Raw genomic sequence first — 72,089 nt, 5'->3', positions numbered from 1 at the left:
GTGTGGCCATATTAATTTCTAACAAAACTGACTTCAAACTAAAATCAATCAGAAGAGATTGAGATGGACACTTTATACTCATAACAGGAACAATTCTTCAGGATGACGTCTCAATCCTGAATATCTATGCCCCTAATATAAAAGCACCCACTTATGTAAAAGAAATATTACTAAAACTCAAGGCAGACATTAAACCACACACACTAGTAGGAGGAAACTTCAATAAACCTCTTTCAGCAATGGACAGGTCAATCAGACAGAAACCTAAGAGAATTAAGAGAACTACTGGAGGTAATGAAGCAAATAGACTTAACAGACATCTATAGAACATTCCACCCAAATAGGAAAGAATATACCTTCTTCTCTGCAGCTCATGGAACCTTCTCAAAAATTGACCACATACTTGGAAACAAAGGAAACCTCCACAGATACAAAAAAATATCAGTGTCCACCTGTGTCTTATCAGATCACCATGGATTACAGTTAGAAGGCAAAAACCACGCTACCTCCAGAAAACCAACAAACTCATGGAAACTGAACAGTCAATTACTGAACCACACCTGGGTCAAGGAAGAAATCAATAAAGAAATTAAAGTCTTCCTTGAATTTAATGAAAATAAAGGGACAACATAATCAAACCAATGGGACACTATCAAAGCAATGCTAAGAGGAAAGTTCATAGCACTAAGTGCCCACTTAAAGAAAACGGAGAAAGCATACATTGGAGACTTAACAGCACACCTGAAAGCTTTAGAAAATAAAGAAGCAGACGTGCCCAGGAGGAGTAGAAGACTGGAAATAATTAAACTGAGGGCTGAAATCAACAAAATAGAAACACAGAAAACAGTCCAAAGAATGAATGAAACAAAAAGTTGGTTCCTGGAGAAAATCAACAAGATCGACAAACCCCTATCCAAACTAATTAAACAACAGAGAGAGAACACGCAAATAAATAAGATCAGAAATGAAAAGGGGGACATAACCACAGACACAGAGGAAATTCAGAGAATCATTAGATCTTACTACAAAAGCCAATATGCCACAAAACTAGAAAATGCAAAAGAAATGGATATTTTTTTTAGATAAGTACCATATACCAAAGCTGAACCAAGACCAGGTGAACAATCTAAATAGACCTGTTAGTCACAAAGAACTAGAAACTGTTATCAAAAATCTCCCCTCCAAAAAGAGCCCAGGACCATATTGTTTCATTGCAGAATTCTATCAGAACTTCCAAGAAGAGCTAATACCTATAGTCCTTAATGTATTTCACAATATAGAAACAGAAGAGGCATTGCCAAATTCCTTTTATGAAGCTACAGTTACCCTGATACCAAAACCACACAAAGACCCAACCAAGAAAGAGAATTACAGGCCTATGTCACTCATGAATATCGACACAAAAATTCTCAATAAAATACTGGCAAACCGAATTCAAGAACACATTAGAAAAATTATCCATCATGATCAAGTAGGCTTCATCCCAGAGATGCAGGGCTGGTTCAACATACAAAAATCTATCAATGTAATCCATCATATAAATAAACTGAAAGAAAAAACCATATGATCATTTCATTAGATGCTGAAAAAGCATTCGACAAAATTCAATATCCCTTTATGATAAAAGTCTTGGAGAGATTAGGGATACAAGGGTCATACCTAAAAATAATAAAAGCTATTTACAGCAAGGCAACAGCTGACATCAAATTAAACGGAGAAAAACTCAAAGCCATCCCACTAAAATCAGGACACGACAAGGATGTCCACTCTCTCCATACCTCTTCAATATAATGCTTGAAATTCTAGCAATTACAATAAGACAACATAAGGGGATCAAGGGGATTCGTATCAGAAAAGCAGAAGTTAAGCTCTCGTTATTTGCAGATGATATGATAGTATACATAAGCGACCCCAAAAACTCTACCAAAGAACTCCTACAGCTGATAAACACCTTTAGTATTGTGGCAGGATACAAGATCAACTCCAAAAAATCAGTGGCCTTTCTATACAATAAGGATAAGGAAACAGAGAAGGAAGTTAGAGAAGCATCACCTTTCACGATAGCCACAAATAGCATAAAGTATCTTGGGGTAACTCTGACCAAGGATGTGAAAGATCTATTTGACAAGAACTTTAAGTCTTTGAAGAAAGAAATTGAAGAGGACACCAGAAAATGGAAGGATCTCCCTTGCTCCTGGATTGGGAGGATCAACATAGTAAAAATGGCAATTTTACCAAAAGCAATCTATAGATTCAATGCAATCCCCATCAAAATCCCATCAAAATTCTTCTCAGATCTGGAGAAGACAAAAATCAACTTTATATGGAAAAACAAAAAACCCAGGGTAGCCAAAACAATCTTATACAACAAAGGAGCATCTGGAGGCATTACCATCCCTGACTTCAAACACTGCTACAGAGCTACAGTATTGAAAACAGCTTGGTATTGACATAAAAACAGAGAAGTCGACCAATGGAATCGAATAGAAGACCCTGACATTAACCCACAAACCTATAAACACCTGATTTTCGATAAAGGAGCTAAAAGTATACAATGGAAAAAAGAGAGCATCTTCAACAAATTGTGCTGGCAAAACTGGATGTCAACCTGTAGAAGAATGAAAATAGATCCATATCTATCACCATGCACAAAACTCAAGTCCAAATGGATTAAAGACCTCAATATCAGTCCAAACACACTGAACCTGATAGAAGAGAAAGTGGGAAGTACTCTACAACATATGGGCACAGGAGACCACTTCCTACGTATAACCCCAGGAGCACAGACATTAAGGACCTCATTGAATAAATGGGACCTCCTGAGACTGAGAAGCTTCTGTAAAGCAAAGGACGCTGTCGCTAAGACACACAGGCAACCCACTGACTGGGAGAAGATCTTCACCAACCCCGCAACTGACAAAGGTCTGATCTCCAAAATATATAAAGAACTCAAGAAACTAGACCGTAAAAGGCTAATCAACCCAATTATAAAATGGGGTACTGAGCTGAACAGAGAATTCTCAACAGAAGTTCAAATGGCCAAAAGGCACTTAAGGTCATACTCAACTTCTTTAGCGATCAGGGAAATGCAAATCAAGACAACTTTAAGATACCATCTTACACCTGTCAGAATGGCTAAAATAAAAAACACCAAGGATAGCCTTTGCTGGAGAGGCTGTGGAGAAAGGGGTACACTCATCCATTGCTGGTGTGAATGCAAACTTGTGCAACCACTTTGGAAAGCAGTATGGCGGTTTATCAGGAAATTCAGGATCAACTTACCCCTGTACCCAGCAATACCACTCTTGGGAATATACCCAAGAGAGGCCTTATCATACAACAAAAATATATGCTCTACTATGTTCATAGCAGCATTGTTTGTGATAGCCAGAACCTGGAAACAACCTAGATGCCCTTCAATTGAAGAATGGATGAAGAAAGTATGGAATATATACATATCAGGGTACTACTCAGCAGTAAAAAACAAGGGCTTCTTCAATTTTGCATGCAAGTGGATGGAAATAGAAAACACTATCCTGAGTGAGGTAAGCCAGACCAAAAAAGAGGAGCATGGGATGTACTCACTCATATTTGGTTTCTAGCCATAAACAAAGGACATTGAGCCTATAGTTAGTGATCCTAGAGAAGCTAAATATGGAGAACCCAAAGAAAAACATATATAGGCATCCTCCTGAATATTAACCTTCATCAGGCGATGAAAGGAGACAGTGACAAAGACCCACATTGGAGCATCGGACAGAAATCTCAAGGTCCAAATCAGGAGCAGAAGGGGAGAGAGCACGAGCAAGGAACTCAGGACCGCAAGGGGTGCACCCACACACTGAGACAATGGGGATGTTCTATTGGGAACTCACCAAGGCCAGCTGGCCTGGGCCTGAAAAAGCCTGGGATAAAACTGGACTCGCTGAACATAGCGGACAATGAGGACTACTGAGAACTCAAGAACAATGGCAATGCGTTTCTGATCCTACTGCACGTACTGGCTTTGTGGGAGCCTAGGCAGTTTGGATGCTCGCCTTACTAGAACTGGATGGAGGTGGGGGTTCCTTGGACTTTCCACAGGGCAGGGAACCCTGATTGCTCTTCGGGCTGAGGAGGGAGGGGGACTTGATTGGGGGAGGGGGAGGGAAATGGGAGGCGGTGGCGGGGAAGAGACAGAAATCTTTAATAAATAAATAAATTTAAAAAAATCAGAAAACAAGTTACATCTTTCCAACATACAATGGTATAGAATATGAAACACCATTTACACTGCAAAATAGAGAAATGGAGACATAGTGAGAGAAGATTGAACCAAGAGAAGATTGAAGCATAGCAGGACAAATATTAAATCCTGTAGCTCTGTCTCTGATACACAAGGCTTCAGTTTCAAAGGGCTTAGATGGCCCTATCCCTGCATCTAGTTTTCGTTGTGTTTTTTTTTTTGAGACAGGGTTTTCCTGTAGCTTTGGAGTCTGTCCTGGAACTAGCTCTTGTAGACCAGGCTGGCCTCGAACTCATAGACATCTACCTGCTCTGCCTCCCGAGTGCTGGGATTAAAGGCATGCACCATACCACCCAGCCCTGCATCTTTTCATATATCTCTGTGGTTAATTTCACTCCCTATATTCAGCTAGTTCTCCACAGAAGATGTTTTATAGTTTAGGCATCTCAATATCTTATGCTATCAAAATGCAACCTGGCTGTATCAAAATACAACCCTGGCTGTTGTGGAATATTATTGTAAGATGTGTTATATTTGTTTATGTTGTGAAACAATTGTTTCAATGATACAAATATGTGTTGCATTCTTTTATGTTGCATGTGTATAATTCTGTGAAGCTATGATACTGGGCTGGTCTAAAATACCTATTTGGCCTAATGAACAGTCAGTAGCTTGGTAGAAAAGTATAAGAAGGGCTGGCAAGCAGAAACAATAAACAGGAGGAGAAATCTTGGAGGAAAAAAAGGAAGGATGACCAAGAAAAGGAGAGAAAAGCATGGGCCAGTGACTCAGATACACAGCAAGCCACAGAATAAGAAGTAAATAAAAATTTATACAGAATAGAGAAAGATAAAAGCCCAGAAGCAAAAGGTAGATGGGACAATTAGTTTAGAAACGCTGGCTAGAAACAAGACAACCTAAGACCAGAAATTAATAATAATAATAATAATAATAAGCCTCAGTGTATGTCACTTTTTGAGAGCTGGGTGGCAGACCTCCAAAAGAGTAAAAACAACAACAACAACAACAGGTTTTGTCCTCATAGCTTCATGGTATGAACTCTCACAATCTCTTCACTGGGTTTCTGTCTCTGCCAAACATGGATGCCAGTAACAATGCTGAATTGTAACCACAAACTAAAAACCCAGTACCCTAAATTTTGATTCTTTCTTGTTTACAGGACCAGCACATGATGAGTGGTCCTGAAAAGCTTAACTTCTTAATTGACAGACACTAACACACTTGGACCACAGGTGTAGCAGATTTTGTATGAAATTGCTTCCTAGGATTAGGAATCACTTTGCTTACTCCTTACATAAATTGAAGATTTATGTGGATGGAGTCTTACTCCTGGAGCACCTTGCTAGACTTCCATTCCATGGCAAGGGCCTGTCTATAATAGTAATAAACTCCTTGAAAATCCCTGCTTCTTTCAGTAATTGGTGGCCACCTGAAACTACCTTTTCATTTTCATTTATTACAGCCCCACGTGTTTTCTTTTTACTGTAGACCTGAATGAATCATCAGTAATAACCATCCAACAGATCCAATATTTCATTTAAGGAATCAGCCCATTTTTTTTTAATTGTGCTTTACTAAATATCCAGGTAATAGAAAGATTTTGGAGCCAAAATATCAAACAATGACCTCTAACTTAATCTGTTATGGAGTCTATAATTTCCAAATGAAATCCTATGATCTCAGTCTCTACTTTCTGGCATTCTTCTTAACATTTCTGTCTTCCTGGTCCTATAAGAACAGCCAATTTAGTTCTGTGTAAAACTTTCTATATTTTTTTCACCACCTAAAGTCTAGATATCTTCTACACTCTTTCAAGAGGCATCATTCCCAGGTTCTGCCTAGCAACAATATTACTTTTGGTTTTCCATTTCTTTGTCCTAACTTGCATTTATGTTGCTCTGATTAAATCCTCTAACCAAAATCAGCTCAGACAATGAGTGGGGTAATTTGACTTCATCATTTTTAGAGCTTAGGATAGAAAATCATGTTAATAGTTGAATGCAAAAATCCATGGACAAAGATTGTTTCCTGGCTTTCTCTCTTGCCCAGTCACTCCTTCATTCATGCTAAGATAGCTCCCTTTTGTAGCCCAAGCCCACTTTCTTAGGGATATTGCCACCCTCATTGGAGGAGCCTTCCCACGTGAATCATCAACACAATCTCTCCCAGATACAGCAGTCATGGCTTTTATGAACCACGCCACTCTGAACACAGTTGAGCAAATGTCCTTGTGGTAGGATCTTTTGGATATATGTCCAAGAGTGGTATAGCTGGGTCTTGAGGTGAATTGACTCACAACTTCCTGAGGACTGCATGTTGATTTCCACATTGGCTGTACAAGTTTGCACTTGTAAAATGAATCCCCTTGCTACATGTCCTTGCCAGTATTAGCTGCCCCTTGATTTATGGAGCTTAACAAATCTAACAGGTGTAAGATAAAATCTCAAAGTAGTTTTGATATTCATTTTCCTGATGGCTAAAGATATTGAACATGTCTTCAAGTGTTTCTCAGTCACTTTAGATTCTTTTACTGAGAATTCTCTTTAGAGGTGTTCCCCATTATAGTTGGATTATTTGCTTTGTTCTTGTCTAGTTTCTTGAATTCTTTAATATCCTAGGTGAGGAAGCCCATAATCACATGGAAAAATATGATATTTACTCACTTATAGGTGGATATTAGCAGTTAAGTAAAGTATAATCACAGTAATCACAGTTAATCACAGTACAATCCATAGACACAGACAGGCTAAGTAACAACAGCTCTAGGGGAGATGCATGGATCTCCCTGGTAAGCAGAAATAGAACAGATCTTGTGGGTATACTGGAGGCAGGGGGGATGGAAAGAGGAAGGATCAGGTGAGCGAAGAAGAGACAGATGGGGAGAAGACAGGGAAAGATGATGGGAATAGAGAAGCTTTTAACAGGGGATGTGGAAACTGTAGTGAAAACATTCTGGAAACTATAAAGGTGACCCTAGTGACTGTTCCTAGTAATCAAGAATATGGAGGTTGAACTAGCCGTTTTCTGTAACCACATAAAGCTCCCAGTGGGACTGGGACACCAAGCCAGCCACAAAATATTCAACCCACTTGTACCACCTGCAAGATATGCTGGGACACTGGTGACTCTGAGATTTCTTAATGGCCAATAAATGACTGGTCTAACTTGAAGCTCATACTATGAGAGGAAACCCATAACTGAAAACTGCCTAGATGGCCAGGAACCAGAACTTGAATGGCTCAGAGAACAGGGGTAGAACCAAATAACAGCTGACCAAGAAAATATATCAATAAAATGATTCTTAACTATTTCTTGCTATAATCATAGGTTGACACCTGGCCTACTTGTTATTAAAGAGGCTTCTTCCAGGGGCTGATGGAAGCCCATCAGAGATCCTTACCCAAACATAAGCTTGAGCTGTATTGATCTTGTAGAAGGAGGGTGTGAGGATTGTAGCATTCAGTGGTTGAGGAAATCAGGAGAACATGGCCCACACAATCAACTAAGTAGGGCATATAGTGGCTCAAAGAAAACTGATGTAGCAATCACAGAGTCTTCATGGCTCTGTGCCAGGCCCTCTGCATACATGCTATAGTTCAGCTTGGGGTGTTTGTGAAACTCCTAACTGTAGGAGTCATGGCATCTCTGACTCTTTTGTCTGTTCTTAGGACCCTTTTCCTTCTATTGCATTGGCCTTGTCTAGCCTTGAAATAAGAGTCTGTGCCTAGTCTTATTGCACCTTGGTATGATTTATTTTGTTGATTTCCCTGGGAGGTCTGCTCTTTTTTTTTAAGGGAAAAGGAAGCAGTGGGGCTGGGACAATGGGATTTGGTGGGGGAGGAACTGGAATGAGTAGAGGAGGGTGAGAATTGAATCAGGTTATATAGAATACGAGAAGAATAAATACAAATAAAAATAAAATGCATTTAGTGTAAGTTCAATGATCCTTATAATCTGTAGCAGCCCAAACATCACAAATGTCCAAAGTCTCTTCTGACATTTTAGACAATCTCTTGACTGTCACATGTTGTAAAATAAAAAAAAATAAAGATTTACAACATATAATGGCACAGGGCATAGTCCCATTCATAAAAACAGGAATATGACTGTGTTACACCTCCCATCTTAGGCAGACTCATGTGTATGTCACACCAGTGAGAACAGATAGGCAGACCACAAACCCATGAAATTTCCACACTCCCTACATTCCCACAGACATGATCTTTCAGCAACCCTACAGCTGCTACCCTCAAAACCATGTACCCACCCCTATATCAGATGCATAGCCTCTGCTCAAGTGCAGGCCACATGAGCCAAAATAAAAAAAAACAGGTAGGAAAAAAGAGGTAAAGACTCTCTGCTGGACCAGAACCTATGGAAGTCACCAGAAATTCACATGGGTTTATCTGTGCACCTCCATTCTTTTAATAATTCCACAACACTATCCCCAATCCCACTTCCCTCCTCTTCTCTGTGTTGTAGCCTTCAACTTCAACTATCTGCAAGAAGTCTATGTAGGCCACCTTCCAAATGACCTTCCTCAGTCTCTCAGTCCCCATCAACACTATCTCCAAATTCCCTATGGTCTCCTCTCCTTTCATGCCCAAACATTGGGTGAACACCATTTGTAAGATTTCCAGCTCTAACTTGGGATGAGAGCACCTGCTCAACCATAGGCCACATAAAGCAGAAAATTAGAAAGCAAATAGAAATCAAGCAAAATAACACCCATGCAACAAAGACAAACTGAGAGATGAGTACATAGATCCACAAATTCCTAAAACCCAGATACTTGGACACCAACATAAAAACACAATCAACAACAGCCAGAGCAATAAGTCACTACCAGATTCCAGGTATCCTACTGCTGCAAGCTCTGAATATTCCAATAGAGTTGAAGCACAATTAAGACAACTTTACGAAGATGACAGAAGTCCTTAAAGAAGTAAATGAATCCCTTTTTTAAAAAAGTAGAGAAAAGATAAATGCAGTATTGGAGAAAATTAATATATCCCTTAAAGAAAACCAAAAACAAACAAAGAAACAGTTGGCAGAAATGAAGCTGTTCAAGACCTTAAAATAGAAATAGGAGCAATTAAAAAATATGAACTGAAATAATTATGAAAATGAAAATCTAAATAATCAAATAAGATATTGAACAGAGAATTTCAGACTTTAAAGGCATGATCAAAGAAATGGACATATTGATCAAAGAAAATGTTAAACCAAAAATTTCCTGAAACATAACATCCAGGAAATCTGAAACACTAGAAAAATACCAACCCTAATAATAACAGGAAATGGAGAACTATCTCACCCCAAAAACACAGAAAAAAATTTCAAAAAAAATCATAGTCAAAATCTTTTCTAACTAAAATAATACAGGAGAACGCAGGCCACAGAATCAACTAAGCAGGGCTCTTAGGAGCTCACAGAGGCTGAAATAGCAATCATGGAGCCTGTAGGAGTTTGCCCCAATTCCTCTCTATATGTGTTATCATTTGTAGCATGCTATTTTTGTGCAACTCCTAACAGTGGGAGTGGGGAATGTCTCTGACTCTTTTGCCTGTTCTTGGAACCCCTTTTCTCCTACTAGATTGACCCATGCAGTCTTTGATATGTGCCTAGTCTAATTTCAATTTGCTATATATGGCTTTATTGATATCTCTTGTGTGTCTGCTCTATTCTGAAGGGAAATGAAGATTGAGTGGATCTGGTGGAGAAGGGAGTTGTGGAGAGGACTGAGAGAAATGGAGAACAGAAAAACTGCAGTTGGGATATATTATAAGAAAAGTGATGTGTGATGTCCTTCTGTATAAGTGTTGCTTTTATTGGTTAATGAATAAAGCTGCTTTGGCAAGGCAGAATATAGCCAGGTTGGAAGAGATATATATAGAGAGTAGGCAGAATGTAAGAGAGGCCATGTAGCTGCCAAAGCAGAAAGACGCCCCAGAACCTTATCAGTAGGCCACAGCCTCGTGGTGACACAGAGATTAATAGACGTGGGTTAAGATGAAAGAGCAAGTTACTAAGAAGCCTGAGCTAGTAGGCCAAATAGTGCTGTAATTAATATAGTTTCTCTGTGATTCTTCAGGTCTGGGTGCCTGGGAAATGAATAAGCAGCCTGTGTTTACAAGAAGAATAAATTTTGAAAAGAGAGAGAAATGTGGACACAGTGAGGGAAGATTGGTTCATGGTAACACAAAAACTCAGTAGGGCAAACAACAAATCCTTTAGCTGTGCCTCAAACAGGTAGGGATTCATTTTCAAAGAGCTTAGATAGCACTATTCATGAAAAATTATATATATATATATCCTTATATATTTATTATATATATGTATATATCTACCTCCCATATGTAGTTCTCCATGGCAGATATCTCATAGCTTGGGTATTACAACATCCTATCATCTAAAAATACAACTCTGTCTTCATCTTCACAGCTTCATGCAGTAAAAAGTTTCACAGTCTCTTCAGTGGGTTTCTGACTCTGCCAAACACAGATGGACAAAACCATGTTCAACTGAAACTAAAGAGGAAGAATTTATGACTTTAAAATTTTGCTTCTTTCTTTTTTCCAGAAACAATACAACATGGGTCCCTCCACAACACACACAATTTGGCTTCTAAGTTGTTATGGATGCTACTATGCTTTGTTCAGAGTTCCAGCAGCTTCTGCATGAAGTTGCTTTCTCAGATTAGGAATCAGGTTGCCTATTCCTTTGAGGAATTGAAGACTTGGATAGATGAAATCTTTCCCTAAGTTACCTTCCTAGGCTTCAAACAATAAGAAGGGCCTTCTCTTTAATGGTTCTAAACTTCTTGAAATTTTGTCCTCTTTTTCATGACAGGATTGCCCTTTGAATCTTCCTAGTGTTGTTTTTCTCCACAAAACTGACTTTTTGTTTCTATCCACATCACTCATTTTTTCCACTGTAGACCTAAATAAATCATCAGGAATAAATACCCAACCGAATCAATGCTTTGTCTAAGAAATCTCCCAACTACTTTTTAAGTTGGCCTTACTCAACTTCTCAGGGAATGGAGAAAATTGGAATGATTTGGGAAGAAAATATTATACAAATGACCCATAGATAAATTTTTCATGAAATCTATTTCCCACTGAAATCCAATGAGCTCCACTGTGTGCATTACTTTCAACACCCCCATATTCCTAGTCCTACAGGAATAGTTAATTAAGCTCTGTACAGTTTTCTATGCCTTTTGCCACCTAAAGTTCTAATATCCTCCACAATCCTCCAAAAGACAACGTTCCCACATTCTACCCAGCAACAAAATCACTTTTGGTGTACCACATTTTGACCTAATTTATTCATTTCTTGCTGTGATTAAATTCCCTAAATAAAAGCATGTGAGGTAATAAACAGGTTTCTTTGACTGATATTTCCAGATCACAATCCACAACTGTGGAAGCTTAGGATAGAAATTCAAGTTACAAAATGAAGGCAAGAGACACTAAGGAAAAATATTTACTGGTTTTCGCTCTTGCTTAGTCACTCTCTTGTTCAGCTAGCCTACTTATCCCTCTCAGTCCCACTTTCTTAGGGTATTGAAACCATGAGTGGAAGAGAAGAGCCTTCCCACATGAATCATCAATCAACACAATTTTCCCATAGTTAGTAGCAATTTTGATCTGGGCAAAGCCTCAACTGATGTTCTCTCAAGATGACTCTAATCTACATCATGTTGACAGCTGAAGCTAATTAAGGTAGAGATGATAATATAGGAGAAGAAGATTTTTTAACACAAAATCAACATATTAACCATATCAAACATGAAGAACTGAAAAACACAGATAGGTCAAGAAATGAGAAAAAGTAAGCCTCTAAGATCAAGAGGAGAAAACTAAAACTGTTTCTCCACAGAAACTTACTAAACCAAGAAATGCTGACAGACCTATGAACACCTGATATTCAATAAAGGAGCTAAAAGTATACAATGGAAGAAAGAAATCATCTTCAACAAATGGTGCTGGCATAACTGGATGTCAACCTGTAGAAGAATGAAAATAGATCCATATCTATCACCATGCACAAAACTCAAGTCCAAATGGATTAAAGACCTCAATATCAGTCCAAACACACTGAACCTGATAGAAGAGAAAGTGGGAAGTACTCTACAACATATGGGCACAGGAGACCACTTCCTACGTATAACCCCAGGAGCACAGACATTAAGGACCTCATTGAATAAATGGGACCTCCTGAAACTGAGAATCTTCTGTAAAGCAAAGGACACTGTCAACCCACTGACTGTGAGAAGATCTTCACCAACCCTGCAACAGACAAAGGTCTGATCTCCAAAATATATAAAGAACTCAAGAAACCAGATGTTAAAATGCTACTTAACCCAATTAAAAAATAGGGTACTGAACTGAACAGAGAATTCTCAACAGAAGAAGTTCAAATGGCCAAAAGACAATTAAGGTCATACTCAACTTCCTTAGTGATCAGAAAACTGCAAATCAAAACAATTTTGAGATACCATCTTACACCTGTCAGAATGGCTAAAATCAAAAACACCGATAGCCTTTGCTGGAGAGGATATGCAGTAAAGGGTACACTCATCCATTGCTGGTGGGAATGCAAACTTGTGCAACCACTATGGAAAGCAGTGTGGTGTCTCAGGAAATTTGGGATCAACCTACCCAGCAATAACACTCTTGTAAATGGACAAATGAAAACATCAAATATTTATGTTGATCACAAATAATCAACACTGAGAAGGAAACATGTTTCAACAGTAAAGAGTACTCCTGGTCTGACTCAAGGAATTACATGGGGGGATCACAACTATTCATTATTCCAAGTTCAGCGTTTCTAGTTCCATCTTTTAATCAATATAAGGATCAGGCACTTACATGGTACATATCCATGTACAAGTAAATACTCATATTAAAATAAAAATTCAAACCAAACAGAATAGGCAGGAAGAAGGTGATGCACCTGCAATCCAATGGCTCAGAAAGCACAACCAGTATCAATGTCATGAATACATGCCATCCTGGGAAACATAATGATACCCTCTGTCAAATTTTAAAATTCAAGATATGGGTGAAGCTCAGTACAACAGCATATGCTTGATAGGAACAAAAATCATCATAGAACAATATAAAAACAAAAAATCCAGGCCCACTTTTAATCCCAGTACTTGGGAATCAGGTTCAGGGGATCTCTGAGTTTGAAGCCAGCCTGGTATATAGAGCAACTTTCAGGACATCTAAGGCTACACAGACAAATCTTGTATTCAGAAATAAACAAACAAAAATGAAAACTGTAGGCTACCAAACTGTCTTAGCATCAAATAGCAGGTAATTCTACTGAATCTAATGTGATTTAGTGATAGAGTTTATAATGGTAGGGAAGTCATGACAGCAAAAGAAGAAAGCTGACCAATTAGTTTCAACCACAACATAGCAGGCACAAAGAACAGGGAATGGGTTGAGGCTATAGAAACTCATATCACGTGTCCAATGAGGAATTTCATCCAGAAAGGCTCATCCTCCTACTGGATTCACAAGCAATCAAATGAAAGTTGCCAAGAAAAGAGACATGTTCAAATACATCTTCCTATATGGGAGGTTTTTATTCAATCAATTACATCCTGACCTGGGTCACTATAGGCTCATGGTCACCAATGAAGAAAAATGCATTTAGGGTTACAGTTGGGAATCACTTTGCTTACGCCTTCCATAAGTTGAATGCTTATGTGAATGGAGTCTTACCCTTAGAGCACCTTGCTAGGCTTCCATTCCATAGCAAGGTCCTTCTCTATAATGGTGATAAAATCCTTGAAAATCCCAGCCTGTTCCAGTAATTGACTGCCATAAGAAACTGCCTTTTCATTTTCATTTATTTCTGCCCCACTTGTTTTTTTTCCACTGTAGTCTTGAATGAATCATCAGTAATGACCATCCACCACATTCAATATTCCATTTAAGAAATTAGCTCATATTTTTAAATTCTGCTTTACTAAATTTCCAGGTCACAGACAGAAAAAGACATATTTTGGAGCCAAAATATCACACAAATGACCTCTACCTTAATCAATTTCAACTGAAATTCTATGATTTCAATCTCCACTTTCTATCATTTCTCTTAACATTTCCATCTTTCTGATCCTACAAGAAAAGCTAATTAATTCTGTGTACTACTTTCTATTTTTTTGCCACCTAAAGTTTTGATATCTTCTATACTCTTCCAAGGGACATCATTCCCAGGTTCTGCCTAGCAACAATATTACTTTTGGTTTTCCATTTTTTGTTCTAACTTGCATTTATGTTGCTCTGATTAAATCTTTTAATGAAAAGCAGCTCAGGCAATGAGTGGGGGTATTTTGGCTTCATCATTTTGGGAGCCTAGGATAGAAAAGCAAGCTAATAGTTGAAGGCAAAAATACATGGACAAAGATTGTTTCCTGGCTTTCTCTCTTGCCTAGTCAGATTGGTGCCTTTTGTATCCCAAGCCCACTTTCTTAGAGATATTGCAACCCACAGTGGAGGAGCCATCACACATCAATCATCAATCAACACAATCTCTCCCAGATATAGTAGTTTATGGCTTTTATGAACAAAGCCACCATGAACACAGTTGAGCAAATGTCCTTGTGGTAGGATCTTTTGGGTATATGTTCAAGAGTGGTATACATTGGTCTTGAGGTAGATTGACTCCCAATTTCCTGAGGACTGCATATTAATTTCCACATTGGCTGTACAAGTTTGCACTTGCAACAGCAATGAATCCCCTTGCCAGCATTAGCTGTCACTTGTGTTATGGATCTTAACAGTTCTAAGACTTGTAAGATGAAATCTCAAAGTAGTTTTGATATTCATTTCCCTAATGGCTAAGGATGTTGAACATGTCTTCAGGTGTTTCTCAGTCACTTTAGATTCCTTTACTGAGAATTCTGTTTAGAGGTGTTCCCCATTATAATTGGATTATTTGGTTTGTTGTTGTCTAGTTTCTTGAGTTCTTTAATATCCTAGGTGAGGAAACACAGAATCACATAGATAAACATGGTATGTATTTACTTATGGGTGGATATTACCAGTTAAAGTATAATCACAGTAATCACAGTTAATCACAGTACACTCCATAGACACAGAAAGGCTAAGTAACAAGAACAGCTCTACGGGAGATGAATGCATCTCGTTGGTAAGAAGAAATAAAACAGATTTTATGGGTGCACTGGAGGCAGGTGGGGATGGGAACAGGAAGGATCAGGTGAGTGAAGAAAAGACAGGTGGGGAGAAGACAGGGAGAGATAACTGGAATAGGGGAACTTTTAACAGGGGATGTGGAAACAGTGTAGCAAAAACTTTCTGGAACCTATAAAGGTAACCCTAGTGAGGACTCCTAGTATGCAAGAGGAGGTTGAACTAGCCATCTTCTGTAACCACATAAGGCTACCAGTGGAACTGCGACACCAAGCCAACCACAAAACATTCAACCCACACTTGTACTACCTGCAAGATACGCTGGGGCACTGGTGACTCAGAACTTGCTTAGTGACCAATAGATGACTGGTCTAACTTGAAGCTCATACTGTGAGAGGAAGTCCATAACTGACACTGCCTACATGGCCAGGAGCTGGAACTTGAATTGCTCAGAGAACAAGGGTAGAACCAAATACAGTTGACCAAGAAAAAATATCAATGAAATGATTCATAACTATTTTCTGCTATTATCATAGATTGCTGTTTAGCTTAATTGTTATTAAAGAGGCTTCTTCCAGGGACTGATGCAAGCCCATGCAGAGATCCCGACAAACAAAAAGTAGGAAGGAGTATGGAGAGAACTACAACCAAATTCCCAAATATTATTCATAAACATTTGTTTACATTTAAAGGAGCCATGAAATAGAGATAATACTTTGCATTTGTATAGATTTTGACCTATTGATAAAAATTTAAGGTCAATTTTGTTATATATACATACATATATATATATATGTTCTTGTTTAAGGTATTATATTTGTGCAGCTCATTTAAAGATGCAATGTATAGTTAAGAAATACAAATTAGACCCCCCCTAAGCCTGCCCTGTTGTCTGCAAGGTCCTTGGCTCAGGAATAGTTTCCTGCTCCTGCACCAAGGCTACCCACCCAGAGGGGTGAGTGCCTGCCTATTAGGCAGGCCTGAAGGTCCTCTGCAAGGGAGCAAGGGCACTTTCATCTTGTGCTGCAGGGTCTCCTGTGTTCTACTCGACCCCGCCCTGCTTTCCACGTTAGCCCTTCTGTCCGTGGGTCTTTAGGCTACCAGGCTTCCTTGTTTCAGTGCTGAGGAGTTCCATCTGGATGGTGCTGAGGACTTCCATACAGACAGGAACAGTTTCTGCTTCTACACTGAGGAGATCCACCCAGAGATTCAGTCACAGCAAAGACTGAACCAAGACACCAGGCCTCTCCTGGCTCCATTTGAAGGACGTGATGGGCAGGCACCAATGCAAGAATTCTTCCAACAACCTGAAAGGCAACATGACATCACCAGAATCCAGGGATCGCAAAACAAGAAGAACTGAACACCCTACTCCAGAAGAAATAGAAGAAATCGACTTTAAATGGAACTATATGAAAATAATAGAGGACCTTAAACAGGAGGTGAAAAACTGCCCTAAAGAAATAGAGATGACAAACAAAAAGGTAGAGGAAATGAATAAATCTCTCCAAGATACCCAAGAAAAACAAGAGAAACAAGAAAAAGCAATCAAACAGGTAAGGGAAACGGTTCAAGACTTGAAGAATGAAATGGAGGTAATGAAGAAAACCAAACCAAGGAAGGCAGGAGATGGAAAATCTGGGTAAACGAACAGGAACTACTGAGACAAGTATTACCAACAGAATACAAGAGATAGAAGAAAGAATCTCAGACACTGATGATACCACAGAGAAAATAAATGCACTGATCAAAGAAAACAGCAAATCCAACAAATTCTCATCACAAAACATTCAGGAAATCTGGGTCACAATAAAATGACCAAATCAAATAATAATAGGGGTAGAAGAAGGAGAAGTACAGATTAACGGTCCAGAAAATATATTTAATAAAATTATAGAAGAAAACTTTCCCAACCTAAAGAAAGTTATTCCTATGAAGGTTCAAGAAGCATAGAGAAATAGACTGGATAAAAAAAATCTCCATATAAGAATTAAAACTCAAAACATACAGAATAAAGAAATAAAATAAAATAAAGAAATAAAATAAAATAAAGGTTCAAGAAGCATAGAGAAATAGACTGGATAAAAAAATCTCCATATAAGAATTAAAACTCAAAACATACAGAATAAAGAAAGAATATTAAGAGCTGCAAAGGAAAAAGGTCAAGTTACTTATAAAGGTAAACCTATTAGACTTACACCTGACTTCTCTATGGAAACCATGAAAGCCAGAAGGTCCTAGATAGATGTACTGCAGACACTAAGAGACCATGGATACAAGCCTAGACTATGTTCCTGTGACAAAAGTTCTTCCCAGACACACAGCTCATTGACATAAAAGCCTAGCCCAGGAACAGCTGCAGGCAGTTGAAGTAGTTTTGGGAAGACAGGCTCATCCTGTATTGGATATAGTGGCATTTCATTTATGTTGTAATATATAAAGCTTGCCTGAAGTTCAAAGAGTAAAACAGCCCCACTGGTCAGTCTTACTGACCAGGCAGTGGTAACACACACCTTTAATCCCAGTAGCCATACTTGCTGCTATAGAAACCAGTCCTAGAAAGGAATATAATATAATATAATATAATATAATATAATATAATATAATATAATATAATATCCCCAATTTCTCCAAGATTTTATTACTCATGTTCCAGTTGGACAGTCACAGCTTGGAAAGCTTAGAGAAAGCACTGCCATCATAAGGGGATGAAGAGGAGGGAGGGGTTCAGGCTCCGGTGGCAGCTGCTGGGGAACAGGAGGTGAGGTGGCAACACTCTGAGAAGCCCTTTCCTCATCATGGACTTAGAGAAGACGATCAGTCTAAGCCTCTACTGATTTAAGGCTTATTCCAGGAAACCCCAAACCTGCCTCTACCTATGCAGCCCACAGGCAGTGATGCATACACACAACAGAAAGGCCAGATGATGCCCGAGTAGGCAAGGGAGGCCAGGCAAGCATAGTGTTTTAATAAATGTGTCTTCTAGAGGCTTTCAACATACTCAAACCTATGGGACACTATGAAAGCAGTGCTAAGAGGAAAGTTCATAGCACTAAATACCCACTTAAAGAAAATGGAGAAAGCAAACATTGGAGACTTAACAGCCCACCTGAAAGCTCTAGAAAAAATAAAACAGACTTACCTAGGAGGAGTAGAAGACTGGAAATAATTAAACTGAGGGCTGAAATCAACAAAATAGAAACACAGAAAACAATCCAAAGAATCAATGAAACAAAAAGCTGGTTCTTGGAGAAAAAATCAACAAGATTGATAAATCCCTATCCAAACTAGTTAAACAACAGAGAGAGAACAAGCAAATTAAGATCAGAATGAAAAGAGGGACATAAACACAGACACAGAGGAAATTCAGAGAATCATTAGATCTTACTACAAAAGCCTGTATGCCACAAAATTGGAAAATGTAAAAGAAATGGACATTTTTTTAGATAAGTACCATATACCAAAGTTGAACCAGGACCAGGTGAACAATGTAAATAGACCAATAGTTGTGCAGAATTAGAAGCTGTTATCAAAAACCTCCCTACCAAAAAAAGCCCAGGTTCAGAGGGTTTCAATGCAGAATTCTACCAGAACTTCCAAGAAGACCTAATACCTATACTCCTTAATGTATTTCACAACGTAGAAACAGAAGAGTCATTGCCAAATTCCCTTTATGAAGCTACAGTTACCCTGATACCAAAACGACACAAAGACTCAACCAAGAAAGAGAATTACAGGCTAATCTCATTCATGAACATCGATGCAAAAATTCTCAATAAAATGCTGGCAAGCCGAATCCAAGAACACATTAGAAAAATTATCCATTATGATCAAATAGGCTTCATCCCAGGTATGCAGGACTGGTTTGACATATGAAAATCTATCACTGTAATCCGGCATATAAATAAACTGAAAGAAAAAGCCATATGATCATTTCATTAGATGGTGAAAAAGCATTTGACAAAATTCAACATCCGTTTATGATAAAGGTCTTGGAGAGATTAGGGATACAGTGGTCATACCAGTTAATTCCTTGGGCAACTGAGGAGAGTGAACCTGAAATGGCCCTATCCTATAGCCATACTGATGAATATCTTGCATATAACCATAGAACCTTCATCTGGTGATGGTTGGAGATAGAGACAGAGACTCACATTGGAGCACTGGACTGAGGTCCCAAGGTCAAAATGAGGAGGAGAAGGAGGAAGAACATGAGCAAGGAGTCAGGACTGCAAGGGGTGCACCCACACACTGTGTCAGTGGGGCTGATCTGTTGGGAGCTCACCAAGGCCAGCTGGACTGGGACTGAATAAGCATGGAATAAAACCGGACTCTCTGAACATGGCGGACAATGAGAGCTGATGAGAAGCCAAGGAAAATGGCACTGGGTTTTGATCCTACTGCATGAACTGGCTTTGTGGGAGCCTAGCCTGTGTGGATGCTCACCTTCCTAGACCTGGATTGAGGGGGGGGACCTTGGACTTCCCACAGGGTAGGGAACCCTGACTGCTCTTTGGACTGGAGAGGGGGAGGGGAGTGGGGGTAGGGAGAGAGGAGGGGAAGAAGGGGGAAGAGGGGGAGGGAAATGGGAGGTGGGGAGAAGGCAGAATTTTTTTCAATAAAATAAATAAAAAGAAATACAAATTAATAGATTGTCTTTTATAACAGTTAAACTTTTAGTCATGTTAGGCTTTCTAGAAGTACAGAGATATATTTCAGATGGGATAAGTATTCTTTAAATCTTTCAAAGACATACATAATATGGCATTTAAAATGTTTTAAAAACTTAGGACTTTTCATGACAGTGAGCCACATCTGCCTCTGGCAGCACATATTATTTCAGAGAGGTTGATGGGCATTAAAAAAACTCATTATGGAATTTGCCTTCAATGTGACTAGCCATTTGGGCAAGAAACTTCTGCTGGAATTGCTTCATGGTATGTTTTATAAACTGGACATTCAGGACCCACAGAAAAATGACTGCTAAAGTTGCCTAAAGAAGGTGAGAAAGTCATTCAAAGTTCCTGCTCCATGCAAGAGTCTGCCAGACATTCTGCAGGATCCACAAAAAAAGGTGACTAACAAACTGCCAATATAGGCAGAACTGTCTTTGAAATTTCCTGCTTCATGGAAAAGTCTGCCAGACACTATGGGCCTATAGGCTGGAGATGGATGTCCCACTGTTACAGAAGAACTTTGGGTGACTGTCCAGGCAGCAAGATGTCTTTGTCAATTCTAGAGTTTTAGAAGTTGCTTACAACGTACTTCCTGTTTACTTAGGTAGTAGTATATCCTTCTGGATTCTTTGATGGAGTTGAAGAAAGAGACAGTTTTATAATTATAAAAAAATAGATTAGACATAAAACCTTAGACTCAAAAAGATGGAATAGATGATATAGTATTTTTCTTAACTTGCCAAGTGTAAAGGGACTAAATATTGTAACTCTAATTCTTGCTGGATAATGGTTTCCTTATATGTAATCTTGCTATGTCAAAATCGAAACCTTCCTTTTTATTTAGACAGAAAATAGGAGGTGATGTGCGATTCCTCCTGTACGCTATGAAGATGTTTTATTACCATTGGTTAATAAAGAAGCTACTTTGGGCTTATAGCTTCACAGAATAGAACAAGTGGAAATTCCAAGCAGAGATAAAGGAGAAAAGAAGACAGAGTCAGGGAGATGCCACGTAGCTGCCAAAGGAGAAAGATGCTGGATGGAACCTTACTGGTAGGCCACAGTCATGTGATGACACAAAGATTAATAGAAATAGGTTAATTTTAGATGTAAGAGTTACTTAATAAAAAGCCTAAGCTATTGGCTAAGCAGTCTTGTGATTAAAATAATTTTTTATAATTATTGCAAGCCTAGGCATCTGTATACACCAGGATATAATAAAATTTGCAAGCTATACAGTGTACACAAGATTAATGTTTAAATTGAATTGTCATGTTAAACTTTCATGATTCCTTGACTACTAAGGGATCATACAAAGAAACACAAATCAGCCTGAACGTTTCACTATCTGAGGGAATTCAACTGGAACTGGGAGGTATATTGTGACCCAGGAACCATGGGCTTACTTTAACCTGAAAAACCTATGACACAGGTCTCTCAAGGAAGTTAGGTCAGGCCAACTCCATGGTTCCCTGCAGAGCTTACAACCCACAAAAATTTTATGACTTTGACCTCCACTCTCTGCCATTACTCTCAACATTTCCATCTTCTAGGTCCCAAAAGAACAGCTGATTAGGCTTTTTGTTCAGTTTTATGATATCTGTAGCATTCTTATAACAGTCAACATTCCAAAGTCTTTTGCAGCACTTGAGTCCCATTTTTGTTCCAACTTTCTTCTCTGTTGCTGCTATTACATTATCTAATCAAAAGCAACTCAGGTAATGAGTAAGTTTATTTGGTTGTTAACCCTATTTCACAATTCTTAATTATGGGAGCTTAAAGCGGATACTCAAGCTAAAAATAATAGCTAAAGGCAAAACATGTGGAACCATTATTTTCTGGCTTTCTCTCTTGTTTTGTCACTGTCTTGTGCTTAGCTAGCTCTTCTATCTATCCCAGAGCTGCTTGCTCAGGGATATTGCCAACACAGTGGAAAAACCTTCCCATATCAATCAAAACCAACACAATCTCTCTCAGACAATTTAATCAGACATTCTGATCTAGGAATACCCTAATTGGTGTTTTCTCAGATCACTCTAAGCTATGTCATGCTGATAGCTGAGGCTAATTAAGAGAAAAAGACAATATTATACAAAAATATTTTAAAGCTCTAAAGGCAATGTACTAATAGCATCAGTCACTTGACCAGCAAAAACACAAACATGAAGATAGATATGCCAGAAAATGGAAAATGGCAAACATATAAGATAAAGAAGAAAAAACTAGTACTGTCTCTCCACAGAAACTTCCCAAACCAATAAAAACTCAAGGAACTAATAACATGAGAAATTTTTTGAATACAAAGTTAGTGAGACCATTATTTTCCAGAAATGAAGAATATTCTTAAATAACAATTAATAAAATCAATAACATAGATGACAAAGACACAAAGACATATTGTGCTCCTTTAAATAAAAACTACAAGATTTTAACCAAAATCAAACTCTAAGAAATCACTGACCAGCACTCATCCTATAGACTTCAGTTCTCTCTCCTTTAACAATAACAAAAAATGGCTTGGGTGAGGAGGGATGTTCCACCAAAATTGGAGAGATTCCCTTGAAACCTTCTCATGTCTTAACTTCATAGAAAACAGTTTTGATTACTAAGAGGATCTCATTATCTTATAGTAAGGAATAGGATGTCTCCTAGGGTCACTTAGACACCATTTGTATCCCATGATTGACAATTGCCTGTAAGTCTGCAATCAGAGTGAGGAAATGAAAACATTTTTAAACAAAATGCAAGATAACAGATTTTTTAAAGAATCAGTGTACACCTAAAGCAACTTGTTTTACTTTAATTGCTTTATAAGTCAAAAGTACTTTTGAAAACAAGTTTATTGTTATTTTTTGCATATATTTTACATGAGTTAGAATATCTTCCATATGTATGCAGGTGACATACAAAAAAAAAGGGTTCAGATGCTTTGGATCTGAAATGGAAGAGTTATGAGCCTAACAACTTGAGTTAGGTATCTGAACATAGGTCATCTCCAAAATGAGTATGTGATGAGCCATCTGCCAACATCCATAATGACTTTTATCAAATAAACCAAAAGTCTCTCAGATTAACAATAATAGCAACAAAACCAAAATAAATAAAGAAGTAAATAAATGACCCTTGGAAACATGATGCATCAAAATTAAGATGATGTGTGTGGTAAATTTGCATGATAAATACATTAAAATGACAATGCAAAACAATTTATAACAGGAAAACTGATTACAAAGTTATATTCATAGTGAAAACACCCAGAGTAATCAGTGGGATTATGAAAAAATAGTACACAAATTGACATAATATGAATTCTTGCTGGGTTGTGGTGATGCACACTTTAATCTCAGCACACGGGAGGCAGAGACACGTGAATCTTTGTGAGTTCAAAGTCAGATGGTCTACAGAGCAAGTTCCAGGACAGGCTCCAAAGCTACAGAGAAACCCTGTCTTGGGGGGGAAAAGCAACAACAATCAAGAATGTGTACAATATTTGAGAAAGAATAAAGGAGATGGAGAGAAAAAGAAGAGAGAATAGGCAGAAAAATATCATTAACTATTAATAAAAAGACCAAAGAAAACTTAGAAGACATGTGATCTTAAAAAATGTTACTCACCTACCTATGATTCTATGTGTAGAGAAATTAAATAAATAAATAAAGACTTCACAATTTTCACAAAACTACCTCAAAATGACCCATAAACTCTTCTTTCTGACCCTACAGCTACTGGTATTTGTTCCAAACAGCGAGGCCCCATGCTCTAGAGACCTCTCCTTCGGTCTTGTTATGTTTTCAGGTAAACCCAGTCTCACTGATGCCCAATACCAAAGCAATATAGTATAATTTCTGCTTCCTGTCACATGGATTATGGCACAAGATATAGATTCTGCCCTATCTACCTGCCCAACACCATACACACCTAAGAAACCTCTGCAGCTCAGAAACTCTTTTTGTCACCTGGAACTAAATACCACTGAATGACATCATTGTGGCTAGTAGTATCAGACAAATTAGAAGCATTTTAATCATGTATTGCTAAAAGACAGTCAACATCACCATAGTTCCACCAGCTTTTAAATTATTTGAAACATTTATAAGACAAACTTGAAAGTAGAATGTAATATTCAGAACTTCTAGAAATAAAACTATAAGTTTTCAAATCTGTCTTCCCACTGCACACCAAAAGCATGACTCTGTGTGTACACTGGACAGTGATATTACAAGTATAATATTCTACCTTGCCGGGGCTGCAGAGTGTCCCTCTTCCCAGGAAATCCATATACAGGGAGGCACAGAGGACAACGACCACTGCCCAGGTCATTACATAGGGCAACAGAACCACAGCCTGGCTCATGGTCCATCCAAATCCCAGCAGAAATGACAGTTCAACAGACCTTCTCTGAACACCCTATACTCACCATGGCATAGCTTGTGGTATTCCTAGGGCTGGAGAGATGGCTCAGTGGTTAAGAGCACTGACTGCTTTTCCAGAGGTCCTGAGTTCAATTCCCAGCAACCACATGGTGGCTCACAACCATCTGTAATGAGATCTGGTGCCCTCTTCTGACATGTGGGCATACATGGAGGCAGATTTTTGTATGCAAAATAAAAATAAATAAATCTTTAAAAAACAAAATAGTATAGTTAAAAAAACTCACTTCAATAAAAGTAGAAAAGAATCCTGAAAAGAACCTGCAAGAAACCTGCCACTATTATACCTGATTGCTAAGACTTTCAAGAATCTCTCCTTGGCTAGGGCCATTCATCTTGGCCTCAGAATATTGTCAGCTCCCCTACTGGGTGATCAAAGATCAAATGACTCAGATAGCACAGTACTTCCTGTTCTGTCCTTCCAGCCCAGTGGTCAGGGCCCTAGATAGAAAGTTAGTAATTTAGTAGATAATCCTCCACTTTCAAAGAGCATATCCTGTTCCTCATCCAAAGCACAGGGTCTTTTGTGTGCACATCCTATTACACACTCAATGTGCACTGCAGCCAACCCATTGCCTCATACCTGGGAAATCTTGCAGCCAAACACAGGTCACATTTACAACTGCTATTAAAGACAAGTGGGCCATGAATTAGAAGACACTGAGGGATTGTGGTAAGTCTTGGGAACAGGCAAGAGAATGTGGATACAATACTGGAAAGAACCTGTAAACTATCTCCTGCTGGTGCTCCTAATTGCCAACCAGAGTCCCTCATTAGCTAGGACCACCCAGCTGGGCTTCCAGACATTGGCAGTTACCCTACTGGGAGAGCAGAAATCAAATGTCTTAGAAAGCAAAAATCCTCCAGGTTTGTCCTTCCACACTATGGTCAGACAAGATACTAATCTGGAAATTTTGTAGTTTAGTAAAATCTTCCATTTTCCCAGAGCACTTCCTGTTCCTCCTCCAAGGCACATGGTCCTATATGTACACTTTCCATTACACACTCAAGGTCCAGAGTAGCCAACCCCTTACTTCATAGCTGGGAGGTCTTGCAAACAAACACAGGTCACAAACAGTAATTGTTATTAAACAAAAAGAAGCCATGAGAATTAGAACACAACAAAGGGTCTATGGGAGGGCTTAGAGGCAGGAAAGAGATAGTGGAAATAATGTATTTATAATCCTGAAAAATTCTGTTAAAAAGTTGAAACAGATTTTATGGTCATGTGCCCCAGAGACCAGGGATTTGTATCAGAGCACACGAAGTGCTACTCACATCATTTCTCTCACAGTATACATCTTAAACCTAGAAAATAAATCATGGTAGGCAGGGCCACACCATTTTATCCAGCTCTTCTATTTTACTTGAACTACTGTAACTACAGTAATTTGGTTTAATGATAAGTTAATTTCTTTATATAGATTCTTGTATGCATGGTCTGTGGACCCATGAAATGGCCAGTCAGCACATTTATGGAACATTTAAAATTGATTACCTCACTACTCACTGCTAATGTCAACTATTGTCACAGTAGGAAAGCTTTTACCTTCCTTCTTTCCCATCCCTTTTTCTGATGTGACGATACTGGCTTTAGAATTGGTCCGTGAACTCAGTTATTACACAGGTCCTACTTCACTTGTAAATTCACAATAAAATCTAAAGAAGTTGGAGTATACTCATTCACTGATCTATTTCTCCTTCACACAGACCAGTCAAGGTCCAGCATGGTAGGAGTTGCTGGACTGTTTTTGCAGCACTAGGTAGCAGAGGCAGGATTAGGAGTTCATAGCAATTCTCAGTTACATAGTATGATGCAAGCCCGAGCTACAGGAGACACTGATCTAAACCAGTTTTTTGCAATCTTCCTAGTGCTATGACTCTTTAATACAGTTACTCATGATGTAGTATTCTCCCCACCTATAAAACAATTTTCACTACTACTTCATAACTATATTTTTGCTGTTATGAATCATAATATAAATATCTGTACTTTTTGATGGTCTTAGGCCTGTCCTGTGATAGGTTCATTTGATCCACCAAAATGAGTCATAACCCACCAGGTTGAGAATCACTGCTCTAATCTGATATAAATAAAAAGATGAATAAATAAACAGCTCTTTAAAATGAAATTCAAAACCTGGGAAACATTAGAAAATACAAGATTATAGCAGTTATGCCTTTGAAGAAAATGAAATCTAAAATATGACAACCATTAATTGATTTCTTAAAATAATAAAAAATAATTGAACACTTAGTTATACTGACTTTGTTTTTCTTTTTTTTTTTTTTTTGTTTTTTGGATTTTCGATAAGTTATAATGACTTTGAAACAGAGTAGGCACTTCCCTGGTAGGGAGAATGCCATTAGTAAGAGAAAGCATGACTTTGTTCCATGTAAAATGTTAGCTTCTGAGTGCTGTAAGCTGACACATGGAGTTACAGCCAATGGCCTGTGTCTCAAACATCTGAGCTGAATTCACTGTGTCAACCAGGATTAAATATACCTGCATGGGAGAGTTCACTAATTGGAAACTAAATATGTAGTTGTTCAAGCTATCCTCCTTAAACTGCACACCCACTGGTGTCTGTCTTCATTCACATGCAAGAAATTAATGTATGATGGGAAATCACACCAAAAGTCACACACTGTGTCAATCAGGTCCTTCTTTGTAATGGATACCCCTGAAGCTCACTCCCTTAAACTTCATTCTGTGATCTAGTTATTGTCCAGTTTTTCCCCCTTCCAGTGTACACAGTATACTGTTCCTACACTTCGGGTCTGAAGGGAGAAGCCATGCTCCACACACAAATCCTTTTATTGTTACTGCAATGGACACCACCACGATAAGACTCAAAGTGGTAATTTTAGAACTCTGTGGTGCAGCATACTTTTAATCCAAAAATTTATGGTGGTTAACCAAGAGGATAGCAAGGGTAATGCTCTGTGGGGCTACAGACAGGATTCAAGTCCACCTCAAACAGTATAGGGGACATTGACTATAAACTGCTTTTTTAAAAACTGAAAAATGCAGCTGTCCTAGAATTATACTTTCATGGTACACAGGTTGTGACCCTGTAATGGCCCCTTGGGCAGCATGTTAGAGGTCTTTGATGGGGAAGTGGGTCTTTGGCTGGTTGTAAATCATGGTTGTCTCATTTATTATAGAAATGTACCTTACTCGCTTATTAATCCTGGTGAACAAACATTTGCATCTCATGATACTAATCTCTAACAGGCATGGCCAGCATACTACTTATCTTTGGGGAATTTGGGATGCAGTACTCCCTCACTTAAATTCTACTTTGTGTGACTTAATGTCTCCTAAGAACTGGCAAATCCTTAAACTATTAATTCTATACTCAATTATGCTCTCCTACTTCACAGTTTAGCAGCGGAGTGCCTCTACACAGGAGAAACCATTTATGAGCTCCACAAAATTAACTACAGATGGATCCTAAACATAAATGTTAAAAGTGCAGAACTTCTGTAGATACTGGAGAGACCAGTAGGCTCCGAGTTTGGAAAATTTGGTGATATCTCTCCACATGCGACAACATAAGCACTACAGGCACCACCATTTGCAGCTCCCAAAGCTCTGCTCTGTGCAGACGCAGCCCACCCAGGCAGTGAAGTTATTCAGAGTCTGCCACAGGGAGTTGCAAGGATCACTTAGGGCTACTTAGGATGAGGCAGGAACACACTAAACTCTGTGTTTGTCCACTGGCTCCCGCCCAGCCAGGCGAAGATGCATCACATCAGCCACGAGCCTCAGCAGTCCGCTCCACCTAGTTTGGGGACAGCAGCCCCAAACCCACCAAGCCCAGCCACTCCTCCACACGTGGGAGGAGCAACTACCTGCACCAAGGCCAGCAACTCCTCCCCACCTGGGGACATTGGCCCCTTGCTCTCCTTGGCTTGCCTCTCCTCCCATTCGGGAGAGCAACCATTCACTCACCATGGTGCAGCTGCCTAGCTGACAAACTTTAACCCCACAAGGGATCACAAGGCGCAGTGCATGAGAGAGACTGTGATTTCTTCAGGAAGTGCTAAACCGGAAGTCTGGCTCCCGGAAGAACCCTCCCATTTGACTGGTGGAGGCTCTCATTGGCTAGTAAGGTCTGAGTGACAGAACCAGGTAAGCAGAAGGGACACAGCACAGCATTCCCAGCACTGGTGGCTAATCTACAGAAACAAATCCCAGATTGGTTGGAGATCTAAGTCAAGTTCAACAGCAAGTCTTTTGCTAATGTAAATCAATGGGTTTGGTTTTAAAAGGAAGTATACAAATTCAGAAAGAGGCTAATCAGAAAAAGTTGCACGAGTAGAACATTGGGTAAACCAAGAACATTCTAAACAAAGTCCACAGTGGTGTTGGAACTGATAACCACAGCTTTCACCCTTCTGTGTAAAGGTTTGGGTTCTGAGGATCTGAAACAACCCTTTTCCAAAGGCCCTGTCCCCACATCTTTGCCAGCTCTCCCAAGCGTATTCCTGAGATTAGAGACAGAGCTCTGTTGTTGCTCTATACATCATTGCCTTAAGGAAACCTCCCAAAGCCTAGGTGGGTTGCCAAAGTCAGAGAGGCCTAGTTTCAAGTATTTTCTAGAAGTTCTGCACTTAGCACTTGACATTTAGGTGTAAGGTCCATTTGGAGTTAATTTGTGGACGTTGTAAATGGGGTCTCATGTACTGTGTAGTACTCTACTACTCAGTCGCAATGTAGAATTGATGATATAAAGGATTGACCAATGCTTAGAGAGTAAGCCACACAATATAGAATTTAGCTGAGGGAGGGCTGCCTTTGAAATACACCCAAAGACAAGTAGTATGTTAATCAGAACTATTAGAGATTTGGATGCAAAGATGTAAATGTTTATTTAACTTTTTTGTATACATGTCTGTAGTGAAAAAAGCAAATGAGATACTCACCCATAGAAAGGATAGAGAGTCTGCCTGTGTAACTCTCTAGAGTAAGCTGGAGCATCACAGTTTTAAGAGGGATTTCTTAGTTGTGTTGAGTCCAACACAATTCCATGATATTTTGTTATGTGTTTGCTGTTTCTTGGTATCAACTACATACATTAAAACCCAAAAGCATGGTTATAGTGGTGAAATACCTGGTTAAATCCAGACCCTCCCAGCAGGAAGAAAATAGCCAAAAATCTAAGCAAGAAAAGAAGAATCAAGAATCTAGGATTAGCCAGTTCGGTGACTGTGTTTCAAGAACTAGCTGAAGATAAAGTTAGATTGTAATCTTGGAAGTGATCTTGAGAGGCAGGGAGTTGCCCCCTTGTGACCAACACTGGATTTTTGAAATTTTCTATGACACTTTTGGATTACTGGGCTATGGTTTCTTCCCTTAAAAACTCCTTCTCCCAGTCACTCAGGGTCAAACTCTTCCCCTGCATGGGTTATGAGTCTTGGCCCCAGTGTACTGGTTCCCATCTCATTGATTAAAGCCTCCTGTGATTGCAGCAAAGATGGTCCTTTGTGAGTTACTATGGGGGGTGTCGTGTTATCCCAAGACTTGAGTGAGAGTCTCCCAAGAACTGGGGGTCTTTCAGTAGTAATGCCAAGTATCATATGAATAATGTATTGTGTTTTATCTAAGGTTTAGTTGAACAGTTTATACCTAGGAAATACTAATTTATTACATTATCATATACAGTTTCTATTCAGATTTCTTTTGTTGTTACTCAGCACTATCTAAAGACAAACAATTGGTACCTTCCTGTGATCACTTGTGACTGCTTACCAAGGATGACCACCACCGGGTTTGCTGACTGTTAATATTCCATCATGAAAGAAAGTATCCCCTCCATCTGAGTACACAGCCTCTTTTCCAGTCACCTATATGCAAATCATGCCTAATGACATGTGACCTTCTGGTTTCAGAGATGAACTAGAGTACACAGCCTGGAAAAGACTTGGGAGGATGTACATTCTTTGTATGCACCTATGAGAAAGCCATTTTTAAAAGTGGGGATTTACCTTGAGTGCTATCGGGCTTACTTTCTACGTTCACTGAGAAGTGTATTGTAATGGAAAGCATATGTGCGGTGGAAGAGTAGAGAGAAGGTAAGCTCCACATATGCAGCTATGGGAGAGCCATTGTACATACTAGATGGAGACGTGCCTGTTTGGCTGCCTTTTGGGTATCTTAGTTAAAGCTTCTATTGCTGTGAAGAGACACCATGACCACAGCAACACTTATAAAGGAAAACATTTGATTTAGGCAAGCTTACAGTTTCAGAGGATTTAGTCCATTATCAACATGGCAGAAAGCATGGTGGATGCAAGCAGAAATGGTGCTGGAAAAAGAGCTGAGAGATCTCCATCCAGATCAGCAGGCAGCAGAAAGTGACTATGAAATACTTCAACAAGGCCACACCTCCTAATAGTGCCACTCTCCATGAGACTTTTGGGGCCATTTTGATTCAAACAACCACAGAATCAAAACCCTTGTAAGTACCTTTTCAACCACACTCAATAAGAAAATAAAAGGAAGATTTTGGAGCCAAAATATCACACAAATGACCTCTAACTTAATCTGTTATGGAGTGTATCATTTCCAACTGAAATGCTATGATCTCAATCTCTACTTTCTGACATTCTTCTTAACATTTCCATATTCCTGGTCCTTTAAGAACAGCCAATTTAGTTCTGTATACTAATTTCTATATTTTTTTCACCACCTAAAATCTAGATATCTTCTACACTGTTTCAAGAGACATCATTCCCAGGTTCTGCCTAGCAACAATATTACTTTTGGTTTTCCATTTTTTTGTCCTAACTTACATTTATGTTGCTCTGATTAAATCCCCTAACCAAAATCAGCTCAGACAATGAGTGGGGTAATTTGACTTCATCATTTTTAGAGCTTAGGATAGAAAATCATGTTAATAGTTGAATGCAAAAATCCATGGACAAAGATTGTTTCCTGGCTTTCTCTCTTGCCCAGTCACTCCTTCATTCATGCTAAGATAGCTCCCTTTTGTAGCCCAAGCCCACTTTCTTAGGGATATTGCCACCCTCATTGGAGGAACTTTCCCACGTCAATCATCAACACAATCTCTCCCAGATACAGCAGTCTGTGTTTTTTATGAACCACGCCACTCTGAACACAGTTGAGCAAATGTCCTTGTGGTAGGATCTTTTGGATATATGTCCAAGAGTGGTATAGCTGGGTCTTGAGGTGAATTTACTCACAACTTCCTGAGGACTGCATGTTGATTTCCACATTGGCTGTACAAGTTTGCACTTGTACATGTCCTTGCCACATATCCTTACCAGCATTAACAGTCCCTTGTATTATGGAGCTTAACAAATCAACAGGTGTAAGATAAAATCTCAAAGTAGTTTTGATATTCATTTTCCTGATGGCTAAAGATGTTGAACATGTTCACGGTGGGTTTATCATCTTATAGTTCTACCAGCAATGGAAGAGGATTTCAGTCTCTTTACAGCCTCATCAATACTTGTCGTTTCATATATTTATGTGTATGAGTGTTTGCCTGCATTTGCTGCTGTCCTTAAAGGCCAGGGATTGATTGCTGGCCTAGGATGCTGTGTATTTTAGGAAATGTCTGTCCAGGGTGTGTGAGCCAGCCCAATTGTGAAGACCGGAGGACAACTTGCAGGGGTGAGTTCTCTCCTTCCATGTGCATGTGGGTTCCAGGGATGAAACTTGGGGTAGGTATGGCAGCAATCAGCTTTACTTGGTGATCAGGCTTGCTGGCCCTGCAGTATCTTCAGAACTTCCTTGTGGACCTTACTGGGTGTGGGGACTCCAAGGGTGTTCAGTGACCATCCAAATCTGCCTAGCCTCTCCACTCATTGCCCCCCACTGTAGGTGGCATAATAACCAGGCTAGCTTAATATGAAACAGCAAATTTTAATGAAGGGATATCTTACAACACCAGCGATCCAGTGATGAGCAGGAAATACAAACAAAGAGAGCTGCAGGGCTCATGCTCACCAGATTTATAGGTAAACATTAGCCCAAGGCGAACACGCCCCCTAATGGGCTGGGCTTATCCCTACACCCCACCACCAGGAGTGTGGACATTGGTGCTGTCTGCTGCCTCTGGACCGAAGTACCACTGGCTGCACGAAGGGGTGCCCTGGGCCTCTTCCCAGACTTCCTGGTTCATCAAGGCTGCCTCCTTGCTGGCCTGGGAAGAAAGCTCCATGGCCAGACTGAAGATCCTGTGGGCAGAAGAAAGAGAAGGGACAACTTCGCCTCTGGCCAAGAACTCTAAAGGAGATCTTAGAAAAACAAACTTGTTAGAGAAATAGGTTCTCTCCTTCCATACAGATCCTGGGGACTGAACTCAGGACACCAGACTTTCCTTGCTGGCTGATCTCAGGACCCTAATGGTGTCTTTGGAAGTCAACAAGGGTGGCTGCCAACTTGGGGGCAAGTGTGCATGTGTCCATATGGCGCTGCAAACAGAAGCAGGGCCTGTGTATACTGAGTTCCCTCCGTCCCCAGCTCTCCCTCTTTTGAAGGAGACAGCACCTAAGATTCCTAGGCTGACCCTAAACTGATGACCCTCCTGCCTCAGCCCCCAAGCATCTGAGACAGCTGACAGATCTGTGCCCCCAGGCCTAGCAGGAAAGAGCTGTGTGGTGAGCCTTGAATGCATCCTTCATCCTCCTGTTCACCTGGGACCTCAGTGCCCCACACCCTCAACAGTGGGCAAATTTGATGTGAGGAGACCTTGTTGGTGCCAAGCTAGATGTGAGATTCAGCCATTACCACATGGTCAAAGGCCAGGTGTCTGAAGACTTTAAGAGCCCCTAGAAGGAGGGCATGTGTCCAAGAGTGAATACCAGGTACTGCTCAGATACTGACTGGGAAAACTTGTGGCCATACAGTGGTCACAAGCACAGGGAGACATCCTCAGTCTATGCTCCATATGAGTGATGGCTGACCCATTCTGTAGGCCAGCGCTGGGTACGGCGCTTCAGAATCCCTGAGAACTCCTATGGGCATCTCCTTAAATGCATTTTTTTGGAGGTGGCCAAAATGGCCAAGCCTGCCTGATGACCTCAGTCTGATCACTAGGGCCCACAAAGTGGAAAGAAAGAACAGACCCCAAAGCCGTCCTCTGACCTTTACACTCATGCCTTGGCATGCACATGCCCAAACATAAAAATACGTAAAAAAACAAAAACAAAACCCCAACACGTGTGATGTTCACACCTGCCATTCTAGAACTCTGCAAGCTGAGGTGGGAGGATTTCTGCACGTTCAAAGCCACACTCGGTGTTACAGATTGAGACCTTGTCTTAGAAAACACACAAAACAACAATGTCCCTCAAGAAACCACGAGAGTGGCTAGGCAGTGATGGTGTGCAGCTTCACTCCCAGCTCTTGGCAGGCAGAGGCTGGCGAATCTCTGAGTTAGAGACCAGCCTGATCTACAGAGCGAGTTCCAGAGTGAGAAACTCTGTCTAGAAACAAAACAAAACATACAAAAAGAAACCCCCAAACATCCTGCTAAGACTGACTTCTGAATGACGTTTAACATGTGTTGAGCAACTGTCCGGCTCAGAAAAGGCTCTCTCTGTCCCCTGCTGACCTGGAGCTGCCCTATCTAGGGCATGAGACTGAGTGTGGGATGCTTTCCTTGCCCGTGGTGACCTCAGATCTCTACGGTCCCCAGTCCTACTCTGCTGGACTCTGGCACAGTATGAATTGATGGCTTCACTGCACCCAAGGTCCCAGTGTCTCAGAACTCAGAAGTGGGCTAGGAGTGGAACAGTGCTGTAGTAGTGAGGCACTCAATAGCTGAGTCCTCAAAAGCCCAAACAGTCTTCACCTGAGATAGCAGCTGGGTGGGGTTCCACCTCCAGCAGAGCTCTTGGTCCTTCTTGGTAATCAAGTCCCTGAGTTCCTCCAGCAGGTGTGACACCTGCGCGCTGGTGTCTGGCACCTGCCCGCTGGCGTCCGGGGAGGAGATGCCCAGCTCGCCCAGGAGCTGCAGGGTGGTCTTTAGGGCCGGCATCAGATCATCTGTGGAGATACAGGCTGTTAGCAGAACTCCGGTGCCCAAAGCAGCAGCTGTTTGAGCTGTGCAGCGTTGGCTCTTCTCTCACACTCAGGGAACAGGGCCAAAGGGAGGGATCTTAGGAGATCTCACTCGTCCCTGGAGTGTGGGTGCCAAGTGCATGCTGGGAAGACAAACCCAGTGGGGAGCGCACAGGTGCTTCTGTGACTGCTGCCCAGGAGGCTCCTGTGGACCAGGGGAGCTGGGGCTTCAGGCTGCAAGCCGCTGCTCTGTTCTCTCACCCTCTGTCCTTCCACTACGAGCGACAAGCAGGATGCACCTGCCAGATGTGGCTTGGACCTGCACTTCCTGGCCTCCGGATCTAAAGAGCTGAGGTTCTGGTATCTGTAGCAGCTGTGTGTCCCAGGCACAGACCTGCACCACACACAACCCAGCAAGGTCATGAGGGTTAAAGGACCTGTTCCTGCTGTGTCGTGTCCTCACCTCACCGTCAGTGCTGGGGTTTTGCTGGGTACAGACTTGCGAGGGGCAGTTTGCTAGGAGGATCGCTACAGCTTCCAGGTCAACACTATGCTCTTTTATGGAGCCAGGGTCTCACTGTGTTGTAGCTCAGGCTGGCCTGGAACTCACAGCCTCCCAAGAGTCAGACAATAAATGTAGGTCACCATACCTTTTTCATTTGTTACGTAGCCCAGGCAGAGTAAACCCTGTGCAGCTAAAAAGTCCTAAGGAGGATGTCTGCTCCAGAGAATCCCTCAAATGACCTCTCAACACCCCCACCCTGTTGGTAGGGCCCAGGGCTCAGGGCCGGTAGATAGGTCACCCTGCCCCCAGAGGACTCAGAGCCGGTAGATAGGTCACCCTGCCCCCAGAGTCTTCCAGCTGTGAGGTCCAGCGTGGGGTTGGAATCGTGACTCAGCTGCCTGTGTCCTACTTGGTCCACACGGGTTCCAACACCACCCCAGGGTAGAGGCACCTAGAATATGGTGCATGTGAGACTTGAGGCTCCTTCCTGCTGAGGCAATGCCACACAGCAAGGCTGTTCTTACCTAGGAGTTCCTGCCCACTTCCCTGCATGTGGATGCCCTGCACGGGAAGCTCATGTCGTGTGGCATCCAAGGCTGTGGCCAGTGTCTTGTATTGCTCCTTGAAGCGCTTTGCTACAGCCTCAAGAGGGCCCAGCACCTCCATCTGCAGGCAGAAGGGGACACTGTAAGACACACTGCTCACTCGCACAAGAAGGGCCAGCTTCCAGGTAACAGGACCCCCTCTGACCTGCCCTGGACGGGGCCCTGTTGCTATGCTAAGCTCCACGGTGGGACAACATCAATGCTGGCAGGTGCCAAGTATTCTGCAGACTGTGTGGCAGAGACAGGTGTCCCATACAGAGTACTACACTCGTATCAGGAGCCTAAGCAGGGCGGGCAGAATGTGAGTGGTGGCATCCTGATCCTGGCTCCCTCATGCACCCCTAGCCTCAGGAGCATGCTCAAACCCACCTGGGCATCCAGGATGGTAGCCAGCTCCTGATGCTTCTGCTGGAGCAGCAGCTGGTGCCGCAGCTCCAGCACCCGCTGCTGTAGACGCTCCTTCTCATGGCATAAGGCCACCAAGTCCTTCTCAGCCTTCTCCTCCAGCACAGCCAGGTTGTTTTCCATCTGTGGGTCGCAAGACCAACTCAGGTGGGGTGGGGGAGGTGACAGAGGACACACGCTGTTTCGTGAGTCCCAGTTAAGCTCACCTTCACAGACAGCAGGGTCAGCAGCAGTGTCTGCGACTCCATCATGTCCATGGTCTCCTGTAGATCCTGCAAGGGTCCAGCTGTTCAATTCCCAGTAAGCCATGTTGACCTGGCTCTTCCGGGCATGGCAGAACCCCAACCTCTGTGCACTTTATAGGTTCAAATGGTGTCCGCGGGGCTGAGGATGGAGTCAGGTCACACCTTGCCCAGAAGTGTATGGGTGTCTCCCCACTCAGTATATGGGCACACTGACCTGAGCAAGGACCCATGGACACCACAGCCCTAGCCTCCATCCTGGAGGACTGGCTGCCGGGAGTCAGACCTACCCACCGTCTGCTCCCCAGTGCTCACCTGTCTTTTCTGGGGAAGGTGTGTCATTCCTTTTGGGCCAGTCAAGGGTACATGAGGCCCTGTGTCAAAAAAATGGGATGGTTTGGCTGGCTGAGCCCATAAAGATGCTTCCTTGCCTGGCAAGCCCGATGACGCGCTCGATCCCTGAACTCGCAGGAAGCTGGAGGGAGAGAACTCCAGAGTTGTCCTCGGACATCAAATGTGCCAAGGCATCAGGAACAAGAACCAATGACGACAAAATGACAAAAACAAAAACCAACAAACAACGTTCCTCAGCTTTGGTACTGCAGACCTCTGGGCCAACTAGATGCTAGCCAGGGGCATCCTGTGCACCAAGGGCCAACCGGCAGCTGTGGTTCATCCATCAGAAGCCAAAATCCAAATAAAATGTCTGCATACACCCTAACCCTAGTCAGTCCCTTTTGGTGAGCACCTGTTTAGGCCAGGCAGGTCCTGACTCCTGACTGGCCCGTCTTCAGGAGGTGCTCACGCCGCACATAAGAACATCCTAGCCAGGCCCATGTGCTGCTCTCATCCCCGCCTGGGAACAGAGAAATTTTTGTTCCTGTGTTTTGAGATAGGGTCTCATGCACACCCTGGTTCAATGGAGCCCACGTGGCCAAGGATGACTTTGAACTTCTGATCTTGCCACCACCTCCCAAGTGTCCAAATGTCAGGCAACCCATTGGTTATAATTTCTGTAGCATCCTAAACTGACAGCAAGTAGCAGCTCCTGGATCCGCAAGTAGTTCTGTGGACATATGGTTGGGCCTCAGACACTCTGCCTATGCTACCATCACACACTTGAACCACATCCTTTCTGACAGAGACCCTTAATGCTAAGTTTTCACTCACAACCTGACACAATCTAGGATCACCGGGGAATTGAGGGACTTTTGGATCAGGCTGGACTGTGGACAGTCTGTGATGGGTTGTCCTGATTGTCCTGAGGGAGGCCTGGCAGCTCCTTCCCTGCTGCCAGAGTCCCACCCCTCCAACCCTAGCCAGGACTCACCTTTGACCTTCTGCAATGTGCTGGGCTTTCTTCCCTCTGGTGACTTCCCTCCAGCAGATACAGAAGCCTGTTATGTAAACAGTCAGTCAGAGGTCAGGCCACTTGACCTTTGATGCATTTGCTTAAAGGTCAGACGGAGAAGCAGGAGTTTTGAGACTGCGAACACGGGAGAGTCAAACAGTGGACAGCTACGTTCATCAGACATGGGAATTAATGGCACACGTGCTGGACTGCCATCTCGATGGGTGTGTGTTTGCGTGTGCTGTGGAGGGGCTGGCGACTGACTTCCTATGGCACTCTCAGGATGCGCTGACTTCTACACAGGTTACTCTGGACTTCAGGAGACACTGACTTCTCCCTGGCCTTGTAGGGCCCTGGTCTCCCTTATTCCTGTGGTGCATTTGTGGGGACAGTTTATGATCAACTTACTAAGCTTCCTGTGTGTTTCTGTGCTATGCCTGCCCCGCCTGGTGGTTAGCTGCAGGGCATTCACTCCATTGATAATATGGTAATTTCCTACCTGCCTGGGTGGAGATCTTGGTTAGCTGCAGGGCATTCACTCCATTGATAATATGGTAATTTCCCACCTGCCTGGGCGGAGATCCTTGTGCTGCAGTCAGGTAGATAAAAACTCCCCCAACGCTGAATAAAGTGGCATTTGGCTGATCTCCTTTCGAATGACCCTGGTCTCTCTGTGTCTTCTTTTCAATCTCCAGGCCCTTGCCCGACTCGCGTTCGGTACAGTGGTGCGCGAACTGTACCGAGGGTGTAACACCAAATCGGGTGTTACATGGCCTAAGTCTACAAAGTTCACAAACAGCAGCTGCACCACCAGCAGCAGTGGATGCCCAGCTGTCAGGTACAAGAAAGGCAAGGAGCACAGTGGGGGTTGTGTCGTGGTTCATTCTCATGCACCACTGGGTCTGGTGACCCTCTGTAGGAAATAAGGAGGCAGCAGGATGGAACAGGAAAACTAAAACCTACTCCTTGTCAAAACTACACAAGCCTATTCAGACTAGAGCAAAGAAGTTTTCCAAGCCTGAGGGTCACTCTGGGCAACCACCTGCAATGGCCCTAGGTGTCAGGCCAGCAGGCAGCAGACTCCACCCTGCATAGGTGCTGCCAGCCAGGCCCTCAAGGGCACAAGAGAATCAGCTGTGAAGAACAAAGTGCAAGCTCTGCTTCTCACCTGCCTGACAGTGGGGCTCTTGACCACCCTGGCCACGATCGCACAGGAACTGCTGTGGCCTTGGCTCCGGAACTCGGGGTCATCGTGCTCTACAACTGCTTGTGCCAGTGCCCTCCCCTCAGAACAATCTGCATAAGGGACCACACACTCACGCAGACCTGGCTACCCCGGGTGGTACAACAGCCAAGGGCTGTGGGGTTTAGGGTCAGATACTGAAGAACCCACAGTGAAGGTAACTGGACTGAGTGTGACCAGGAGCTGAAGAGTTGACTCGCTGGTTAAGAGGAGAACTTGGATTAAACTCCCAGCAGTTGGGCCAGTGTGTAAAGGTGCTTGCCACCAAGATTGCCAAACCAAATTGATGCGCAGGACCCACGTGGTGGAAGGTGAGAATCAATTCCCACAGGTTGTCCTCTGATAACCATATGTACAGTTGGCCCGAACCCTTCTCTAATGAATAAAAATGTAGTTAAGTTTTTAAAAAGTCACCATGAATCTCATTATTTGTACACTCAATTCCAATTAAAATGTTTCAAAAGCACACCCCTAAGAATTCCAGACTAGCCTTTGTTTACGAGCTACCCAAGCAGCACGGAGATCTGATCTGGGCTCCAGGAGAGCCATCATTGGGGTAAGTGAGTGCAGCAGCAGCCTGGAACAGGGAACTCAGATGTTCCTCATCCCTCCTACACTTCCTGGTCATCCTGCAGGGGCTATACTGCCCAATACCTCCTCTCTCTTTCTATCCCTCCCAGCTTGCATCCAGAACCCTCCCCACCCTGTTTGCCTCCCTCCCCTCTTTGGCCACATAACATCTCCCAGCTCAGCCTGTTCAGGTGCTGGGACCGAATCTGAATCGGGAGGGCAACCGGGAGGGCAGCAGTTCCTTTGTTTCAATAGCCTGCCTGCAGCAAGCAAGGTAGGCCCTTTGTTTACGAGCTATCCAAGCAGCACAGAGATCTGATCTAGGCACCAGGAAAGCCATCACTGGGGAGTGACATCAATGGGAAGGTACATCAGTGGGCAAGGAGACCTGATCCTGTAAAAGAAGATCCATAGGGGAGCATTCGGAGGAAGAGATGGGCAGGCACCAATGCAAGAATTCACCCAACAATCTGAAAAACAACATGAAACCACCAGAACCCAGCGACCTCACAACAGGAGGACATGAACACCTTAATCAAGAAGAAGTAGAAAAAATTGACTTTATGAAAGTGATAGAGGCCCTTAAACAGCATGTAAAAAATGCCCTTATAAAAATGGATGAGAAGTATAACAGAAAGTTTGAAGAATTGAATAAATCAGTGAATGCTACCCTAGGAAACCAAGGAAAAACAATCAAACAGATAATGGAAACAGTTTAAGACTTGAAAACTAAAATGGAGGCAAAGAAGAAAACACAAACAGAGGGCCAGCTGGACATGGAAAATCTAGGTAAACAAATAGAGACTACAGAAACAAGCATAACCAGCAGAATACAAGAGATAGAAGAAAGAATCTCAGATTCTGAAGATAACATAGAGAAAATAAATGCCCTGATCAAAGAAAACAGCAAGTCCAACAAACTCTCATCACAAAACATTCATGAAATATGGGACACAATAAAAAGACCAAACTTAAGTATAATTGGAGTAGAAGAAGGAGAAGTGCAGCTCAACGGTCCAGAAAATATATTTAATAAAATTATAGAAGAAAACTTTCCCAACCTAAAAAAGATGTACCTATGAAGGTTCAAGAAGCATACAGAACACCGAAGAGGCTGGATCAAAAAAAAAAAAACATCCCCTCGCCATATAATAATCAAAACACAAAGCATATAGAATAAAGAAAGAATATTAAGAGCCGCAAAGGAAAAAGGCCAAGTTACTTATAAAGACTTACACCTGACTTCTCTATGGAAACCATGAAAGCTAGAAGGTCCTGGATAGATGTACTGCAAAAACTAAGAGACCATGGATGCAAGCCCAGACTACTATACCCAGCCAAGCTTTCGTTCATTATAAATGGAGAAAACAAAATTTTCCAGGATAAAAACAAATTTAAACAATACATAGCCACAAATCCAGCCTTACAGAATGTAATAGAAGGAAAATCACTAACCAAGGAGTCCAACAATGACCACAATAACTCAGACATCTAGAGACCCTTCACCAGCGCAACTCAAAGAAGGGAAACACACAAACTCTACTACTAAAAAAGTGACCGGAGTTAACAACCACTGGTCATTAATATCACTTAATGTCAATGGGCTCAACTCACCTATAAAAAGGCACAGGCTAAGAGATTGGATACAAAAACAGTATCCAACATTCTGCTGTTTACAAGAAACACACCTCAACCACAAAGACAGGCATCTACTCAGAGTAAAGGGCTGGGAAAAGGCTTATCAAGCAAATGGACCTAAGAAACAAGCAGGTGTGGCCATACTAATTTCTAACAAAGTTGACTTCAAACTTAAATCAATCAGAAGAGATGGAGAGGAACATTTTATACTCATAACAGGAACAATTCATCAGGATGAAGTCTCAATCCTGAATATCTATGCCCCTAATATAAAAGCACCCACATACGTAAAAGAAACATTACTAAAACTCAAGGCAGCCATCAAACCGCACACACTAATAGTAGGAGACTTCAACACTTCTCTCTCACCAATGGACAGGTCAATCAGACAGAAACCTAACAGAGAAATTAGAGAATTAATACAGGTAATGAATCAATTGGACTTAACAGACATCTATAGAATATTCCACCGAAATAGGAAAGAATATAACCTCTTCTCTGCAGCTCATGGAACCTTCTCGAAAATTGACCACATACTCGGTAACAAAGCAAACTTCCACAGTTACAAAAAAATATTAGTAACCACCTGTGTCTTATCAGATCACCATGGATTAAAGTTAGAATTCAACAACAATGCTACCCCCAGAAAGCCTACAAACTCATGGAAACTGAACTACTGAGCCATACCTGGATTAAGGAAGAAATAAAGAAAGAAATTAAAGTCTTCCTGGAATTCAATGAAAATAAACAAACAACATACTCAAACTTATGGGACACTATGAAAGCAGTCCTAAGAGTTCATCGCACTAAGTGCCCACTTAAAGAAAACAGAGAAAGCACATATTGGAGACTTAACAGCCCACCTGAAAGCTCTAGAAAAAAAAGAAGCAGACTCACCTAGGAGGAGTAGAAGACTGGAAATAATCAAACTGAGGGCTGAAATCAACAAAATAGAAACACAGAAAAAATCCAAAGAATCAATGAAACAAAAAGCTGGTTCCTGGAGAAAATCAACAAGATTGATAAACCCCTATCCAAACTAATCAAACGGCAGAGAGAGAATATGCAAATTAATAAGATCAGAAATGAAAAGGGGGACATAACCACAGACACAGAGGAAATTCAGAGAATCATTAGATCTTACTACAAAAGCCTGTATGCCACAAAACTGGAAAATGTAAAAGAAATGGACACTTTTTTAGATAAATACCATATACCAAAGTTAAACCAGGACCAGGTGAACAATCTAAATAGACCTTAGTCATGAAGAATTAGAAGCTGTTATCAAAAACCTCCCTACCAAAAAAAGCCCAGGACCAGATGGTTTCAATGCAGAATTCTACCAGAACTTCCAAGAAAACCTAATACCTGTACTCCTTAATGTATTTCACAACATAGAAACCCAAGAGTCATTACCAAATTCCCTTTATGAAGCTACAGTTACTCTGATACCAAAACCACACAAAGACTCAACCAGGAAAGAGAATTACAGGCCAATCTCACTCATGAACATCGACTCAAAAATCCTTAACAAAATATTGGCAAACCGAATCCAAGAACACATTAGAAAAAATATCCATTATGATCAAGTAGGCTTCATCCCAGAGATGCAGGGCTGGTTCAACATACGAAAATCTATTAATGTAATCCATCATATAAATAAACTGAAAGAAAAAAACCATATGATCATTTCATTAGATGCTGAAAAAGATTTGACAAAATTCAACATCCCTTTATGATAAAAGTATTGGAGAGATTAGGGATACAAGGGTCATACCTAAATATAATAAAAGCTATATACAGCAAGCCGACAGCTAACATCAAATTAAATGGAGAGAAACTCAAAGCTATTCCATTAAACTCAGGAACATGACAAAGCTGTCCACTCTCGCCATACCTCTTCAATATAGTGCTTGAAGTTCTAGCAATAGCAATAAGACAACATAATGGGATCAAGGGGATTCGAATTGGAAAGGAAGAAGTTAAACTTTCGTTATTTGCAGATGATATGATAGTGTACATAAGCGACCCCCAAAACTCCACCAAAGAACTTTTACAACTTAAACACCTTTAGTAATGTGGCAAGATACAAGGTCAACTCCAAAAAATCAGTTGCCCTCTTATACACAAAGGATATGGAAGCAGAGAGGGAAATCAGAGAAGCTTCACCTTTCACAATAGCCACAAACAGCATAAAATATCTTGGGGTAACTCTAACCAAGGAAGTGAAGGATCCATTTGACAAGAACTTTAAGGCATTGAAGAAAGAAATTGAAGAAGATACCAGAAAATGGAAGGACCTCCCTTGCTCTTGGATTGGGAGGATCAACACAGTAAAAATGGCAATTCTACCAACGGCAATTTATAAATTCAATGCAATCCCCATCAAGGTCCCTTCAAAATTCTTCACAGATCTTGAGAGGACAATAATCAACTTTATATGGAAAAACAAAAAACCCAGGATAGCCAAAACAATCCTATACAATAAAGGATCTTCCGGAGGCATTACCATCCCTGACTTCAAACTCTATTACAGAGCTACAGTAACGAAAACAGTGTGGTACTGGCATAAAAACAGAGAAGTCGACCAATGGAATCGTATAGAAGACCCGAATTTTAATCCACAAACCTATGATCACCTCATTTTCGATAAAAGAGCTAAAAGTATACAATGGAAGAAAGAAAGCATCTTCAACAAATGGTGCTGGCACAACTGGATGTCAACCTGTAGAAGAATGAAAATAGACCCATATCTATCACCATGCACAAAACTCAAGTCCAAATGGATTGAAGACCTCAATATCTGTCTGAACACACTGAACCTGATAGAAGAGAAAGTGGGAAGTACCCTCCAACAGATGGGCACAGAAGATCGCTTCCTATGTGTAACCCCAGCAGCACAGACATTAAGGGCAACATTGAATAAATGGGACCTACTAAAACTGAGAAGCTTCTGTAAAGCAAAGGACACTGTCACTAAGAGAAAAAGGCAACCTACTGACTGGGAGAAGATCTTCACCCACCCTGCAACAGACAAAGGTCTGATCTCCAAAATATATAGAGAACTCAGACTTTAAAATGCTAATTAACCCAATTAAAAAATGGGGCACTGAACTGAACAGAGAATTCTCAACAGAAGAAGTTCAAATGGTCTAAAGACACTTGAGGTCATGCTCAAACTCCCTAGCAATCAGGGAAATGCAAGTCAAAACAACTTTGAGATATCATCTTACACCTGTCAGAATGGCTAAAATCAAAAACACCAATGATAGCCTTTGCTGGAGAGGCTGTGGAGGAATGGGTACTCTCCTCCATTGCTGGTGGGAATGCAATCTTGGGCAACCACTTTGGAAATCAGTGTGGCAGTTTCTCAGGAAATTCGCGATCAATCTACCCCTGGACCCAGCAATACCACTCTTGGGATTATACCCAAGAGATGCCCTATAATATGACAAAAGCATTTGTTCAACCATGTTCATAGCAGCATTATTTGTAATACCCAGAACCTGGAAACAACCTAGATGCCCTTCAATGGAAGAATGGATGAAGAAAGTGTGGAATATACACACATTAGAGTACTACGCTGCAGTAAAAAAACAATGACTTCTCGAATTTTGCATGCAAATGGATGGAAATAGAAAACACAATCCTGAGTGAGGTAGCCTAGACCCAAAAAGATGAACATGGGATGTACTCACTCATAATTGGTTTCTAGCAATAAATAGGGGTCATGGAGTCTACAATTGGTGAACCTAAAGAATCTAAATAAGAAGGTGAACCCAAGGAAAATCATATAGTTATCATCTTGGCTATGGGAAGTAGACAAAATTGCCGGGGAGAAAATTGGGATCTTGGGGGTGGGGTGGGATTGGGGTAAGGGATGATGGGCAGAGAAAAGTGAGAAGGGGAGGATGGGGGGAACTTGGGGAAACAGGATTATTAGGATAAAGGAAGGTTGGATAGGGGAGCACGGAAGCACAATTCTTAGTTAAGGGAGCCACCTTAGGGTTGGCAAGAGACTTGAACCTACAGTGGCTCCCTGGGGCCCAAGGCAATGTCCCCAGTTAGTTCCTTGGGCAGCTGAGGATAGGGAACCTGAAATGACCCTATCCTATAGCAATACTGATGAATATCTTGCATATCACCATAGAACCTTCATCTGGTGATGGATGGAGATAGAGACAGAGACCCACACTGAAGCAGTGGACTGAGCTCCCAAGGTCCCAATGAGGAGCGGAAAAAGGGAGAAGATGAGCAAGGAAGTCAGGACCACGAGGGGTGCACCCACCCACTGAGACAGTGGGGCTGATCTATTGGGAGCTCACCAAGGCCAGCTGGACTGTGACTGAAAAAGCATGGGATAAAACCGGACTCTGAATATGGTGAACAATGAGGGCTGATGAGAAGCCAAGGACAATGGCACGGGGTTTTGATCCTACTTCATGTTCTGGCTTTGTGAAGCCTAGCCAGTTTGGATGTTCACCTTCCTAGACATGGACGGAGGGGAGAGGACCTTGGACTTTCCACAGGGCAGGGAACCCTGACTGCTCTTTGGACTGGAGAGGGAGGGGATGAGGAGTGGGGGGACGGGGAGAAGGGTGGGAGGAGAGGGAGGGAAATAGGAGTCTGCGAGGAGGTGGAAACTTTTTTTGTCCTTTTCTCAATAAAAAAAAAGAATTCCAGACTAAAAGGGGCACGTGCCGAAGCCAGATGCCACCCTCACACATCATACACGAAAGCCTGTCAGAACCCAAGAAGAATCACAGGTCTTGAGACCCCCATGCCAGCACGTCCCTGACGCTGACTTGGGAGCCCATGCAGTCAATCCCCAGCAGGTGCTGGGCTCTGGCACATGAAGGCCTGGGCTCCATCAACAGGTCTGTGTACACACCTGATTGCTGTTGGATAATCTTTTTGTACGCTGTAAAGATGTGTCTCTGCCCAAGGCACCTTCTGATTGGTTAAAAAGAACCTGAAAGACCAATAGCTAGGCAGGAGAGAACAGTTGGGGCTTCCAGGAGAGAAGGGAACTCAGGAAGAATTAGAGGCTCTCATAATTAAGCCAGGGAGACACTGAGGGAGTCAGCAGTACAGAGAGGTAAGGAGCCACATGGCAGAATGTAGACTAATATAGACGTGGTAATTTTTTTTAAGACAGATTTTTCTGTGAAACAGTCCTACTGCCCTGGAAATTTTGACCAGGTTGGTCTTGAACTCACAGAGGTCTGTCTGCCTCCTAAATGTTGGGATAAAAGGTGTGTGCCACCACCACCACCCGCCAGAGCTAGTTGGGAACAGGTCTAGACTAAGGTCAAGCTTTCATAATTAATAAGAAGTCTCTGTGCCATCATTTGGGAACTGGCAGTCTAAAGAAGGTCCAACAACAGATGACCAACAATTGCGGTTGGACGTGGTTGCCCTGTCTTTAATTCCAGCCTTCAGGAGGTAGAGGGGTGGATCTCTCTATCTCTCTAAGTCCCGGCCATGTAGGAATATGTAGAGAGACACTGTCCATAAAAGAAAAAAGGCAGAAAAATCCATAATGGTCTTTTATTTGGGGGGGGGGGGTGAGATAGGTTTTCTTTTGTATTTTAATAAATAAAGACTGCCTGAAGATCTGAGAGTAAAACAGTCCCACTGGTCAGCCTTACAGACCAGGTTATGGTGTCACACACCTTTAATCCCAGCCCTACAGAGGAATAGGATGGGGGAGACAGTTCTCAGACATAGTCTCATTCTGAGAAATCTGGAGGCAGGATCACCATTTCAGACTGAGGGAGAGGCAAGAGCCAGTGGCTGGCTGTTTTGCTTTTTAGACCTTCAGACTGAAACCCAATTTCTGACCCTGAGCGTTTATTAATCATGCTTCAGGGTTTCTCTGTGCAACAGCCCTATCTCTCCCGGAACTAGCTCTTGTAGACCATGCTAGCCTTAAACATACAGAGATCCGCCTATGCCTGCCACCACCGCCGGGCTGGAATATTGATTGGTCTTTTGAAAGCAAATTCAGAACTTGTGCTCAATGACACGAGAGCTGCTGCCTGTGGCTGTTGACAACAGGCCACGAAAGCCAACCACTGAAAACCCTGACTCACTAGCGAGAAAATGTCCAAGGTAGAACATGTAACAAACAAACCAGCAACAAAATGAGAATTTAACGTCCAACAAGCAGGGCTGTGTGGTGTGTAGTCTGGCAGTCACTTTGCAAGTCTGAAGACCTGAGTTTGAATCCCCAGCATCTACACAGAAACAAATCCACTGTTGGGCCCTAAAGCCCCACCAAGGAGAAGGTCGCCCCAAGAGACATTCACAACTCGGTTGATGCAATAGCAAGAGGAATTTTTATTCTGCCGCGGCAGAGGTCCCCCAGCCTCGAGAGGAGAAGGACGACTGCTTTGTCTATTACAAGCTCTTTTAAAGGAAAAAAAAAACACAAAATCAAGGAGGGGGGAGTACAAAATCAAAGGGAAAGCCCAAAAATCATTTGTCTACTATTTTGACTAGTTCATTTAATGGTCAGCTAACTCTACTTAATCAATGTTGTAACAGTTACAAGGAGGAGCCTTGATCAATGTCATAGTTACAAGGAGGAACCTTGATCAATGTTATGACGGTTACAAGGTCGTCTCACCCCAGTTCCAGGGTCCAGGTCTATACAATGGAGATGGAAAGTACTCAAAGCTCTCGTGCACGTGTTGTTGGTTACCAGGGCTCTGGTTCCGAGGAAGGGGGTGCAGTAGTGCTAAGGGGCCTCTAAGTCTTTCACCACAAGAACCTCTCACCCTAGCAAGGGATGAGGAACACAAAAGGATCCCAAGAGCTGGCAGTTCAGTGAAATCCTGTCACAAAAGAAAGATTTCACTCTGGCATCCATCCATGTGTACATGCATGGTTGCACAACCTGCAACACACACACGTACACACACACACAAAAAAATAACAAGGACCAATGCAGAGCAATGCCCACCACCAACTGCCTTGGAGACACCTACTGAAGTCACAGAAGTGTGCCTGGGAGAAACGTGAAATGGTGTAGCAGTTCAGGAGGAATGGGAGCACACAGCACAGCCCGAGCACCCCTTATCCACAACTGAAATCTGAAACTCAAGATCATCTGCCCCACACTCAGGGAAAGGGCTGCTCAGCTGGAAGTGGGCTCCACTCAGGACCGGCCCTTCTGAGATCCATTCAGCCTCAGGAGAAAGTGCAGGCTAATGTTACCATGACAACAGACACTCAAGACTCCAGCCAGACCAAGGTCACCTGATGGGGTACCAGAACCAAAATGCCTTGTATAAACACATGGGGGCACTGTGGCCAAGCCTTCAAGGTGGCAACAGCCACAGGGTGAATGGAAGCAGGGATAAGTAGCTTGGGAAAGCTGTCTGCAGGGTGATGTGAGAATCCCTTCCCTTAAACCAGACTTCCAGTCACAGCTTCAGGAATCCTGGGAACCCTCACCACACTTCCTGGGGCACAGGCCAGATGGGAAATTAACCTTCTGATTGTCATAAACCAAGCCTGTGCTCAGCAGTCCTGCCTGGCCGTGACAGACAACCTGGAACTGGATCCTGTGCTCCAGGGATGTGTCACCACAGGGATGAGCCTGCAGCTGACCCCAACATGTTTCCCCCATTCTTGCAATGCAGTGCAGCTTTTGGGGCCTCAGGAAGACCTGCCAGCCTTGCTTATTGACAGCTGAAAAAGTATCACACAGGAAGATGCAGAAGTGAACGTCACCCCTGCCAGCTGTGCCTGTGGCCCACACCGAGTGCCGCTGCCACTGCCCATCACTCAGGAGCCTCCCGGGTGTGAAAGGATAGTGCTGGAGGACAGATCTGACAGAACAGAGGCCCTCAAAACAGGAGGGGCAGAGGAGGTACATACGACTGATGGACACTGGTGTCACTCTCACCAGAGACTCAGGACTGTGCCCAAAACCTGGAGGCGGCAAAGGCCCCAATGGTGTCTTCCAGGATCGGGCTGCAGCTGCCACGTGCCCTCCACCCATTCCTAGTGGCTCCAAGAGTAAAAGACTCCATTACCTTCTTAGTTTTCTTCTCATATTGCAGGTATCTGGACTCAACCACTCTTCCTCCTGCAGATGACACAGTGTGTAGTAGGAGCTGCGGGCTGCATTCCTGCCACCCAGCTCCCAGCCACCTGGCTAGCTTATGCCCCAAAATAACAACACATAAATTGTATTCATTTAAACACTGCCTGGCCCCTTAGCTCTAGCTTCTTACTGGCTAATTCTTACATCTTGATTACCCATTTCTATTAATGTGTGTAATCCCAAGGTACGCTTACCAGGAAGATTCTAGCCTACATCCATCCTGGGTCAGAGCTTCATCGCGTCTGCCCTGGAGAGGAGCAGTGGCATGGCCTCTAACCTCACTTCCTCTTCCTCCCAGCATTCTGTTCTGTTTACTCCCCCCACCTATGTTGTAACCTATCAGGGCCAAGCAGTTTCTTTATTAATTAACCAACAGTGTCTGTTAGAGAAGAGGAATGCTGCAGCGTGAAGACATAGAGCATGAGCAGGACCCCACAGTGGAGAGCCGGGGCCAATGACAGGAAAAGCACCAGCCTTACAGCCCGATGCAGACTGGCTCCTTCAGTCTCCCCAGTATGCACATGGCAGCTACTGCAACTAGTACCTTCACAGGACACTCAGTGTTCATAAGACACTGATGGAACATCTCTTGTATGTGGGTCCTTGGAGTAGGAGCAAGTGCCAAGTAAGTTCAAAGATAGAAACATTCTAGACCGTGAAAGCCAGGGGCCAGTGGGATGGCTCACTGGGTGGAGGGCTTGAAAGCAAGCCTGATGACTTTGGTTCAACTCTCAAGAGCCTTCCTCTGACCTCTATATGTGCACCTTGGTATCCCCCTCACCTTCAGTAAATAAGTGCAATTTAAAAAAAAAAAAAAGGAACAGGAGAGATGGCTCAGTGGTTAAGCGCTTGTTGCTCTTGCAGAGGACTGGAGTTAGGGTCCCAGCACCCACAGGGATGCTTGCAACTGTAATATCAGTTCTGGGAGATTCAACACTCTCTCTGGTGTCCAAGAGCATCTACATTCATGTGCACACCCCCCTCCCACCTACCAAAACACAAAACAACAAATCCCACAGCATTTTGGGTCTATCCCTCTCTGGTGGAGTCCATCTCTGTTTGTGCTTCAGTACAGTAAAGCTGGGCTGCCCACCGTGGTCTTAGTATTCCCACCTTCCTATCTTTAAATCAGAGGGATAGAGATCCACTCCTGTAACCCTAGATGATGTTAACTGTTGTGAGGGAATGGCCATGCTGGCATGGATTTGGGGGTTCTCGCTGAGATCCTGCAGAGGCTCTGAGAGCATAGGTAATGGACGTAAAAGGCCAAGTCAGACTCTGCTTGGGGCTTTTGCCAGGAAAAAGCTTGGAGAATGCAGCCCAGATGTAGGAATCTGACCCTGGTTCAGTTTAAACGTGTTGAGCCTGCAGCCAGGACAAACAGGCCCACTGGTCTATGTGCCCAGGCCAGCTCTCAGACCCTGCTTGCCAACCATGGAAGACTCCAGATTTCTCATTACAGCTGGTCTGTGGTCGTTTGTACCTTGACCACTCATGTTTCTCAATTAAATGAAGCTAGCAGATTAAAAAGTAACAATAAAGTTAAAGACAGGAGAAGAGCCCACAGCAGCCCAGGGGCAGGGAAGCTGGGGCACACGTGAGCCGTGTCAGACTCTGTACCTTTGGGTTGGGGAGGCCTATGTCCATGCTCTGTCCTCACCACCACTCCAGCCTTTATCACGGGTGGACCCTCATGAGACTCACGCACAGATCCAGGCCCCCTTGGCGGTGGCTGGGGCATCTGGCCTGGCCAGTGTTAACAAAACCAGGCAGCATGCAAACATGTCATAGCTTACACACAAAACTGCCAGGCTGGGGCCACTCAGTGGCACGGTGCTCAATTGGCACAGTGAGGGCCCCAATTCTACTTCTGCCATTGCAGTAAACAAACAAACAAAATATCTGCTGAGCATATAGGTCAGTGGTTAGGCGCTTGCCTAGCAAATGTGGGGCCCTGGGCTCCATCCCTAAGACCAAACCCCAAGCCCCAAACTCAACCAGGTCCAGTGATCACTGTCAACCCTGAGGGTCCGAGTTTAGTCCTCTGGACTCCTATGGTGCAATGAGAGAAACAACCACCCAAATTATGCCTAACCCCCATGTGTGTGCCACATGTGCTACCTGCCCCACACGAAGTGTAACAAAAAAAAAGGAGCCTATGAGGCTGAGGAGTACTTGCTCTTCCAGCACCCACACCGGGCAGCTCCACAGGTTTCTGAAGGAACTTGGATCTGTGGCCTGTGCACATCTAGAGCTACACTTTTGAGGGACTTCAACTCTCCAAAGGACAACTACAGTCACAGGACACCTCAGGGACAAAGACAACCCCGAGTCCCCAAAGGCATGCCACTGAGCAGTGGAAGTTTCAGACTTGTCTCTGTCTCCCCTGCCCCCAAGAAACCCCTTTCATGAACTAGATGGCACCCTGGAGGTTGAGGCAGGAGGATCAGGAGCTGACCGGCAACCTGGGCTCCATGAGACTTTCTCAGAGAACAGTAAGGTTCAGCATGTAAGGCACTTGCTTGCTGCCCAGCTTGATTGATGACAAATTGACTCCCACAAGTTCCCTTCTGACTTCTATACTCATGATACAATATGCACACCCCTCCAAAGAGATCAATACACGTGTAATAAAAAAATTGAACAAAAATCGTTGATGAAGACAAAACAAAACAAAACAAAACTTTCCTTAAAGCGCCCACCTTGTACTCTTCTTCCTTTTGTCTTGGGGGCACCAGTGGCTGCGGGCTTCCTACAAGAGAGAAGAGAGATGTGCTATTCATCCATCTACAAGATCTGCAGAGGCCAGAGCCACCTTCTGTCAGCTGCAGCGGGGCATGTGAAGGTCGTCCCTAGACAAGCAGGAGGTGGAACCCCCACAAGACCAACTTCCTCCTGAAGGCAGTAGAATACTGGCCCACAGGGATCAGAGCTTCCCGACCAGGAAGATCCCTGTCTCATCAGGCTGGTGTGACAACAGCCAGAGAGGTGGGAGGGCTTCGGAAGGGCTGGGGCTGAGGATTTGCAAGCACAGGGGCTGGAGAAGACAGGAGGGAAGAGTCCAATGGTAAGGATGAGATGGCAGGTTGGGGAGAGGACGGTGACACAGCCTTTCTCTGCAAAGTGTCAGTTTCCTAGGCTCCCCGGTCACTGTCATGACCAGCAACTACTCAACTTTGCTATTCTAGTACCAAAGTTGACAGACACAATGCGTGGGCCATGTGGCAACAAAACTTTGCTGACATAGCACATTTTGGGTCACACATCGCTCATGTCCCCAAATAGTTGTATTCTCTAAATATTTTCATTTTTATTTATTCTGTGTATGTCTGTGTGAGTGCAGCTGTGTAAGTGCCACCAACTGTGCGTACCGTGGTGCCTCCAGAGAGGTTAGGGGACAATCTCAGCATAGGTCACGTTCCACCTTCTCATCCACGGGTGCGTATACCAGGCTAGCCAGTCCTCACTCCTGCAGACTCTCCTGTTTGGCCTCCCATCTCCCTGTAGGGTGTGCTAGGAGTGCAGGCACTACTGCATCCAGTTTGTACGTGGCTTCTGGGGACCCAAACTCAGGTTGTCAGGCTTGTTCAGTGATAATTAACACACACACACCCGCACCCACCAACAGGGTCTCACGCTACAGCCCAGGCTGGCTGAGAACTCATCATCTTCCTACCAGGGCTGGACAGACAGTTTGCAGGATAAAGAGTTTGCTGCTCTTGCAGAGGACTTGAGCTCAGTCCCCAGCAGTCCAGCTCTGGGGGTCTTAAGCCTCTGCTGCTGGCTTCTTCCTGAAGCCTACAGATGGTAGGGGCTTGGCTTTGGAAAGCAGGGCAGGTGCACCTGCTGTGGTCCCTCAGGATGCCCCGGGGTCTGCCCATCAATCACGGAGGCCTCAGCAACATGGCCTTGACCTGACCTGTGCCCATCACTACCCGTGTAAAGAGCTGGAAGTCTGAGGTATAGTGCTGATCAGGAGGCTCCACCCACCGGCCTCTTCTCTGTAGCACTTCAGCCTTTTAAATCTGATGCAGTATGTGGTGCTCACGTCCTCTGACACACGGGAGGGCAAAGGATGACTTTTGTAGTTGGGTCCTGGGAATCCTGAGGCTATGAGGCTTGGTGGCAGCACCTTTACCTGCGAGTAAGGAAGCCGGCCTGGGGCCGCGTGTGGTGGTACAAGTCTATAAGCTGCAGAGGCAGAGGCAGGTGGACCTCGTTGGGTCAAGTGTCTAAGTGAGGGGCCTACTTAACTTATCATCTCTCAGCATCCCAAGTGCCTGTCACAGAGCCAGCCTGGCAGGCATACCCTGCCCCTACCCTGAAGTTCCCCAGCTTCTCTTTTCTATATAACTCAGCCATTTTGTCCACTTGGTCTGTATGTTTCTAGTGCTCTCTTTGCTCCCTCTCTCTCTTCTCATGGCCTGGTTCAGGCTGCTGGGCAGGTTCAGTATGGACTCTTCCTGATGCCTCTGGCTGTACTTTCCCTCATATCTACAATAAACCTTCTGCTCAACCATATACGTTGGAGCAGTCATGTCCTCATTTTTCTTTTCTTTTCTTTCTTTACTTCTTTTCTTTCTTTCTTTCTTTACTTCTTTTCTTTCTTTCTTTCTTTTTGAGACAGGATTTCTCTGTGTAAAAGCCTTGGTGAGAGCTACCTGCCTCTGCCTCCCAAGTGCTGGGATTAAAGGCCTGCAGCACCACTGCTGGGCCACATCCTCATTTTTCATTCAGATCTCTGTGATCTGTGAGCTGGAAGCTCACAGGGTCTCCACAGGGAGTTCTGTGACAGTGTGCTAGTATTCTTTGACTTATTAAAATATTCCTTTTAATCGTCTTACATTCACTAGCATTGGTAAGCTGTAACTAACTGGATAAAATACATGCCTAAATTTAGCTTATATGTCCAGTTTAAATACACCAGGTAATGGTGCCCAATTCTCAAGTGCCTTTACAGATCTGAGAGTATGGCAATTTAACAAAAGTGCTTCTAACACAGACATGCCAGCTCCCATGGCACCTATAGCTCCTCCAAGAAGATACATGGTTACAAAGATCTTCCGCCTTGAGGCTTGCCTTTGGGTTTTGCAAAGACACCCACAGACCAAAAAGCGGCCTTTTACCTCTTCAGCTTCCTGGATGCCACCCGGGGACTCAATCTTCTCATCCTGCCATGACAGGTGGACTAAATCTTCCCCCCACAGGAAAATCTTGGGGCCTCTTGTACCCAGCAGCTAACGGCAATCACTGCCTCCAGGCTGATGTTCTCCGAGGACTAAGGAGAGACTTGGGATTGCCTGTGTAGCTAAAAAAAGGTGTCTCATTTTTGCCCATTTATCCCCTTAGATCTGTCTAATGGCATTTGGTGACTTAGGGTACTGTTCACTTATTACTTCATCCATGGCATTTGACAACTTAAGGTACTGGTAGCTCATTACTTCATTTGAAGTTTCCTGCTAAAATACAAACAGGTGTGCCTGTTTCAAGGCTTCATAGTTCAGATTAACAGGTGTATCTTAAAAATCCAGAGTTCCCAATTCCCTTTAATTGTCTTCTAAAATGTGCAAACCTTCTAACCTAAAGCAATAGCCTTTTGCTATGACACCAAGATGTAAATCTGTTCCAGTTCTCTTACAGATACCTACAGGTTTCTGGAAAAAGTTCTACTGCTGTATCAAAAATCAGGTCTGGTAATAATAATAATAATAAAAACCCCAAACAAACAACTAACAGTCTTCCAGAGCCTGTTTTTTTTTAATTTTTAGATTTATTTGTTATGTATACAACATTCCTTCCGTGCTGGGCGGTGGTGGCACACGCCTTTAATCCCAGCACTCGGGAGGCAGAGGCAGGCAAATCTCTGTGAGTTCGAGACCAGCCTGGTCTACAATAGCTAGTTCCAGGACAGGCTCCAAAACCACAGAGAAACCCTGACTCAAAAAACCAAAAAAAAAAAAAAAAAAAAAAAAAAACAAAAAAAAAAAAACAAAAAACAAAAAACCAAAAAAAACCCAAAAAACAACATTCCTTCCATGTATGCCAGCAGGCCAGAAGAGGGCACCAGATCGCATTATACATGGCTGTGAGCCACCATGTGGTTGCTGGGAATTGAACTCTGGACCTCTGGAGGAGCAGTCAGTGCTCTTAACCTCTGAGCCATTTCTCCAGCCCTCCAGAGCCTGTTTGAACCCCACCCATTTTTACGCATATTTTACAGGTCACTCTGGCCATCTGGGCCAAGACCAACTTACAAAGCGCTCTCCAGAAAACGCCAACACCTGCACCAGCTCCTGGGACTTCACCACTGGTACCAACTCTCCTGGATCAAGGACACCTAACAACTAAAATCTGGTTTTATCTGCTAGTGTGTCCCAATTGTACACCTGAGCCTCACCTGTACAACTAGGGCACTTCTCTGTCCCATTCTTTCTGGCAGTTAATGACTTCCCATGGCTAGCCCTATTCATAGGGCCAATGATAACAAATGCCTCCTGCCTTCTCATCTCCCTCAACCAACAGCTGCCTGAGGTCTCCCGGATGACAGTAAATGGGAAGCCGCTCCAGCCACGCCTCTCATGAGCCCACCAACTCCCCCCTTGCCAATGTCACTCCATGCTCACAGGAAGTGGCCAGACCTGAGTCGGGTCCCTATATCCAAGAGTCTGGGATGTTTGGGTGAAAGCGTCACCCCAGCCCCTGGCATCCATTTCAAGCCTCCTCCCCTGGGAAAGCCCACCAAGCCTCCCCAGGGAGGGTCAGGACCACTCCCACAGGGTTTTTAGGCTGTCCCCCAAAATATGAACATGTGGTCTCCCCTTCTCTCTCTTCCCCTCACCATGCTTTCCTGGTGCCACCCAGGGGCGCTCCATCAAACATGGGCAGCTTTTATTCGGTCTAATTTGGTCTGATTGGAATTATTTGTGTTGGCAGAGAGGCTCGTCTAAGAAATATTCCTAACAAAAACAAAAGCTGGCCAGGTGGTGGTGGCGGTGCACGCATTCAATCCTAGCACTAGGGAGGCAGAGGCAGGTGGATCGCAGTGAGTTCGATGCCGGCCTGGTCTACAAGAGCTAGTTCCAGGACAGGCTCCAAAACTACAGAGAAACCCTGTCTTGAATACAAAAACAAAAACAAAAAACCAAACAAAAACAAAAACTGGTTTATTTGAGACAGGTCCTCAGGTAGGTAACTCAGGCTGTCCTTGAACTCGGGATTCTTCCACCACCACCTCCTGCCTGTGCTGACAGGCAGGCTTCTAGTGAAGCTCAGGTGGGGTGGGAGAGTTTCTTTACCATCACTGAGTACTTGTGGTTGCCACTAGCATCAACCCGCCCAGGTGTAGATTTTTATCAATTTCCAGACCATAACTCTCAAGCGATTATTTTGTAACTCCCCGACTCTTCCCCCTTTTTTAAAAAAAAAATGTAATTATTTATTTATTTATTCATTCATTCATTTATTATGTATGCAATATTCTGTCTGTATGTCTGAAGGCCAGAAGAGGGCGCTAGACCTCTTTACAGATGATTGTGAGCCACTATGTGGTTGCTGGGAATTGAACTCAGGACCTTTGGAAGAGCAGACAATGCTCTTAATCACTGAGCCATCTCTCCAGCCCCCCCCCCCCCCAGACTCTTCCCTTATCAGTGCTTCAAAACTCCTTTCAGGAAAAAAGTAAACCTGAAATTCTAAGAAAAAAAAACCTATCCAGGCTCCAATACTTCCCAAGCTCACTAACAAGGATGAATCCCCGCAGTGCTGTGGTGCAGCAGACTGGTCCAGCTGCTGCTGGGGGAACACACTAATCATCCCCGCGGGAAGAGTGGCAGGAACTGGAGAGTTCGAAGCAAGCCTGGCTTACAAGAGACCCTGTCTTGGAACCAAAACAGAACAAGTCACACACAGAACTCAGGAGGTTGAGTGCTCCCCTAGATGCAAAAGCTAGGAACCATGAGGCTAAGTTACCTGCTGCCAACACCAAAGTACCACACACAACTCCACTCTGAGCCGCACAGGAGATGCTCAGAGCCTGGGCCTCCAGGCTGGGAGGGATTCGGGGAGTGGCTCTAAGGAGCCCCGTTCTCCCGCTTGGGCACCCGTCAGCCCAGGCTCTGGCCAGCCCTCGGGTGCCCCTAAACCCCGCCCTACTGTGCCCCCAACTCACCCCGCGTCCCGCTCCGAGGAGTCCGCCATTTTCCCGCCTTCCATTCAAAGAGCCTCTTCTCGGGGCTCCACTCTCTAGGAGGCAGGCAGGACAGTGGGGCACTGGGGCCTGTCAGCAAGTGAAGCCAAGGAGCCCGCTTTTTTGGGAGCGCGCTCTGAGGGGGCAGGGCTCTGTAGCGCCCCGCCTCTCACAGCTCGAGGGAGCCAGAAAACAGGACCACACCAACAGCAGGGGCGTGGCTCTAGTGGGCGTGGCCCAGAGCACCCCTCCTCCCTGGAGCAGGGCGGCCAAGGTTCAGGTGAGTTCTTTCAGTGGTTCCCCTGATGGGAGGACAGAGCCGGGGTTGGTGCTGGTGTCCCAGGGCGCGAGGGTGTGACGCGGCCTGGGGGTCGCGGGGTGACTGATGGGGGCGAGAATGGCGGGCTTACGGGGCTCGAGGGCGCCTTTGAGCGGTGGCTGTGGAGAGGACGTGGCTGAGGTGGACACTGAGGAGGGGGTCTCAGGAAATCCAGGAGGCCAGGAAGGCGGAGGTGAGGGCCCGAGCTGGGGAAAGAGGCATCTAAAGCGCGGTCCTAGCTCTCGGGTGTCGCCGAGGTGTGCCAGGCGCTCAGAGAATGGGACAAGTTCTGCGGCTGCCCTCTAATGGGAGTGGAGCCTGCAAAAGATGGGCCTGGAAAGCCATGCAAGAACAGCTCCTCAGAGAGCCTGAGGTGGGGGGGGGAGGAGGAGGAAAGGGCTCCAGCAGCCCGGGAGATGACGGGGTGCAGCCTCTGGAGGCTCGCCCCCGCCTTCCCCTTCTTGATTCATCATCTTCTTCCTGACTTCACACCCCGACAGCTGGGTGATCTGCAGGGGAGAGTCCCAGCGTCCTCTGGGTCTGTCTGTCTCTGCCTTGGAACGTGCATCACTTTCCACTCCAGAAAGGACTAGCCAGGTTCTAGGGGAACTAGGGAGAAGTGCTAATGCTCCAAATGGCCAGGAGCCGGGTAGGGTGGAAGCCACCCTCTCACGAGAGTTGCATCCATGGACTTAAATGGGTAAAGCCCGACATACAGGAAATGTGCCCCCCGCAGGGGTTGTGAGATCAGCACCAGGGAAGCACAGCTGCCAGCAAGTCCTCCATTCTTTTTCCGGGGTCTCCTAGCCCTAGGGCTTCTGAGGGGAGGCCTATCTGCCTCTTTGGCTTGGATGCAGCCCCTCATGTTACAGCTCCTTTATTCCCTGAGTATTGTCTGGTCTTAGACTCCAGAACCTTAAGATGTCCAGGAATGACTGGAGGTGGCATTGACAACTGAAAAGTTGTCAAAGGCCCATCTGCTCCTACAAGGGCCTGGAACTGCCTAGTTTTGGATGGCATGACTTTCTTCTTTCCCCTCCCCTATTGCTAGGATTCCCTATCTGCTGTGTTCCACCATGGAGCCATACCCCTAGCCAGGTATCCAGTGTGCTTCTTGCACAAAGCACAAAGCTGTGGCTTTGACCTCCTGGTTGGGTAAAACCCTCTCTCAAGTCCAGCTGATGACCGTGTGGGTCAGTTGGGGACTCAGGACTCCTGGCTTGACACCCTTCCTGACAAGACCATGAAATAATGGCGTCTCTTCCCTCATCTCTGGAGTGGCATGTGCTGGATGGGTCCAAAGTCTGCCAGAGCAAGAGCCGGTTGTGCCAAGTGCTACAAACCCAGCCCTACACAAAATACTAGAAGGAAAAGTCCCACCCAAGGAAGTTGGCTACACCAACAAAAACATAGACAATTGATGGTCTCATAGCAGCAAATCCCAAAGAGAAAAACACACAAATTAACATTACCAAGAATGAAAAGTAAACTAACAGGAGACAGCAATCACTGGTCATTAATATCTAACAAAATAGACTTCAAGCTAAAATCAGTCAAAAAAGATAAAGAAGGTCATTTTTCATATTAGTCACAGGAGACTAATAAGAAGAAATCTCAATACTGAACATCTATGCCACAAATACAAGGACACCTTCATATGTAAAAGAAAAACTTCTAAAGTTTAAATAATATATTAAAATCCCACACACTAATAGTGGGAGACTGTAACACTCCACTCTCACCACAAAACAGGTCAGTCAGACAAAAAATGAACAGAGAAATAAGAGAACTAACAGATGTTGTGATCCAAATGGACTTAAAAGACATATATAGAATACTCTATCGAAACAGAAAAGAATACACCTTCTTCTCAGCATCTCATGGAACCTTCTCAAAAATTGACCACATACTTGGTAACAAAACAAACCTCAACAAATAAAAGAAAATTGGAATAACCCAATGTATCAGATCACCATGTTTTAAAACTAGAAGTCAAGAGCAATACTAATTCCAGAAAATCCACAAACACATGGAAATTAAACAATGCTCACCTGAATCATTGATGGAACAAGGGAGAAATTTAAAACTTCCTAAAATTCAATGAAAATGACCACACAACATACCCAAATTTATGGGACACAATGAAATCAGTGTTAAGTGTTCATAGCACTAAACACTTACACGAAGCTGGAAAAAGCACACTAGTGAATTAACAGAACATTTGAAAATTTTAGAACTGAAAGAGGTAAACTCAGCTAACATAACTAGACAGGAAATAATCAAATTGAGAGCTGAAATCAACAAAATAGAAACAAAGAAAACAATACAAAAAATCGGTGAGACAAAGAGTTGGTTCTTCAAGAAAATCAACAAAACAGAAAACCTCTATCCAAACTAACTAAAGGCAGCAAAAGAATATCCAAATTAACAAAATCAGAAATGAAAAGGAGGACATAACAACAGACATGGAGGAAACACAGAAAATCATCAGGTCATATTTTGAAAACCTGTACTCCATAAAATTGGAAAACTTAAAGGAAATGGACAATTTTCTGGATAAATATCACTTATGAGAATTAAATCAAGAAGAGATAAGCAAATTAAACAGACCTATAACTGCTGAAGAAATAGAAACAGCTATCAAAAGTCTCCCAACCAAAAAAGGCCCAGGACCAAATAGTTTCAGCTCAGAATTCTACAAGACTTTCAAAGAAGAGCTAATACCAATACTCCTCAAATTATTCCACACAATAGAAACAGAAGGAACATCGCCAAACTCTTTTTATGAGGCTACAATTACCCTGATGATACCCAAACCATAGAAAGATATTACTAAGAAGGAGAATTACAGGCTAATCTCACTCATGAACATAGATGTAAAAATACTCAATAAAATACTGGCAAATCGAATCCAAGAACACATCAGAACCATCATCCACCATGATCAAGTTGGCTTCATCCCAGAGATGCAGGAATGATTCAACATACAGAGATCTGTCAATCTAACCCACCATATAAAAAAACTGAAAAAGAAAAACCACATGATCATCTCATTAGACGCCGAAAAAGCTTTTGACAAAATACAACATCCCTTCATGATAAAGGTCTTGGAGAGAACAGGGATACAAGGAACATACCTAAACATAATATAGGCAATAGACAGCATGACAACAGCCAATATCAAACTAATTGGAGAGAAACTCCCAGCAATTCCACTGAAATCAGGAACAAGACAAGGCTGTCCACTCTCTCCATATCTATTCAATATAATTCTTGAGGTCCTAGCTAGAGCAATAAGACATCAAAAGGAGATCGAGGGGATAGAAATCAGAATAGAAAAAGAATTCAAATTCTCACTGTTTGCTTATGATATGATAGTTTACATAAGCAATCCCAAAAATTCTACCAAAGAACTTCTACGACTTTCAGTAATGTAGCAAGATACAGGATTAACTCAAAATAATCAGTAGACCTCTTGGACACAGATGATAAAAGGGCTAGAGAAGAAATTAGAGAAACAACACCCTTCACAATAGCCACAAATAGCATAAAATATCTTGGAGTAACTCTAAACAAAAAAGTGGAAGACTTGGATGACAGGAACTTTAAATTTTTGAAGAAAGAAATTGAAGAAGACACCAGAAAGTGGAAAGATCTCCCATGCTCTTGGGTAAGTAGAATCTTACCAAAAGCAATCTACAGATTCAATGCAATGCCCAGCAAAATCCCAGCAAAATTCTTTACAGACCTCGAAAGAACAGTACTCAAGTTCATATGGAAAAGCAAAAAACCCGGGATAGGCAAAATAATCCCGTAAAATAAAATAACTTCTGGAAGCATCACAGTCCCTGACTTCAAACTCTACTATAAAGCACAGTACTGAAAACAGCCTGGAATTGGCATAAGAACAGACAGAAGGACCAACAGAACCCAATAGAAGACCCAGATATTAATGCACACTCCTTTGAACACCTGATTTTTGACAAAGAATCTAAAGTTATACAATGAAAGAAAATATAGCATATTTAACAAATGGTACTGGTATAACTAGATAACAACATGTAGAAGAATGAAAACAAATCTATATCTATTATCATGCACAAAGCTCAAGTCCAAATGGATCAAAGACCTCAAGATAAAGCCAGCCACACTGAGCCGTATAGAAGAGAAAGTGGGAAGTACACTTGAATACATTGGCACAGAAGACCACTTCCTAAATATAGCCCCAGCAGCATAGATACTGAGAGAAACAATAAATCGAACTTCCTGAACCTGTAAAGCAAAGGGTGTGGTCAACAAGAAAAAACGACAACCTACAGAATGGGAAAAAAATCTTCACTTAACCCCACATCAGACAGAGGTCTGATCTCTAAAATAGACAAAGAACTCAAGAAATTGGTCATCAAAAGAACACATAATCCAATTTAAAAAATGGATTACAGACCTAAATAGAGAACTGTCAACAGAGGAATCTAAAAAAGATTCCATCTTTTTTTTTTTTATCCTCCAGAGAACTTAGACAACAAACAATGAGGACAGTAAGAGAAACTTACATAGATCTAATCTACACAGGAAGTAGAAAAAGACAAGATCTTCTGAGTAAATTGGAAGCATGGGGACTTCAGGGGAGGGTGGAAAGTGGGAGGGGAGAAACAGGAAGGGGAGCAAAGAAAAATGTTGAGCTCAATAAAAAATCAATAAAAAACTGTAAAAAAAATTCTGTACAAGGGTGAGATATTACCCTTACTGGACAGACTTCATACTTTGAATCTTCAAGGAGGGCATTAGAACAAAATACTGGACAGGAGATCCAGACTTTACAAAAGGCAGGAGTAAAAAAAAATTAAAGATTAAAAAAATTTATCAAAAATTTGAGCAGGAACAAAAGTTACAAAGACAAAATTTAGCCCGATTAGTATGTACCAAACTCCTGGATGGCTTACCCAGAGTTCTAACTGACCATCTGTCACCAAGTACCCTAAGGTAGTCAAAAAATATAAATGGGAACCCATTCATATGAGTGATCTAAAAGAAATTAAGTAAGCAATTATTTCTTTCTTTTTTTAAAATATTTATTTTATTTATTTATTATGTATACAATATTCTGTCTGTGTGTATGCCTGCAGGCTGGAAGAGGGCAACAGACCTCTTTACAGATGGTTGTGAGCCACCATGTGGTTGCTGGAAATTGAACTCAGGACCTTTGGAAGAGCAGGCAATGCTCTTAACCACTGAGCCATCTCTCCAGCCCCAAGCAATCATTTCTTACAGCCTACATTCACCCTTTGTTAGGAAAATGATCAAAACGTGGGCTTCAAGCAATAAGGCTAACCTACAAGCTTGGCTTCAGTTAATCTCAGGGGTCCTACAAGATGGACTGCAGCTTCTCTAAAAAGGTTATTGGAAAAAAAAGACAAAAATTTTTGAACAAAAGTAAAAAGCAAAAGAACTTGAGAGTTCCTGAGATCAAATTCTTGGCGAGGGTCCTTACTCTGATCCTAAGAACCAGGCTCTTTACAAAAAACACACCTTATACTTATGCAGCACAGCAGCCTTAAATTTTTGGTACAGGATTCAGAAACCAAAATAGAAAAAATATATATTAGTGTTAAACAGGGTCAGAGAGAACCTTTTAGTGACTTTTTTTCAAAGATTAACTAAGGCTGGACAAATAGGAGTAACAGACCCAGAAGATAGATGTATACTTATTAAATATTTAGCTTTTAAAAATGACAACTTAGAATGGAAAACGATCCTTGGGCCTCTAAAGGTCAGATCAGTACTAATGGATGAATGGATCTGGATACAATGAATGTTGAGACATTTGACTATAATAATAAATTGGGTAGGAGAAGTGATTTCCAATTGTATAAGGAAACAGCAAAATGCTAAATGTTTTAATTGTGGTAAAATAGAACATCTGAGAAAGGATTTTAGACAAGAAATTCCTAGAAATAATATCTACTATAGAAATGGCAAGAATAGGAGGACTCAGCCTTTGGGTGTCTGTAGGAGGCATGGCAAAGACTAACATTGGTCCAATAATGTAGGTTGGCAAAGGAGAGACAGGACAATCCGATACCATTGGAGAACTCCCTTGTGGGTCTTTCACAGGTCCAATGGCCCAATCTTTCTCAGTTACTGTGGCAAACATGTCCCACAAAAAAATTTTAAAAATCCAGTGCCTACTGTAAAAAAAAACAATACTGGTCTGAATGATAAAATAGATATGGAGGATAAATCAAAAACTCTAGTAGGAAATAAAAAAACATATTCTGGCAGACTTCTATAAATGATCAAAGACCAAAGCTAAAAATGTAAATGGCATTGTTATTAAGGGCTTGATAAACATGGGTGCAGATGTAAATATCATTACTCCAGAATCTTGGCATCCAAATTGGCCTCATCAAGAAGCAGATATTCAGTTCCTAGGAATTAAAACCCTATCTCAAGTAAAACAATGCATGAAATGGGCCAAAAGAATAAAAGGAAGGCTGAGGCTTTATGTAGCTAATACTGCAATGAATTTATGCGGTTGTGACATGTTGCAGCAATGAAATATTGAGGTTAACATTCCTGCAGTACCAAAAACTTAAGACAAAGGTCATCAGACATTCAGGCTGTACAAGAACACAAAACAACTAGCAAATCTTCAGAGATTCTAATGGTCTTGCCTTTAAAATGGTTAACTGAGAAAGCAATATGGTTTAAACAATGGTCTCTAACAGAAAGTTTTAAAACAGTTGGTACAGGAGAAACTAGATGCTCAACATATTAAAAATTCTACCAGTCCTTAAAATTCTCCTGTATTTGTTGTTAAAAAGAAATCTGAAAAATGGAAATGGCAACAGATATTGAAGCTGTTAACAAGGTTATTGAACCTATGGGCTCTTTATAATCTGAAATTCCTCTGCCTTGTCTGTTATCAAAAGGATGGCCTGTCAGAGCTATTAATTTAAAGGATTGTTTCTACAAAACAGGACTGAGGAAAATTTGCCTTCACAGTGCCTACTTATAAAAATTCTCAGCCTACTAGGAAATACCAATGAATCATCCTCCCACAGAGAATGCTCAAAAGCCCCACCCTGTGCCAAAACTTTGTCAGTTATTGAAAATAATATGTAAGCAATTTTATAAGACTGTAATTTACTATTACATGGATGACATTTTGTTATCTGATTCAAATGCAGATACCTTAAAAAGAATGTTTCAAAAAGTAAAAAAAAAAAATGCCTAAATGGGGATTACAAATTGTTCCTAGAAAGATTCAAAGAGGAGATTCTGAATTACTTAGGTTACAAAATAGAAAATTTTTCTTTCTCCATGCCTATTTTGTCTATATTGTATTTTTATTGAATATATGTCTTTATAAATGATGTTTAGTTTTCCACAATAAACATTAGATTTTTCTACAGATCCCTTTCCTCCAATAATCTTTAAAGTTTCCAGGAAGATGTGGCCCCACAGCAATGACTCCACCTGGTTAAGATAAAATCATTATGCTGACAGAACTAAAATAAAGTTTAGTTTTTTGGGTATTAGCTGCTAAAATGGTGCACCTTCTCACAACATTCTGATCAGAACTTCAAAGAAAAACTTTGAAAACCCTATCGACTACTCAGAAATCATTTGCAATTATACTAGACAATAATCTAAAGAGAAAACAAAGAGAAAAAATTGAATGGGGTAACAGGTAATTTTGTGTGATCTTATTCATACTAATAATAATCATAGTGAGTAATAAAGTAAAAATTTTTGAGCTATTACTTATGGACAATTTACATTTGTATAGTTTGTTATATATTAATACAAGTTCTGTTGTAATAAGAGTGGTGGGGCTGCGTCCCCAGCACCCTGGTCGCCTGCTAGCTTATGCCCGAAATAACAACACACAAACTGTATTCATTTAAACACTGCTTGGCCCATTTCTATCTAGCCTCTTCTAGGCTAACTCTCGCACCTGGACTAGCCCATTTCTAATAATCTGCTGTAGCCCACGAGGTGGCTTACCAGGGAGCTTCTAGCCTACGTCCATCCTGGGTTGGAGCTTCATTGCGTGTGTCTGCCTGGGAGTGGGGAGCATGGCGTCTATCTGAGGCATCTGCCCCTGAGAGGAGAGCTGTCGAGTCTTAGCTCACTTCCTCTTCCTCCCAGCATTCTGTTCTGTTTACTCCTCCCACCTATGTTTTAACCTATGAGGGCCAAGCAGTTTCTTTATTGCTTAACCAATGAAATCAACAGATTGATATATGACACTCCCACATCAAAGTTCAAATTATATTTGTTATTTCTGTTTACAATATTTGTACACCCATGCAAAGTTATTTCATCAGATTGTATGCATACATGTTTCTACCTTTTTAAGACATTTTGTATACTGATACAATTTTAGTATATGTTTATCATATTACAATATATATTCCTACCTCTGATCAAGATACTTATATATTGCTTACATTTTGAGGTCATTGTTCCTTTTTACTGCAAAGTTGTTTAAATGTTTAATATTCTGATATAAAGTCTTAGTCTTTAAGTTATACAGGTATTAAGTACAATAGGTCAATAGTTATTCAAGTTTGTTATACATATAGTCAGATTAATTAGGTTTTTTAGATACATAGAAATATGTGTGCATAAATAGGTAATTTTCAACCACTTCAAGGATCTGTAGAACATGGCATTTAAATAACTTAGGGTTCCATTGATGTGAGACACAATACAATTGCTCCTGAGAGCACTGATCTACTCCCAAGAGAATGTTAAACAGCAAAGATATGGACTTGGAGCTTGTTTTCTTCTTGGCACAATTGGCCTTTGGTCAAGGAATTGCCCATTCATCGACCACTGACAAAGCACATGGTGTATAGCAGGACACAAGAAAAAAGACTGCCAAACCTTGCCAAAATAGGGTAAGATGGTTCTAAAAATTTTCCTGCCTCTGAAAATGGTCTGTCAGTTACACTAAGGCCTTGGTCAAAGTTGGTTGCTTCAACATTCCAAATGAGACTTTGAGTGATTGCCAGGTAGCCAGTTGCTTCTCTCATATACTGCACATTTTGGAAGCTGCTTGATTTCACTTCCTGCCTACTCAAGTAAGATTATCTCCCTTCTCAGGCCTTCAAGGGGGTTGAAGATTAGATAGTCATAGTTATCTTCCTCTTATGATTTAGCCAAACCATTTCCAATGCAAGACTTAGACTCTTTTTTATTTTATTTTTTTTATTGAGAAAAGGAAAAAAAAACAAGTTTCCGCCTCTTCCCAGCCTCCCATTTCCCTCCCCCTCCTCCCACCCTTCTCCCCCTCCTCCCACCCTTCTCCCCCTCCCCCTACTCCTCTCCCTCTCCCTCTCCAGTCCAAAGAGCAGTCAGGGTTCCCTGCCCTGTGGAAAGTCCAAGGTCCTCCCCCCTCCGTCCAAATATAGGAAGGTGAACATCCAAACTGGCTAGGCTCCCACAAAGCCAGCACATTAAGTAGGATCAAACCCCCGTGCCATTGTCCTTGGCTTCTCATCAGCCCTCATTGTTTGCCATGTTCAGAGAGTCCGGTTTTATCCCACACATTTGATTACTGAAACAGGGTCCTCCCATGGAGTCCACACTGGCCTTAGGCTCCTAACCCTCCTGCCTCAGAGTGACTGGGCTCCCAACTTGTTTTGAAGGGCAGTTGACTTACAGTGTAGGAGGTAAGGCCAATTAAGGTTCTGTATTTGGGGTCATCTAAGGCCCCCAGGGTGGTAGGGACCTAGTGTCAGGCTCTTGAGTGGGTTTCCCCAGCCTAACAGCTCTCTGTGTGGGAACTCCCCAGTGATGTCATACCATGGGACTCTCCATCTCACTGGCTATGTGAGGCTGGGCCTCAGGCTGGGATTGAAGTAGTCACTCAAAAAATACTGTCTCCTATGTTTCCAAAGGTCAAGAATCCTCTGTGGGAAATGCCCGTGATCATAGCATTTTAGATTTTTGATATTTCTGGATTTTACAACATGTACAAATACAAAAAAAAGGCAGCTCTGCATACATGCCTGTGATCCCAGTACTTGGGAAACTGAAGCAGAAGATTGCTACAAAGGAGATTAAAGACTGCACATTCCAGGCCAGCAGGCTAGCTCTAAAAAAAAAAAAAAAAAAAAGTCATGCTGAAGATTCCACCCAACTATAAGCCAAAAAGCTTCTGCATCGACCCTGCCATTCATTTGTCAGCCCTGCAACATTTGCACTGGGTCTCTGTTGACGGCAATCCATCTTATGTTGCCGCATGAGGAATATTCTATCCATGGCATCATGTGAGTGGCTCAGAAAGTTCCAGGTTTGGGAGAATTTATGAGTTTGGATGTGGAAATGATCTTCTGCTGTGGCAGAGCCCTTGCCCAGCATGCGGGGACCCAGGTTTAATTCCAACAGTGAGAACAAAATCCCAAATATTAACAATAACAAACTCCTGTCCAGTTTCCTCCAAAGTCCACAGGGACTCCGCCTTCAGGACCTCTGTGACCTGTGAGAAGGGATCTAACCAGGAGACCCAGCACCACAAGCCCTGCCCTTGTGTATACCTTTGGTGACACTCACCACCTAACCCACTGGAAACCTATCCACGTGGGAGCTCGGTGGCACTCATGTCACCAAACAAAGCCCAGGCCCTAGGGCCAGCATGGACAGGTAGTGTGGAAAGCGTGTCTCTCATGTACATCAGTGACTGCCACTGGGCTGAGTATCTCCAGGGAACAATGTCATCAGGCAGTATGGTGTCACTGAATCCTCACAGACCAAGGCTGGAATACTGCCTGCTATAGAGAACAACTACCATCCCCAAACGTCACGGAGTAACTGCCACACAGTTCAGGGGTGCCCTGGAGTCTCAGGGGTACAGGAGAAGGTTATGTTATGTTGACATAAATCTCACCTGTCATAAGGTATATTGAAGTATGTGCAATAACTGTTACCGGCCAGCAGGTGTCGCAGTTGTATTTCCTGGTAGAAAAATCCTAGCCAAGGACTTTTCAAATAGATTTTAACCCATTAGATACTGAAAGATATGCTTAATTTAGGATCAGTTATTAAAGGGATCGAAGTGATTTTGAGAGTTGGTGACCAGGATAAAGAGAAAATCCAGAGCCTTCCATCAGTACAAATCACAAACCCTGTACTCCACAAAGATCCCTCTGTGGCCGCAGCATGGGTACTGGAGGGACAGGAAGGCAGCAATGCCAACAGAGACATCCAGGGAACCCCACACCCCACCTGTGCCTTTGCAACGTGCCCAGGAAGCCAGACCCAGAGCAGCTCTGGGATGTCACTGAGGCCAGAGATTGCTATAGAGCCATGCACAAGGAGGATCAGTGCCCAAATACCTACATGTGACCCAGTGGTGGCTGGGCGGAGTTGCGTGGGTCCTAAAAAGTGGATGTAATGGTCCCCAAGCCAATTGTTGAAGGACATGGGTCAAAGAGTCCCAGGCTAACTCCAAGATATACCAATTATATTCTTCTTTATTATAAGGGGCAAACTCACAAAACAGGAATGAGAAGTCCAGCCTCAGCTGTGTAGCATGGGAACCACAGAGAGAACCCTGGGCGGGCCAGTGGTTTTCTCCAGGTACCCAAAAGGTCATGCCCTAACCTGGTCCAGCCTCTTAAAGATCATTGACTAACAGAGATTCCCCATCAAAACAACATTATTTTTACCCTTGGCATGCAATCTATTCTTATAGGTAACTGGTTTTTTTGTTTAAACCTCTTTTTTGTGGTTGGTGTATCTATTTTTGCCTAATTTAATGGACTGATTTTGTATTTTCTATGTTTTTGGTAGTCTTTATATTTTATTTTTAATCTTTGAGTTTAAAAAATGTGCATGATTTTAGGAACACTATGTGAAATTGATGCTCTAGATCATTTAGACACAGAGAACAGAGAAAATTCTTTGTACTCTTACTTTGGCCACTAAGATTTGAGCATTGTTATAGACCTAACTCAGGTCCTCCAGTCTGCTACTGAGCTACATCACTAGTCCTTGTTATTTAAGTTGGGCCTTAGTATATAGCCTGGGATGGCCTTGAACACTCATTCCTTCTGTCTGTACCTTCCTAGTTCTGGGCCACCACACTAATCAGGAATCTGTTTAATCTAGCCCTGTCTTGATGTTTTTCCCTTCTTCTCCCATCCACCCCAAGATAGAGCTCCAGGCCAGCCAAAGCTACATATAGTTAAACCCTGTTTTGGGGTGGGGGAGAAAGAGGGAGAGGGAGAGAGATGAGGGTAAAGAAAGTGTCATATAAGTTAATATACAGAAAAGAGTTCTGTAACACAGTTGTTTCTAATTTAGTCTATTTTTCATTTTGCTGGACTTTTGTACCTTTATTATTATTATAGAAATAATATAGCATCTATTCTAAGATTGATACAGTCAGGTTCAAGGGCATGTGCCTGTTATCCCAGTTTTTGAGATAGGTGAGAGAGATAGAAGGATTGCAATTTTAAGGGCGGCTTAGGCAACAGAGAAAAGACCCTAGGGTTGTAGGAGGAGATGGATATAGATGCACATAGATAGTAATCAGAGAACAAAACTGCCCTCATTGTCAATGTGGCAATTTCTCAGAAAATTAGGAAACATCCTTCCTCAAGACCCAGTAATACCACTTTTGGGTATCTATTCAAAGAGTGCTCAAACATGCAACAAGGACATGTGCTCAACTATGTTCATAGCAGCATTGTTTGTCATAGCCAGAACCTGGAAACAACTGAAATGCCCCTTGACCAAAGAATGGATAAGGAAAATGTGGTACATTGACACAATGGAGTACTATAAAACAGAGAAAAATAATGACATCTTGAATTTTGCAGGCAAATGGATGGAGCTAGAAAACATCATTTTGAGTGAGGTAGCCCAGATACAGAAAGACAATTATCATATGTACTCACTCATAGGTGGTTTTTAAACATAAAGTAAAGAAAACCAGCTCACAAACCAATCTCAGAGAACCTAGACAACAATGAGGACCCTAAGAGAGACATACATAGATCTAATCTACATGGGAAGTAGAAAAAGACAAGATCTCCTGAGTAAATTGGGAGCATGGTGACCGTGGGAGAGGGTTGAAGGGGAGTGGAGAGGGTTGAAGGGGAGCAGAGAAAAATGTAGAACTCAATGAAAATCATAATAAAAAACCTGATCTCATAGTCTTTTCTTGGATTTTATTAACCAAATAGTTTTTGATATTTAATATTCCAACAAATTTAATCATTGAAAATGTGCTTTGATATGTTGTCTTCCCCTTTAGGAAGTATTTAAAGAAAGAATTGGCTCTATACACATTTGAGGTATTAAAATTTTTGGGTCAACCATCAATAGAACTGCTTAAAGAACTATGAATATAGTAAGTTTTTAACCACTATGATGTGAAGTTCCTTTGTTTCAACTTTAAGAATAGTAACTAACCTTTTACTTCTGTGCCACTTTTCAGGCTGTAGAAGGTGATCATACTTCAGTTGGTATTTTAGGCATTAGTAATGTCCATCCTCTCCTGGTTCTTATCCAATGAATTCCAGAGCTAGAATCACATGACCTACAAATATTCATCTCTGATTGGCTGAAAAAATTTGTTGTATTAATAAACAGAGCCGAACTATGTGTGTGAATGCAAACATGGGAATAAGAATCATTGAAACCCTTGAATCCCATTCTTCCCTATATCGAACTTGTGCTGAGAACTTGGTAAAAATTCATGGTTCATTGGGGAAGAAATCCGTCGACTACTACGATTGCTGAGAGTAGATGAATCTGAGTTTATTTACCCATATGCCATTCCTGTGACTCATGCAATTCTGACAATGGCACGGAAACTTAATTTTGAGAGTGCACTGCAGTATTTTAATTTGGAATTTCTGTGCCTGCCATTGAGAAATGGCCTGGGTCTGCATTTTCCTTCTCTGCTTGGTTTTGCTTAGATCAGGATCAATTACCCCTTGACACTGCTAACAAAGGAGGAAAAAGGAAACAATTATATAGGTAATGGTACAAATGTGGAATATAAATGAAGATTGTCACATTCTTAAGTAGGATAAAGTATCTATAACAGTTTATATGAAATTTTTATTTTGTGCCTGTATATAGTTTAGAAGTGCTTTATTACTTTTAAAATAGTTCTGTATCTTATATATTTTCCTGGCTAAATGCTGAGTAACTTTAGGAAACAAAAATGAAAGTAGTATAAAAGTGGAGAAGAAATAGTAAACTGTTCCACTGCAGGAGTTGTGTTCTCATGTAAAACATTCAGGCCTCAGGTAGCTAATAATTTTTAATATGCCTTATTATTAAAACTTTTATGTGTGCTTTCTGGATATTTGGAA

The 72,089-nt window shown here is 42.5% G+C and overlaps 1 protein-coding gene across 1 annotated transcript; it reads right to left on the bottom strand.

Annotated features, from left to right (window-relative positions):
* Nucleotides 1–32,551: 32,551 nt before the first annotated feature.
* On the bottom strand, nt 32,552–57,543 carry LOC142836624 (HAUS augmin-like complex subunit 8). The gene is made up of 10 exons (XM_075951043.1): nt 57,411–57,543; nt 51,946–51,995; nt 49,173–49,225; nt 37,656–37,722; nt 36,641–36,699; nt 36,290–36,355; nt 36,048–36,206; nt 35,598–35,739; nt 34,360–34,553; nt 32,552–32,740 (listed from the first exon to the last, which is right to left on the bottom strand). The coding sequence occupies exons 1-10, from the start codon at nt 57,452–57,454 to the stop codon at nt 32,552–32,554; spliced, it is 1,023 nt and encodes a 340-aa protein (XP_075807158.1). The 5' UTR covers nt 57,455–57,543.
* Nucleotides 57,544–72,089: the final 14,546 nt, after the last annotated feature.

The sequence above is a fragment of the Microtus pennsylvanicus genome, chromosome 16 (genome assembly GCF_037038515.1).
Source record: "Microtus pennsylvanicus isolate mMicPen1 chromosome 16, mMicPen1.hap1, whole genome shotgun sequence".
NCBI lineage: Eukaryota > Metazoa > Chordata > Mammalia > Rodentia > Cricetidae > Microtus > Microtus pennsylvanicus.
Note: the sequence above shows the minus strand (reverse complement) of the source record. Positions and strands in the feature narration are given on the sequence as shown.

What these genes read in the sequence shown, in the direction of transcription:
- LOC142836624 (XM_075951043.1), bottom strand. Translation starts at nt 57,454, where the DNA reads ATGGAAGGCGGGAAAATGGCGGACTCCTCGGAGCGGGACGCGGG. An exon ending in CTACCATCCTGGATGCCCAG is followed by an intron (nt 35,740 to 36,047) that starts GTGGGTTTGAGC and finishes TTCTGCCTGCAG; the next exon opens with ATGGAGGTGCTGGGCCCTCT. An exon ending in AAGTGGGCAGGAACTCCTAG is followed by an intron (nt 34,554 to 35,597) that starts GTAAGAACAGCC and finishes GTATCTCCACAG; the next exon opens with ATGATCTGATGCCGGCCCTA.